This window comes from Chiloscyllium plagiosum, unplaced genomic scaffold (genome assembly GCF_037043375.1).
Source record: "Chiloscyllium plagiosum isolate Xiang-an unplaced genomic scaffold, Cpla_swu_hap1 HiC_scaffold_26, whole genome shotgun sequence".
Lineage (NCBI taxonomy): Eukaryota > Metazoa > Chordata > Chondrichthyes > Orectolobiformes > Hemiscylliidae > Chiloscyllium > Chiloscyllium plagiosum.
The window spans coordinates 45,071,870-45,143,958 of record NW_028270164.1 but is presented as its reverse complement, the minus strand read 5'-3'; the positions used below and the strand labels follow the sequence as shown (position 1 = coordinate 45,143,958).

General features: G+C 42.0%; 1 protein-coding gene across 2 annotated transcripts; it reads left to right on the top strand.

Annotated features, from left to right (window-relative positions):
- The first annotated feature begins 25,577 nt into the window (after window positions 1-25,577).
- LOC148145152 (5' exonuclease Apollo-like) lies at window positions 25,578-60,982 on the top strand. 2 transcript variants are annotated; one of them, XM_087973809.1, is made up of 5 exons: window positions 25,578-25,775; window positions 33,852-34,067; window positions 45,800-45,965; window positions 56,162-56,344; window positions 59,405-60,982. In XM_087973809.1, exons 2-5 carry the CDS (start codon window positions 33,879-33,881, stop codon window positions 60,640-60,642), a joined length of 1,776 nt encoding a protein of 591 aa, XP_087829935.1. In that variant the 5' UTR covers window positions 25,578-25,775; window positions 33,852-33,878; the 3' UTR covers window positions 60,643-60,982. The 2 variants fall into 2 exon arrangements, with proteins under 2 accessions (XP_087829935.1, XP_087829936.1); XM_087973810.1 differs by lacking the exons at window positions 25,578-25,775; window positions 33,852-34,067; window positions 45,800-45,965 and adding an exon at window positions 52,113-52,285.
- The last annotated feature ends 11,107 nt before the right edge of the window (window positions 60,983-72,089 follow it).

Below are 72,089 nucleotides of genomic sequence, written 5' to 3'. Positions count from 1 at the left end.
TTCTGTGCCAGAGCTCTGTGACCCACTGCTTTCCCCTGGTAAGTTCCCCCCCCCAACAGTATCCAAAATGGTATACTAATTGTTGAGGGGAATGGCCACTGGGGATCCCTGCACTGCCTGCTGGTTCCCTTTCCGTCCCCTGACTGTAACCCATCTGCCTTTTTCTTGTACCTGAGAAGTGACTACCTCCCTGTATCTCCTCTCAATAACCCCCTCTGCCTCCCGAATGATCCGAAGTTCATCCAGCTCTAGCTCCAGTTCCCTAACGGTTTTCAAGGAGCTGGACTTGGGTGTACTTCCCGCAGATGTAGTCAGCAGGGACACTATTGGTGACCCTTACCTCCCACATTCTGCAGGAGGAACATTCAACTGCCCTAACCTCCATTCTCACTACTCTAAATTCTCAAAGAGACTGTTGAAAAATAAGGGATAAAAAATAAACTTGTTACCTTACCAACCTTTTGTTTTGGTTTGTGGAGGAGTTGGGTGGGAGACACTACCTGAGTAGTGTTTTGGGTAACACAACCACACAAATATATGACTTCCCAGAAGCCCTTCGTTCCTCTCTTGCATCTATCGGCAAATGGAGGACCGACTCCCGAGGTAAGTCCCTTTTAATGTGGGAAAACGCACCGTTACTGGCAGCCCTCGCTTCACCACTGCTTCTCTCCTCGCCGCTCTGGCAAAATGGAGGCAAAATAGATGTCGTGAAGATGATAAAATGAGTGTATAGAGAGAACAGACAGGTTAAGAGACTTGGCAGATGGAATATACTGTAGGAAAATGTAAGTTTCTGAATTTTGTTAGGAAGAATAGAAGAGAATACTATTTAAATGGGGACAGCCTACAGAAACTACCAGTACAGAGGGATTTGAGGATCCTCATGCAAAAATCACAAAAATCTAGTGTACATGTTCAGTGTTTAACAAGGAAAGCAATTGGAATGTTGACATTTATTTCAAAAGGAATGGAGTGTACATGTATGGAATCCTGTTAGAGTGAACAATTCACTAGTCAGACCATAGCTGGAACACTGTAAACAGGTTTCGTCCCTTTATCAAAGGAAAGGTATATTGTTATTGGAGGCAATCCAAAGAGGGTTAACTGGATTGATTCTGAAAATGGACTCATTTTCAGAAGAGGAGAAGTTGAGTTGGTTGGTTTCTATTCATTGGCATTTCGAAGAATGAGAACACACCTTGTTGAAACATATAGGATTCTTGAGGATCTTGACTTGGTGGATATGGAAACAGTGTTTCCCCTGGTGGAGGATTAGATTAGATTAGATTATTTACAGTGTGGAAACAGGCCCTTCGGCCCAACAAGTCCACACCGACCCGCTGAAGCATATACCACCTAGACCCAGACTCCTACGTTTACCCCTTCACCTAACACTACGGGCAATTTAGCATGGCCAATTCACCTAACCTGCACATTTTTGGATTGTGGGAGGAAACCGGAGCACCCGGAGGAAACCCACGCAGCCACGGGGAGAATGTGCAAAGTCCACACAGAGAGTCGCCTGAGGCGGGAGTTGAACCCGGGTCTCTGGCGCTGTGAGGCAGCAGTGCTAACCACTGTGCCACGGTACCGCCCACAAAGGGAGGAGTCAAGGACCAGAGACCACAATCTCTCAGGAAGGGGATAAGGCACAGAGTTTAAGTAATTTCTTCAATGGAATTATTTACCACAGAGGGTTGCTGAGGTGGGGCCATTAAGTAAGATCAATGCTGAGATAGACAGGTTTTTAATCAGAAGGGAATCAAGAGTTATAGAGGAAAGACAACTTGGTGGAGTTGAGGATTATCAGATCAACCATAATCTCATTGAATGACAGTGCAGACACAATGGACCAAATGGCCTCCATTTGCTCCTGCATCTTATGATGTTATGTACCATTGAAGCTTCTACAAGTGCGGAAGAAGATGTCGCATATGTCTGCACCTGGCCATATCCATGCTTAAAGGATTCTGTTATAACTTATTCAAATTGAGATGTGCCAACAGTTTAAATCTCCATCCCAGTAATTCTGCAGCATATTTAGTAAATCCCTCAGATATCTTCAAAACCATCCTTTCAAACATTGTGTCAACATGTGTTTTGAATAGCTGAAAATGTGTTGCTAGAAAGGCGCAGCAGGTCAGGCAGCATCCAAGGAGCAGGAGAACACACCCTATGTGTTTTGAATAGACCAGTAAAAGTAATGCATTACAAATTCACATGAGCCCTGCTGCTTTTAGAGAATCACATGGGACCTCAGTAAGAGCTGAAAACATTTCAAGGCAGAAAAATAACAAAATATTTGAATAACTTTCAACATTTTTAAACTCACCATTAAAATCAACACTCACAGCGATCTCTTTCCATGCTACTCTGACATCATATATTAAATGAGCAAAAACTTACATTTTTAACTTTTGAGGATTTATCTAAACTTTAACTTTTTTTATTAATTTGACTGGCGTTCCTTTGAATGTTCATCTGCAATCGTAAATGTGGAATTGTCAAAACAGCACACAGATGCTTTAAATGTGCTTGAACAGGCAATGTGCATGTCAGACATACACCAAAGATGTGATTGAGTGACAGAGTGGAACATCTGAGCCGACATTTCTATTAAAAAAAAGAGCTTTCTCCAGTGTGTGATTAAACTGAAGCTCATACAGTGAGAGAAGCTTTTTCTTAACTGTTGTGAACGAACTCCAGGAAGAACTGTTCCTGCATCTAATTCCAACTGAGCTTCTGCAAACAGTTCAAAAGCTTTCTAAGCTATGGGTATTCCCTAAGCAAAACAAATGAAATGAAAATCTTTCTTCTTCTGAAACAAAAGCAGGTCGTGGTATTTTGTATGATAGACATTTGTGCCTGCACTCAATTTAAAATCAGTGTGATGCCCATTAGCATGAGTAAGTTTTGTTAAACTTGATGAGGGTAAATCACCAATTTCTCTTGTAGTGCCTCTGGTATCTTTGGCAGTGATCGATTTTTAATTTTATCTCTTTGTACGAGCAAACATTTGGCTTTCTGATTTTCTGACAACATCTCCTACCTCCGCACATCTATTAGAAATGACCCATAACTTACAGCATTTTTTCAATGCAGCTGGGAACTGCTTGATCGTTTGAGGCTTCTTTTTGCTCCACTTCACCAACAATAACTCTGAAGCCCAGATTTTCCAATGTGGAGATACTATTGCAGTCATATAGACTTGGGTTGAGTATCAGGACCATGTAGCTAACTCTCTGGGAATGGCCTAGAAATTTGAAATTTCTTTGAAGCAATTTTCCAACCTCTGGAACTTTCGAAAAAAGCCCTCTCTTCTGAGTTAGATTTGGAGATTTTGGTGGTTTCTGTTTGAAATGAAGCTTGGTATTTATCCAGGAGACGTTAGAGGACTGAATAATTAACTATTAAACCCAACCTTCAACTCAACTCTGACTCCCCCAGACCTTTGACCCAGTTCCTCACTGATATCCCCATTGTCCTGAGAACTTCAACTTGAATGAGCCTTCCTCATGCTCCAGGCAGCACATTCCAGTCCTTGACCACTCATTATGTTCAAAATGGTTTTCTCACCAATTATTGTTTCTTTTGTAAAATGCTTTAAAAGCCATGTCAAGATAATACGGTTATCTTGGCTAGAAGAATGGCCATTTTTGCTGCCTTTCGTGGTTATCTTCTTTCTAAAGTGTAGCTTTAAAACAAAATTGTGATCTGTTCATGCTCGCTCCAGATGTGACACATACAAAATGTCATCAGTCAGACCACAACAGGTTAGAGTCCAGTAGGTTTATTTGAAATCAGAAGCTCTCATCAGCTGAAGTGAGAGAAGCGCATAGACACAGAATTTAAAATAAGGTGGTGCTGGAGACAACCCAAATGACTGGAATGCTGAAATAAAATAATCGGTATAAGGACCTCATTCCGAGGGTCTGACCACAGCAATGAGTAATCCAGAACTGTAAAAAACAATTGAGGTCGAGATCAACATTTTTTCAAGGTGATGGTGTCAGAATAGGACAGTTCAGAAGATTTTACGAATACAGAACAATGGGGTGGAGTTACATGTAGCACGGTATGAACCCAAGATCATGATTGAGGTCATCTTCATGAATATGGAACTTGACTATCAGATTCTGCTTGGAGATTCTGCATTGTTGTGCATCTTGAAGGCTGCCTTGGAGAACGATCAGAGGTTGAATGTCCTTGACTGCTGAAGGTTTCCCCGATTGGGAGGGAATATTTCTGTCTGGCAACTGTTGCACACTGTCCATTCATCCTTTGTCGTAGAATTTGCATGGTCTTGTGAATATACCATGCTTCGGATATCTGTGCCTGTCGCGTATGAGATAGACAACATTGGCTGAATCACATGAGCATCTGCCGTGTAGGTGGTGGTGTTGGTGTTCCCGCGTGTGATAGTAGCATCCATGTCAATGATCTGACATGTCTTGTAGAGGTTGCCAATGCAGGGTTGTGTGGTGTTGTGGTCACTGTTGTCCTTAAGGCTGGGTAGTTTGCTGCGAGCGGTGGTCTGTTGAAGTTTTGGCTGTTGTTTACAGGTGAGAGGTGGAGGTGTAGGGATGATCTTGGCAAGATATATGTCATCATCGATAACATGTTGAAGGCTGGGATAAACACGGTGTCGTTTCCCCGCAGTGGGGAAGTAGTAGACAGAGTCAGTTGTATCCTGTGTCTGAAATTTGAGGAGGTCATTTCTTGTAGCACTGACGATCAATGAGTTCAATGTCATATCCCATTCTTATGAGAGCCTCTTTCAGAATCTTCAGGTGTCTGTCGCATTCCTCCTCATTTGAACATATCCTGTGTATGTGCAGGGCTTGTCCGTAGGAGATGGCTTCTTTAATATATTTGGGGGGGGGAAGTCAGAGAAGTGCAGCATCATGAGGTTTTCCGTAGGCTTGTGTTAGACCGAGGTACTGAGATTTCCATACTTGAGGGGTATGCCTGTGTCCAGGAATTATTCTGTAGAATAGTCCATGTTAAGTCCAATGGTAGGATGGAACTTGTTGATATCGCTATGCAGTTGTTTCAGTGCATCCAAAGGAAGAAAATGACATCGATGTATCTGGTGTATAGCATTGGTCTGAGGTCCTGCGCAGCAATGAAATCTTGCTCAACACAGAGAACACATGGGGACCAAATTTACATCCCAATGCGCCAACATTTTCATGCACAAGTTCGAGCAAGACTTTTAGCAGTAACTTAGACAGGGATGAGGCTAAGAATAAGGAACCTGTGAAACTCGATTCATTACATTTACAACTGTGCACTTGTATTTGCAGTGAAATGTCTGTTTTGGCACATGTGTGTCTGGAGAACTACTCTGTTTTGGTTCCCCTTCTCTACATGTACAGTGAAGGGTAACTCCTGGCTGGCAGTGCTTGACTGGGGGTTCAGCTGGGCTTTAAGTAAAGCACTGGTATTAAGAATCCCAGATGGTCCCAGTCAGGGCAGGTACTTCCGCCTCTGTCAAGAGTGAGGGACAGAGAGGAGGGATGCCATGGAGGCATGATGGGTAGCTCATGAAGAGAGTCGTGCAGAATAATGTGAAAAGTCTCGCGAGGGCTGGCAGAGAGAAAACCTTCATGAAACTCACCCCAAGTACGACAGAGCTGATACCTGGTAAAATTCAGACCATTGTTCTAATTTGTTAAACTTTCTGTTTGCACGAATCAAAGTTATAGTTGCAATGATTAGTACAATTAGCAAGTCTATAACTAAGCTGCATAGAGTCACCCTTATCGTTGATGGAGTTCCAATAGTTTGTTGTAAACTGTACCAAAGGCTCATAATGCCTGCAGCATATATTTTTTCTTCAAGTTCTGTCTTTTGTTACTCCTTAGCAAAAAAAACACCGTCACTTGGAAGATCTAGTCTTTGGCATGAAATCATTTTTCTTTCATTCCCTCATGCAAGCAATTAAATGAATTCACTTCAAACTAATATCTTCTCATTCTGAGTGACGTGTTCTGACATTTGTCTACTTCTGAAGGGTCTCCTACATTCTTTACTGTTCTCTGTTTAGAGTCACTAGATGCTGTCTCCATGTAGGAGAAAGGAAAACAACATTCCTGTTGTCTTGACAAATGTTTGTGATTGTTTCTGAAACTTGTTCTTGTTATGATTTGCAATGAGAATTGATTATACTTTTGGATTGACATTACAGTGATATAGAAGTAACAGTGTAGACTGGTTCAATCAGGAAATTTCTGCTTTCAACATCTCCAATAAGGGATGATAGGTTTCGCCGTTCCCAATCAGATGCACATGTATCCCAATCACATGGTGAGTTTGAGATTGATTCTGGAATTGGATCTTGTATTGGGACTGAATTTAGTCAGGTGAATGCAATGAAAACTGACTGTTCCTTCCAACTCAAATATTTTCAGTTCTTCACAGGTAAACTATTGCCTGAGGACAATTTGACCATCCTTTAGTTGCTAGTTAGAAAGTTTGTTCTCTGGTTTGTAATCCCTCATCTGAGTTTTTGTGGTTTGAGACTGCTGTAGCTCTGATAATGCAACAATTATATTGTACAAGTTAAATGTAACTGTAAATCACAAAGTGGAAGTTATAAAAAATGAACTTGTTGTCCCTATGAACTTATTGTTCCTTTTCTTTAATTATCTCTTCAATCTCTATCTTGCAGCTCCCTTACCTGTATCAACTGCAATTTCAAAACTAGATGGTATCACTTTCATTTAGCTCATGACAATGCATTGTGTTTCAAGTATTCTCTATCATTTTATGTTCTCCAAGACTAATCAATGTTTTTGTCCAGGAAAGCCTGTATGTAGTTGAACTGAATTTCATTTGTTTGACACTAGGAGGGTTTCAAGTTCTGTATCAGATATATAATTAAATTTCTCATTGCACTGCGTTGAGAAGGTTTTCGGTGTAAAAGGTTTCATTCTAATAAAGTTTTGTTTCTCTCAATTTTTCTGGAAGTAGTACTTGCAGAGATGTGTCTTTTTTTTGTATTTTTAATTGTGGCCTGAAATGTGATACGGCACCGCCAGCTGGCCTCAAACCCCCAGTGACCCCACCCCACCCCACCCCAGGGTCACCGGCGGTAACCTCCTCAGTACACTCCTTCCTGGAGTGCCCAGAGGTCGGGTCATGCCGGGACCAGGTGTTTCAGGGTGTGGGTCAGGCACGGGGGCCCCAGGGTTCACTGCAATAGGGTGGGGTTCGTTTGGCGTGGGGTCGGATAGTTGGGACTCAGGGTTCCCGCGCCAGGGTGACGCTAGCGCTTCCACAAGGGCATTTTCATGCCGGGGTGGTGGGGACAGAAGACAGATCCCGGGGGAGGGAGATGGGGTTACTTCCACGGAGGCGGGCTTGGTATGTTTAGCCTTTTTCTGTGTCTTTTTTTGGCCGGACACTTATTGCCAGGGGCCAGCCCACTAGTAGCCCCAGTCTTAGGCCATACTGACAGGCCTTTTGGTGGTATCTTGGGCTGAGGGGGAGGGGGTATGAGTGCAGTGGCACCCATGGCTACCGGTGTGGGCTGGGCAGCCTTCTGGGTGGGGCAGTTCTTTCTTATGTGCTCCACCTCTTGACACAGGTGGCACCGCATGCCATCCACCACCTAGAAGATGTGGAGAACGGTAAAGGGGCCCTCAGTGACCTCCTCCCAGGCCAGTCAAATAAACACCTGGCGCTGGAAGGAGTAGATGTATCTGAGGGCAGGATCCTTCATATTGATCAAGAGCGGTTGGATACCCAACCGGATCTCCCCCAGTGTTTGAAGTTGGGGAGAAGGAGCTTGCTGGCAATAAAGGGCGGGATATTAGAGATCATGACCCTCTGGGACCGTGACCTTCAATGGGTGGAGAGGTAGGTATCACCCGCCCACAGTGAGCCCCTTCTGCATGGCCACATGGCCCGCTTGCTTGGTCTGAAGGAAGAATACGGTCTTCCCGTACATTCGGGTTGCAGCAACAATGGCCAATGGGCTGACCACATGAGCCATGGCCTTACTGTAGGCCTCAATAATCTTGTTGGGATGGGGATAGGCCTTCACCCCCAGATGTTTGGTCAGGTGCCTGGAGTGTGTTGGGGTTGTAGCTGGGCCTGGAGCAGTCGAGCCCAAGGCAGTGACTACACTGGCATAGGTACGGCTAGGGCCTGCTGCTTTTGGGCTTGCCATAGTGGGCTGCTGTGCGGCCCTTGTGTTCCTTCCTCTGTGTGCTCCTCAGGCGAAGGTGGTCACGACAAGGAGCCTAGGGCTGGAGCAGCAACAGTACTGGGTGTCTTGGCCCTGGCAGCAGCAGAGAGGTTAGGCCCAGGCAGTAACAGCAACAACAGTCCCAGGTGTTGGCAAGGCTCAGGCAGCTGCTGTGGAGGCAGGCCCATGCAGCAGTAGTCCTGAGTGCAGGTGGGATCCAGGCAGTAGCTGTACAGGCAGGTCCCAGGCAGCAGCAACTGTCTTTAGTCCTGAGGGTGCCCTCAGCAAGTCCCAGGCAGCAGCAGTGGAGGCAGGCCACAGGCAACAGCAACGGTCCTTAAGCCTGGATTGGGCCCCAGGCAGCAGCAGTTGAGACAGGCCCTGGGCGCCACCAACAGTGTTCTGTTGTAGGCAAGCCCCAGGCTGCAGCAGCAGCAGCAGTGATGGTGGCTGCCTATGCAGCTGAGCACAGCTCAAAATAAAGAAAGAAACAAACACAAAAAACAATAAAGAAACCCAAAAAAGAAACAAGTATCTTCCCGAGACAACAGGAAAGGACAAAGAAACTCTTCCCCCTTAGTCCCAGCAGGAACACACTGACTGTGGCACCACCCAGCTCAGAATCAGTCCCCTAAACTAAGAAGATTCTAAATCTCCTGGTTATATTTTTTTTCTTTTTTTTCCCTTATCCCCACACTACTGCCTAACTGCAGTAGTGCTTATTTTTCCCGAGCACCCATGTCATGTGTATACAGGTGTAGGACACAGTGAAGAATAACAGGTGTTTAAATCTTTATTTGTATTCCACCACCAGGAAGAAAGGAAACACCCGAGCGGCCAGTGACAAGCAGTGCCCTTCTCATCAAAGGGAAATGCTGAGTGATCAAAAAAAGTGAAGAGAGGGGCAGGGATTAAATCAAGATAGAGTTGGAGCAGGAAATAAAACACTTCACTCCCTGCGGTGCCCACCTCTCCCTGAACAGCTCAAGGGTGTTGGGAGACACCGTGTGCTCCTTCTCCAGTGACACCCAGGCTCGAATGTAACCACAGAAGAGGGGCAGGCAATCGGCCATACCAACCTCCTCCTCAGATCGCTGCCTGGACCTGTTTATGGCCAGTTTGACCAGGCCCAGGAGCAGTCCCACAAGGAGGTCCTCTGACCTATCCTCCCCTCTCTGCACCAGGTGCATTTCTGGTTGCTAGTTAGTAAGTTTGCAGATGACACCAAAATTGGAGGTGAAGTGGACAGCAAAGAGGGTTACCTCAGATTACAACAGGATCTTGACCAGATCGGCCAATGGGCTGAGAAGTGGCAGATGGTGTTTAATTCAGATAAATGTGAGGTGCTGCATTTTGGGAAAGCATATCTTAGTAGGACTTTTACACTTAATGGTAAGGTCCTAGGGAGTGTTGCTGAACAAAGAGACCTTGGAATGCAGGTTCATAGCTCCTTGAAAGTGGAGTTACAGGTAGATAGGTTAGTGAAAAAGGCGTTTGGTATGCTTTCCATTATTGGTCAGAGTATTGAGTACAGGAGTTGGGAGGTCATGTTGTGGCTGTACAGGACATTGGTTAAGTCACTGTTCGAATATTGTGTGCAATTCTGGTCTTCTTCCTATCGGAAAGATGTTGTGAAACTGGAAAGGGTTCAGAAAAGATTTACAAGGATGTTGCCAGGGTTGGAGGATTTGAGCTATAGGGAGAGGCTGAACAGGCTGGGGCTGTTTTCCCTGGAGTGTCAGAGGCTGAGGGGTGACCTTATAGAGGTTTACAAAATTATGAGGGGCATGGAAAGGGTAAATAGGCAAAGTCATTTCCCTGGGGGTAGGGGAGTCCAGAATTAGAGGGCATAGATTTAGGATGAGAGGGGAAAGATATAAAAGAGACCTAAGGGGCAACTTTTTCACACAGAGGGTGGTACATGTATGGAATGAGCTGCCAGAGAAAGTGGTGGAGTCTGGCACAATTGTAACATCTAAGAGGTATTTGCATGGGTATATGAATAGGAAGGGTTTGGAGGGATATGGGCCAGGTGCTGGCAGGTGGGACTAGATTGGGTTGGGATATCTGGTCGGCATGGACGGGTTGGTCCAAAGGGTCTGTTTCCATGCTGTACATCTCTATGACTCTATGTTTGTGCAGGTGTAGAACACAGTGAAGGAAAACAGGTGTTTAAATCATTATTTGTAATCCACCACCAAGAAGAAAGGAAACACCCAAGTGGCCAATGACCAAAGGGCAATGCTGTGTCATCAAAATATAATGATGTTGGAGTCAACATGAGTCAGTGCTTTCAGCAGAGGAGAAACAGCAGAGGAGGAATTTGTATGAGTAAGAATCAACTGCTCTCTCTCTCTCCCTCCCTCTCACATCCCATTCAAATATAGCTGCACCTATGTGGGGTACGGTACAAATTATGGACAATCAAAGACTGGAAAAAGAACAGCTTTTTAATAATTATTTTTCTAATTAACCCATTCAGAGATGTTATTACTTAATACTGGAGCGGGTGGGACTTAAACCTGGTCCTCTCAGTCCAGGAGTAGGTGCATTACCATTTCATCACAAGAACTGCTTTTTATTTAATTTAACTGATTTTTCTCATTAACCTGGTCAGAGATGTTATTATACAGCTCCCGGGTTGGTGGGACTTGAACCTATGCCTCTTGGTCCAGGTGTTAGAGATACTATCACTGTACCATGAGCTGCTTTATCTATCAATTATTATATCACAGAAACCTGTGCCATTAGCTTTGGATTATTCATTCAACCACTGCTACTGCTTTCTCCCCTTCTGTCTTTGCACTAGGGTAGGTCATTAGCCTGTTCCCTTGCTCCTTCCTCATTTAAAGTGCCAAACACTCCGTTTCCCTTGTTAGCTGAATGTTAACTGATCCTCTTCCTTTCATAACACTTGCGCAAACAAGAAACCTTTGACTCCTGTCATGATTCACTGGGGTAATACACTGGAAATCAAGCCTCACTGTTCCCAGAGTCATCACACATATGAAATGATTTGGTCAATGTCTCCAATTTACCTGACTGACAGGTTAATAGAAAATGCTCACCCATATTCTGCACTTAATAAGAAAATAATTACTTCTTACAAAGAAATTGTCTTCAAATAACTTAATTGTACCCCTTTTAAATTCCTCCTGTCAAAAACAGATAAGCACGGAACAGCAGTAAGACATGAATATTAAGGATAGAAAGGGAAAAGAAACTAAGGTTCAATAGCACCATTCTGGACAATACAAATTTGATAAGTTGTTTTCTTTCATTTTATTTCAATTCTTTGATATTGACACAAAATTGTTTGCACACATATGCTCCCTATTGAGAATTCGTCCTTATTGTCTTCTTATGCAAGCCTAATAGAATAATTTATCATCTCTTAAACCCTCAATTTATTTTATCATTTTGCATTTGGAACAAGGCATCCCTGATCATGTTACCGTTACCTGCAATGTGAACAATTTTTACTTTGAATAGTAGAATCATTGCCTCCATCTGAACAGTCTTGTATTTTGAGTCTTAAACTTTCCAACATCAAGTATTTCTCAGAAAGAAAAGAAATATCTAAACTGTCTCTTCCTCTAAGTAAAAATAACATAAGGCTAGGACAATAACACTCAGTATCCATATCTCAAATATTCACTGAAAACAAGAGAAAGAAAAAGTAATTTGCTTCTGCAATGAATTCCTTTGTATCAGTGTCTAAAATTACATTGAATTAACTTTGGTCCCAAGATATATCGATGCTCTTGGATTAGAGTCATTGGATTCTTGTCCAATTCAAACTCAAGTAAATAATCCAGCATTCTAGTTTCAATAAAGTAATCCCTAATGTATGAACTAAAAACATTTCCCCACACTTCAGGTCCATTTTTCTACTTACAACTTATGGTTGTTTTTCTGTCACAATGGTTTATTAATGTCGACCTCCTCAGACTGGAATAGACAATGGAATCCTGCAGTGACTCCCCAAACCTTTCCACCATCTCCAAGGCCCAAGTTAGGAGTGTGATGGAATATTCCCCTGGATGGGTGCAGCTCCAGTAACGCTCAAGAAGCTTGACACCATTCAGGACAATCAGGAGGCTGGAAGAACACAGCAAGCCAGCCAGCAGGAGGTGTAGAAGTCACCATTTCTTTTGTAACCCTTCTTCAGGACTCATTCTTCAGGACAGGCCTCCTGTCTACTTTGGATTCCAGCATCTGCAGATTTTTTGTCTCTAATCATCTAGGACAAAGCAGCCCACTCGATTGGCACCTGCGCACAAACATTCATTCCCTTCGTCTCTGAGATTTAATTGCACAATTTACTTATATTTCCTTGGTTTTCGACACATATTGCAAAAATACAATGTCCTGTGAACCCACCGTCAATATTTAAATCACGTTATAGATTAATCTGCAAAAGGGTACTGACCACTAGTTTTATATTCCTCTAAATGAAAAACATTGTTGGCCATCTTTTTTATGGCATTGACATAAAAATTCCACATTCCTGGATTAGGCCTTCAGCTTCAGCACTTTTATCCTTTGTTCCAAACAAAACAATAATTGCTTCATCCTAATTAGAGTTTGCTACTGAATTGGCCAACACCTCCACTGCACTAATTAACCAATATTTCTTAAAATCGCTGAACTTAATATTATAGTCCTTCTTAGATAATTGTCCTCAAAGGAATAGCTTTCCGAAATTGGATTATTGTATCCATAATTATAAGCCTGGACTGATGTTCCTGCTTTCATTGCTGGTTGTGGTCCAACACAATGTACTCCCACTCAACTGAATGGAATTAAAGGGGCCAGATTGAAGTAGACACCAACAGGAAGAGAGAAAGAGTGCAGATCTAAGAGCAAATCATCAATATAGTCTACAAGTTCCAAAAATAATAAAAGGACAAAGTTTAAGACACTATATTATTTGAATGGCAATCCAAACAAACCAGATGAAATAATAGTACAAATTGAGATATTGGCCACAGGATAACTGACATAGGGACCTGAATATTGAAAGGTTTGCAACATTATGGAAGGATGGGAAGTTAGGAAAGGTTGGAAGAGTGACTCCGATAATTAAAGATGATATTAGCATTACAGAATTTAGGAAACCAGGGTATTGAAGCAATCTGAGTAGAGTTGAGGAACAATATAGTCAGAGATCACATCTGGGAGTTGTTTACAGAATCCCTAGCAGTAACCATGTGGTAGGACAGGGTATGAAGGACAATCCATGGGAGCTTGTCAAAGGGTGCAGTCTTAATCATGGAAGTCCCTGGAACTGTTCTATCCCTTTAAACCTGCTTTGGGGTTTCTGTGATTATGGACTGAGAAGTAACATTAACTCCAGCCAAATCATTGCCAAGGAATAAGCTTACTCTGTACACATGTAATTTCTTCATGACTCCTACTACTAGTGCTCCCGATAACCTGTCTCACACTGCACGAAGTGCAGTTGAACTGGGATATACCTGCCACTTATTCAGCTTAATCGCAATTTGTCAAATATTGAACTCTGTGGAGACTAAACTAGATCCTTCTCAAGCAAAAGAGCAAAAATCCTATTGGATTCCCTTGCAATTTTCAGCATTCTGAATGAAGGTGCCCCACGCTGTAACAATGGAAACACTTATTCTTACAGTTTTCATCTCCATCCTCAGCACCTGCTTTTCTGATCTGAGAAAGGGGCCTTGGGACTGCCTTCCTAGCTGTCTTATTTTTCTGTGGGACAGGGCTTGAGTTTAGGCTCAGTTTGTCTCTGGTTAGGTTTGACATTCTTTGTCATCATTGGCCATTCTGTTGAGCCGGGCATTGGTTCTGCTGAGTTTAGGTTTTGAATCAACACACTATATTTTGCTTCTCACTGTGAACAATTTTACCTCCTTTGACGTATTCCACATATTTTGGGGGAGGGATGGTGGTCAATATCCACTATGCATTCTCATTGCTTTCATTCTCTTCCAGGCAGAAACATCTGGTTGACTCCATGATTCCAACTTATTTTCTCCAGAGCACCGTATCTTTGTTGGCAGAAGGTTTAATGGACTTGGCAAACCAGCTGTGGCATTCAAAGAGGCTGCCAAGTTCTTTGAGACTGCAGAGTTGTTTGTCGATGTAGAGCAGTAGCTGCTTTCTTTTAATTCACAACTGAGCAGAAGAAACTAATTCTTACTTTCTTAAAAATGTAAGTACAGCATTTTCTGCAAATGATGATTACTCAGACAGAAACGGGAATCCATCATTTGCCAATAGCAGGGCTGTTCATATGTTTCTCACATTGCTATATAAAGTTAGTTGAGACCTTGGCAATTTGCCATCATGTTTAATAAGCGACAAGAGGAACACATTTACTATTTGTTGATCCTGAATTGACTGGCTCTACATTTGTGACTTTTTTTCTTGCTGAAAAACTTGCTGTTTTCTTCAGGCAAAGACTGCTTTGCTACTTATAAAATTTTCTCCCCTGTTTTCTCTCCTTTTTTGCTGGTGTCAGCTCACAATCATGGCTATTCAATAGCTCCCAGTAATATGCCAACAGTACAACAAGATCTCCTTTTCTGATACTGTGCAATGACTGTATGTGAATCCCTGCTTTTCCATGATAGGTCACCCAGTGCAGTTTAATGAACCTTTTGCCTTCGATTTTCCTTCCAAAATAGAAAATGTATCACAGGATGCAGCATCAAGGTCAGATGGGGCCATTACCATTTGTGACAGTGATCCATTACCATTTCAGGACAATAGGAAGGCGTAACAAAACTTCTGGAATCGTCAGTCATCAGTTGATGTATTCATTACCCATTGACAACTCCAGTTCTCCAAGGGCCAAGGTTCTCTTCCCAGTCTGTGCTGTTCTTAACCAGACATTGGTATCAGTAGTAGAGTCAATGCCAGTACACTGGACTTGGAAGAGAACAAATACTTCCAATTCCTTTGTGTTTAGATTGTGGGCAGGATCAAACTTGATGTTTGTTTTGTCTGCAGTTCTTAACACTTGTTGCACTTGATTGAATCTTTCACATAAAATCTATCATAGATAGATAGAACACTGAACAACCCTGCAACGGGGACATCACAAACCAACATCATCTTGAGCTTGAGGAAGTAATGGGTCTTATCCAAGGATGTGCTGGCATTGGACAGCTGGCAAAAATGATCCTGGGGTGAAGAGCTTATCATATGTGGACTGGTTGAGGATTGTGCGTCTATACTTGATGGAGTTTAGAAAGATGAGGAGAGTCTGATTGAAACATATAAAATACTTAGAGGCCTGGATAGATTAGATGTGGAGAAAGTGTTTCCACTAGTAGGAGAGACTAGGACCTAAGGGCACGGCTTCTCGAAGTGAAGGATTGACCCCTCAGAACTAAGATGAGGAACATCTTCAGCCAGAGGATGGTGAATCAATGGAACTTGTTGCCACAGAAGGCTCTGGAGTCCAAACCATTGATATATTTAGGACAGAGATAGATAAATTCTTGATTGGTATGGGGATCAAGGATTGTGGGAGAAAGTGAGAGAATGGGTTTGAGAAACATGTCAGCCATGAATGAATGGTGGGAGCAAACTTGATGGCTGAATCGCCTCATTCCACTCCTACATTTTATTGTCATATGAAAACATTTGGATATGGTTGGAATTGATGTTTAGCCAAATATGTGGATGTAATTTATGTATATGCTCAAATAAATGCACATTTTCTGTCTTGTGATGGAGTATACTTTGCCCGCTGTTATGAAGGTGTAGAGGTATTATACTTTAACAGAGTTGAAAAGCTAGAAAGGACTTAGAGAAGGACAAAGAATCCAGATCAAGGTAACAATGGAGCAGTGGATTGAAACAATTAGCGAAGAGCTGTGTTACCAGGATACAACAACAAATCTGAATTTGGCCAATCAGTTTAAATTATGCCCCAAGTTACTAAAATCAAATCGAATTTGAAAAAATAATGTGTTGACAACACTAAACCAATGAAATGATCTGATGTTTTGGGGTATAAATGTCAGACATTTTGAACAGTTACCTGGAGCAGTAAAGAGCAGCAAGCACCAACAACGAGAGAGACTGCTTGCAGAAAGATCTGTTCTCTGAAAAGTACCTTTATCTATCAAAGAACTGTGAAGCAGAATCCCTAAGAAGAAAAGAAGACAGAGGAAAATCTACAAGAGGACACTAGGCAAAGCCGATGGGTTTTCAAACATGATTTTTGTTTTGTAAATCATAATCGGGATTTTTATCAGTCTCGTATTATAGAGAGGAAGGTATAAGATTGGTTTAAGAGGCAGGAGTTGTAAATAGTTGTTAGTTAATTATTCTCTGTTAGACGTAAAGAAAAAGTTGTTAATTTTTACTTTAAATAGTGGCTTTTGGGATAGTTCTTTGCCTCTCAAATTTTAACAGATTACAGCATGGGGCAAATCTTTTCTGTGTTGCTGGTCTAAATTAGCAGAGGGGTTTACCCCATGTCGTAATGCCTGCTAAAGAGAAATGTTTGAGATGAAAGAAGGAAAAATGCATTGGTTGTACACGAACACTGAATTGGATGATTCAGGAAGTAGATCTAAAATTTTTGATTTGTGTGGAATTACAGGGAGATAATGGCCTAGTGGCATTATCACTGGACTATTAATCCAGAAACTTGGGACTCACATTCAAATCCCGCACAGATGATGGTGCAATTTTAATCCAATTTTAAAAATCCAAAAAAACACTAATGCCCTTCAGAAAACGAAATCTGCCATCCTCACCTGGTCTAGCCTCGATAGGACTCTCGACTTACAATAATGTGCTTGACTTTCCATTGCATTCTGAAATGGCAGAGCAAGCCATTCAGTTGTACTTATCATTACAAAGTCTCATAAAAGTAAAATGGGATGGATCACCTGGCATCGACCTAGGCACTGGAAAAACAACTGCAGAAACATTCCTGACCCAGACACCACCATCGTCATCCCTCGATTTGTCCTATCCCAATGGCAGGACAGACCCAGCAGAGTGGCACAGTGGTATACATTCAGGAAAATGTCGCCCTGGGAGTCCTCAACATTGACCCTGGACTTCATGAGGTCTTGTGGCTTTAGGTTAAAAATGGGCAAAGAAACCTCCTAATTACCATGTATCTCCTCCCTCGGCTGTTGAATCAGTACTCCTCCATGTTGAACAACACTTACAGGTAGCACTGAGCATGGCAAGGGTGCAAAATGTACTCTGGGTGGGGAATTTCAAAGTCCTCCATCAAGAATGACTCATTAGAAGTATTATTGATCAAGCTGGTCAGATCCTAAAGGACATCGCTGCTAGCTTAGGTCTGCAGCAGGGGCTGAGAGAACCAACAAGAGGAAGGAACATACTTGATCTCATCCTTAACAATTTGCTGACTGTAGATTAATTTGTCTATGACAATATCAGTAAGAGTGACCACCGCACATTCCTTGTGGAGTCGAAGTCCCATTTTCACATAGAGAATATTCTCCATCACAGTGTGTGACATCATCACCATGCTAAATGGGACAGACTTCAAACAGATCTAGCAACTCAAGACTTACAACTGCAACATAACTTCCTAACTTCTATACTCAGTGCCCTGACCTTTGAAGGCCAGTGTGCCAAAAAGCTGTCTTCACTGCCCTGTCTACCTGTGACTCTACTTTCAGAGAACTGTGAACCTGAATGCCAAGGTCCCTCTCTTCCACTACACTCCTCAAGGCCATACCATTCACCATGAAACTCCTATCTTGATTTGACTTTCCAAAATGCAAAACCATAAACTTATCTATATTAAACTCCATTTGCCATTTCTCAGCCCACTTCCGCAGCTGATCAAGGTCCTGCTGCAATTTCTGATAAGCTGCCTCACTATCCATGATACTGCCTATTTTAGTGCCAACTACAAACTTACTAATTATGTATTCTACGTTGTAATCCAAGTCATTGATATAGATAATTAATAGTAATGGGCCCAGCACTGACCCCTGAGGCTCTCCACTGGTCACAGGCCTCCAATCTGACAAGCATCCTTCCACTGTTACCATCTGCTTTCTATCATTAAGTCAATTTTGTATCCAATTTGCCAGCTTGCCCTGGATTCCCTGCAATCTAACCTTCCAGAGCAACCTACCATGTGTTGTGTGGATGCACTGGGGAGACAGGAGTTACTTGTTGCAGGATTCTTAGTCACTGACTTGGTCTTGTAGCTATTGCATTTACATGTCCCATTTACATATCCCTCCGGGCAATTAGTGGTGGGCAATTAGTGGTGGCCAAGTCAATGAAGCCTACATCCCATGAATAAATAAAAAAATTACTGGACAAAAAGCAGATAAATCTCCTGGCCCTGAAGGCATGCATCCTAGGATCTTAAAAGAGGTAGCTACAGAGATAGTGGATGCATTGGTTGTAATTTTCAAAACATCCTTAGATTATGGAGAAGTACCAATGGTTTAGAAAACTGCCAGTGTGACATTTGAAGGCAAAAAGTGGGTGACTATAGGGTAATTAGCCTAACAACTATTGTTGACAAAGTACTGGGATTAATTATTAGGGAAGTAATAGCAGAACATTTTGAACATCATCATTTAAGCGAGTAGAATCAGTATGGCTTCATGAAAGGGAAATTGAGTCTGACTAAATTATTAGAGTTTTTGAGGGAGTCTCAACTAGAGTGGATAAATGTGTTGCATTTGGAGTTCTAGAAGACTTCTGACAAGATACCTCCCAATACCTTAAGTCATAAAAGTAAGAATCCATCGTGTTGGAGATGGCAAATTGGCGTGAATAGAGCTAATTAGCTAATGGACGGGAAACAGCAAGTTGGAATAAAGAGCTCTTTTCCAGGTTGGCAATCTGGTTCCGCAGGGATCAGTGCTTGGACAGCAACTGTTGACAATATACATTAATGTCCTGGAGGAAGGAAGTGAATATACTGTCCCCCTATTTGCAGATGATACAAAATACGTGGAAAGGCAGGTTGCAAGAGGGATACAAACAGAGATATTTGATAGGTTAAGTAAGTGGGCAAAAGTTAGGAAATGGAATATGATATAGAAAATGTGAAGTTGTGGGTTTTGGAAGGGAGAACAAAAAATTGGAAGATTATTTAAATGGAGAAAAACTGCAGAAAGTTGCTACACAAAGGAACTTAATGGCACTCCTGCACAAAACACAAAAAAACTAACTCACAGGTTCAGCGGGTAATCAGGGAGACTAGTGGAACATTGGCCCTTATTTCAAGGAGTTTGGATTGTAAGTGTAGGGAAACATTGTCACTGTACAAGGTGCTGGTGAAACCACATTTAGAATATGGTGAGCAATTTTAGTCCTTTGTTTATGAAAAGATATTATTGCATTGGAGGCAGTTCAACGAAAGTTCATTCAGGTGATCCCCGCTATGGAGGGATTATCTTATGACCAAAGGTTAAACAGGTTGGGAGTCTGCTCATTGGTATTTCAAAGAATTAGAGGGGATCTCAATGAAACATATAGGATTAGAGTCATAGAGATGTACAGCTCAGAAACAGACGCTTCGTCCAACTCGTCCATGATATCCCAACCAATCTTTACTCAGAGAATGTTTCCCCTCATGGGAGAGTCTAGGAACAGAGGCCATAGTATCAGAATAAAGGGGTGCCCATTTAATACTGAGATGAGGAGGAATTTCTTCACTCAGATGAGTCTTGGGAAGTCCTTGCCACAGAAGGCTTTGGAGGCAGCGTCCTTGTGCACACGTAAGGCTGACACTGACACATTTTTGATTTGGTGGGGAATCAAGGTCTACAGGAAATAGGCAGGAAAGTGGGTGTGAGGAATGATCAGCCATGATTTTACTTGAGTGGTGGAGCAGGCTCGAGGGGCCGAATGACTTACTCATGTTCCAGTTTCTTATCGTCTTATGGTCTTAGTGAAGGGAAGTTTTGGCAGCAGACCATCTGAGGAAAGGGAAGGGTCGAAATTGGAAGTAAATTTTATGACATTTTCTCAATTCAGGTGACCAGAATAGGCATCAACACAGCTATTAATGTATTGGGAAAAGGTAGGGGAAGTTGAACTGGTACAAAGAATGTCCCACACATCAAGGCTAGCACCCATATTGAAGCAGAAAATGTTGAAATGGCAGGTCCGGCAGCTTCTGTAGAGAAGGAATTATAAAGCCACTACGTTTCAGTTGAATAAGAATAAAACTAATGCTGTGGGTGTAGCTTCAACACATCGGCTCAAGAAGGTGTTACTCCACTGCCTTCTGAGGGTCATTAACAATAGGCAATAAGTCTTATCTTGCCAGTGACTCTCACACTTCAGAAGTAAACAGAAAATGAGATATCTTTATTGATGAAAGAAAAGTTTTTATGATTTCATTTGCTAACTTGGTGAGGCTGGTGAAGCTGGAAATGGGCCTGAACCGCTGGCAGACATGTAATAGTTCAAGATGCAGCAATGTCTTTGACAGATGGCTCAGGGATGCTAGCAATATTTTTATGGATCCTGACAGTTGTGGAATCGTGTTCAAATAAGGACCATAATTGGTGAGTGATGAAAATAGCCTCTTTTATTCAGCAATCACAGCACAAGGTCGAGGCAGCGATAGAATCCCAAAATACTGTTCTTACAAGAGCCCCTTTATGCACAGTTCTTCCATATATTAAGATTATATTACTATGGTGTTATGTTGTTTTATCTATAGCAAAGGCTTCTGTCCTGGGAGATAGGAGATGGGTTAAAATGTGCTAAATGCTGTCTGCTACTTCTGATGGGATTAAGAATGTCTGTCCAGTCTGCTTGCATAATTAGGAGGTGTTAGTCCTTTTCTCTTTTAAGTTAGTAAATATCCATAAAAATACTAAGGCTAAATGCTCAAATTAAGTGAAAAACAATGCTCCTGTACTGATGAAAGAATAAACTTATTACTGCAGCTGGGTTGAGGGCTTTATTTACTATTTGCCAGTATGAATTTCATTCATTCATGCAATTTCATGGAAGCATTTAACAGATACTTACTAATTTGGGAATCTATTCAGGTCCAGAAGATGGTAAGTAAGGGGCTGATTAATATTATAATGTTTCGTGTAGACTTGATGGTGGTGGTATTTTTGTGTATGCTACACTTATTCAGAGGTAAACACTGCTTTTGGCAAAGGTTGATAAGGTGTGAAAATGCAGTAATGGGTTTGAAAGGGCTGTTTTGATTAGAAAGGGTTGTTTTAAATTTGGATAGTAAAATATACTACAGAACCGTGGTTGTATGAATGAATGAATGAAATCTTATTATAGTAACTAATGAGTTAGTAAAGGGTTATGAATGAATGAACAGGAACTTAATATTAATTAATATAGTGAGCTGGTGAGTGAGTTAATAAAGAATTGAATTGAATTGAATTTATTGTCACGTGTACCGAGGCACAGTGAAAAGCTTTGTCTTGCAAGTAATACTGGAGTAGAGTGATGCTGGAAAAGCACAGCAGTTCAGGCAGCATCCGAGGAGCAGGAAAATCGGTGTTTCGGGCAAAAGCCCTTCATTGCCCGAAACGTTGGGTTTCCTGCTCCTCAGATGCTGCCTGAACTGTTGTGCTTTTCCAGCACCACTCTACTCCAGAATCTGGTTTCCAGCATCTCCAGTCATTGTTTTTACCTTGCAAGCAATACAGGCAGATCACATAGTTAAGTAGCATAGATAAGTAAATGATAGGTAAACAGCGGCAAAAACAAAAACACAGGTACAGGCGAATGTTAAGCGTTTGTGAGTCCATTCAGTATTCTAACAACAGTAGGGTTGAAACTGTTTTGAAACTGGGTAGTGCATGTGTTCAGGCTTCTGTACCTTCTTCTCGATGTAAAGATTGTAGAAAAACATTGCCAGGGTAGGATGGATCTTTGAGAATGCTGGCCTGGTAGGTAGATTCTATGGATGGGCGGTTTGCCTTTGTGATTGCCCGGTCTGAGTTCACCACTCTCTGCAATCATCTCCGATCTTGAATGGTACAGTTGCCATACCAGGGAGTGATATATCCAGAAACAATGCTTTTGATGGCACACCTATAAAAGTTGGCAAGGGTATTCACCATCATGCCAAATTTCCTCAGCTGCCTGAGGAAGAACAGACATTGTTGGGCCTTTGTAACCAGTGTGTCCACATGAAGAGTTCAAGAAAGCTTGTTGTGGATGACCACTCCCAGGAGCTTGACACGTTCCACTTATTCCACCTCTGTGCTGTTAATGTGTCAGGGGGGCATGAGTAACATCCTGCCAAAAGGCAATAATGAGTTCCTTGGTTTTGCTGGCATTGAGAGCCAGGTTGTTCTCAGTGCACCATTTTTACACCAAAGATAATCTATAACACAATATCTCAGTACAATACCTCACAGTGAAATCAGGGGCATTGGAATGAGATGTAATGAGACTGCAAAGAGTGTAGAAGGGCTATTAACATTAGAGCAGGATTCAAATTACCAGTTGGGGGCCTTGGCACCTACCAAGTTTATGGAAAATAATAGTTTATAACCTCTAACTTAAGTTTATGTATCATTTGCAATACTGGCATTTGTTGCCCATCCATTGTTTCCCATGAGAAGGTGATGGTCCCTTACCTCCTGAAGTTGCTGCTGTTTGTGGTACAAAGGGGCTCCCACAATGATTTTAGCTAAGGGGTTCAACAACAATGAAGATTTATGTATATGTGTTTAATAGATGGCAGTTCTTGGTTGCAGTGTTTGGTTATATGCTTCCCACGTGAAATTCACGTTCATATAGTTTCCTTTGTAAGTCATACCGTGTTTACATTGCATGTTACTAATTAATCTAAGAAACGCTGTGGTTCTGTTTGCCGAGCTGGAAGTTTTTGTTGCAAACGTTTCGTCCCCTGTCTAGGTGACATCCTCAGTGCTTGGGAGCCTCCTGTGAAGCGCTTCTGTGGTGTTTCCTCCGGCATTTATAGTGGCCTGTCCCTGCCGCTTCCGGTTGTCAGTTTCAGCTGTCCGCTGTCGTGGCCGGTATATTGGGTCCAGGTCTATGTGTTTGTTGATGGAGTTTGTGGATGAGTGCCATGCTTCTAGGAATTCCCTGGCTGTTCTTTGTTTGGCTTGCCCTATAATGGTAGTGTTGTCCCAGTCAAATTCATGTTGCTTGTTGTCCAAGCTACAAATCTTCTCACAAACTTTGAATCTAAGAAACCATTCTTCATGGGTGGTACTGCAAAGTAGGAGGGTGTGCCTTTACCAGCCTTTCTCCTAAAGTCTTGAATTTCCTCCAAAAACCTCCACTCTCCTTTTTCTTTTCCTATTCACCCCACAAACTTATATATGTGTGTGTGTGTGTGTGGAGGGGCAGCGCGGTATGAGTGTCTGTGAGAGAGTGTGTATCTCTGTACATGTGTGAGTGTAAAGTGGTATACGTCTGTGGGAGGGTGCATGTGTGGGTGTGTGTGTGTGAGCGTATGAGAGAAAGCTTGTGTATGGTCTGCTTGAGTGTAAGGGTCTGTAGGAGTGTGTGTGTGCACGTGCGTGTGTGCGCAATCATACCTCCCCACACATACCCATACACACAAATTTTGTGGGTTGAATTTGTAGTTGCAGAATTACATTTTACTTTGCTTAAAACTGTATGAATTCATGTAAGATTCTGTAAATCCATTTTTTAGAAATAGAATGAGTCTGAACACTGGGGCATAGACAGCCCCACACAGGGCACCTCACATCTTCAGAGCATTATTAGAGTTGACATGGCACCTATTGTTAAAGTTCACTTGCAAATGTAGCTTTAAAAAAAGTTCTGGAATTTACATATGAAAAAACTGGAACCAACATGGTCATTCTAAAAGATGACAGACTTAAACATTCCAGGTCTTTTTCAATATATGATTTCACTTGCATCACACTGTAAATGTTTGGTATAAATTCTGTGCCTTAACAATCCACAATCACCTGATGAAGGAGCAGTGCTCCGAAAGCTAGTGCTTCCAAATAAATCTGTTGGAGTATAACCTGTTATTGTGTGATTTTTTAACTTTGTCCACCCTAGTCAACACCAGCACCTCCAAATTAAAAAAAAGACTCTTTGTCCAAGTTTTTGGTCATCTATCTGCCTAATATCGCTTTCTGTGAAAGTACCTTGGGAGTTTTCTTTTACATTACAGATGGTCTGTAAGTACCTGCTGTTGTTGCTGAGTGACTGCTAACAGCCTACTTTGTTATGGAAGACATTGCATGTCCATTGTTTCATATTGTGTTGATTTTCACCCATGTTACTAAATTGAAACTGTCAAGAAATAAAGTCACCATAGTCCTACCAAACTACAGGCTGTTCTCTCAAAAGAGAATTTGCACTGAGTATCACCACGCCTTAGGCGAGAGGTTCAGGAGAGTCCTGTGGAGAAATACTTCCTGATTAGCTATTGTTCAGTGGTTCATTTGCACATCTTGAAAATACTGGATAAAAGCAAATTACTGCGGACAAAGATTTGACAAAGGGTCAGTTAGACTCGAAACGTCAGCTCTGTTCTCTCCTTACAGATGCTGCCAGACCTGCTGAGATTTTCCAGCATTTTCTCTTTTGGTTGAAAATACTGGATTTTGTTTTTATAAAACTGCAAGTACCACACAGGAGTCAGATGTTTATGGTATGGTGAGCAGGCCAACTGAGTTAGGAAAACTTAATGTGACTAAGCTACTTGTCTTCTCAGGCAAATCCTTTACTTTGAAAGTTTAATGTGGAGGAGCCGGTGTTGGGGTGGACAAAGTTAAAAATCACACAACACCAGGTTATAGTTAAAGAGTGTGGTGCTGGAAAAGCACAGTGGGTCAGGCAGCATCCGAGACCAGGTTCTGATCCAACAGGTTATCACTTCCACGTAATAATTTTTTAAAAATTCAGTAGCATTATTTTAGGAGGAGAAAGTGAGGACTGCAGATGCTGGAGTTTCCTGATGAAAGGTGTATGCATGAAACGTCGATTTTCCTGCTCTTCCGATGTGGCCTGACCCACTGTGCTTTTCCAGCACCTCGACAGCATCATTCTAGTGCGACTTTGAGGTTGAAGTTCAGCTTGGCTTGTTCCCCAGTTCAGCCTCCCAGCAACACGCCCACCAGCCCCCCTCCTCCATTCCTGATGAAGGGCTTATGCCTGAAGCGTCGATTCTCCTGCTCTGAGGCTGCTGCCAAACCTGCTGTGCTTTTCCAGCACCACGCATTTCAATTTATGTGCAGTACCGGCTTTCGTTAAGTCCTCCAGAGCAGGGGGCGCTGATGTCAACGCTGCGCTCAAACAGGAAACTCCGACTGAATTCGGTTGTAGTTCCGCCCACAATATCTCTGATTGGACATATTCCGCAGGGATCCAGGCTGAGCGGTTAGTGCAGGTGTCAGTCAAACACAGTGCAGCCCGCGCGCATTGGCGGTTCGTGAGGATCTCCGTTTTTGAATTCAGTGACGGTTAAAGTGAGGTGGGAAACCAGGAGATTGGCTGTTAATTTTAACGTTACCACACCTCACAGACTTCTGGTCCGAAAGAAATATTCAAGTGATTGGAAAGTAGCCCTTATCAATTTTCATCTGAGGGTGACGGACAAGCGGCCTGCACGCACCCAAAGGTGCTGCCTCTTGGGGGTGGGGAGAACTGAATGGTGTGATTTATGGGTGTTGGGTACCCGCTGAGTGTGATTTATGGGTGTTGGGTACCCGCTGAATGGTGTAATTTATGGGTGTTGGGTACCCGCTGAATGGTGTGATTTATGGGTGTTGGGTACCCGCTGAATGGTGTGATTTATGGGTGTTGGGTACCCGCTGAATGGTGTGATTTATGGGTGTTGGGTACCCGCTGAATGGTGTGATTTATGGGTGTTGGGTACCCGCTGAATGGTGTGATTTATGGGTGTTGGGTACCCGCTGAATGGTGTGATTTATGGGTGTTGGGTACCTGCTGAATGGTGTGATTTATGGGTGTTGGGTACCTGCTGAATGGTGTGATTTATGGGTGTTGGGTATCCGCTGAATGGTGTGATTTATGGGTGTTGGGTACCCGCTGAATGGTGTGATTTATGGGTGTTGGGTACCCGCTGAATGGTGTGATTTATGGGTGTTGGGTATCCGCTGAATGGTGAGATTTATGGGTGTTGGGTACCCGCCGAGTGTTGTGATTTGTGGGTGCTGGGTACCCACCGAGTGTTGTGATTTGTGGGTGCTGGGTACCCACCGAGTGTTGTGATTTGTGGGTGCTGGGTACCCGCCGAGTGGTGTGATTTGTGGGTGCTGGGTACCCGCCGAGTGGTGTGATTTATGGGTGCTTGGTGCCTGCTGAATGGTGTGATTTATGGGTGCTGGTGGCCGCTGAATGATGTGAATTATGGGTGCTGGGTACTCACTGAGTGGTGTGATTTATGGGTGCTGGGGTGCCCATTGGAGGTGTTGTTCTGTGGTACCTACTGCTGGAGTATGTTTTTGGGGTTTCTTGTATGTTTTTTGGGCAATAGGGAAGGGGATATTTTGAGTACTGGGTGGTGTTTAGTGGCAGTGTGCAGAACAAATTTGCAGACTGTTCACAGGCATGCTGTAGATGAGTGCACTTGAATCCACTGCTGGGCTTTAATTGGCCAGAGTGGGAATGTACATGGAAGCAATTGTGCTCAGGAATTCTGTATGGCACTGTTGTGAGTGAACACACTTTAAAATCAGTGAAACTTTAAAGCAGTTAATTAATCTGGAGTCAAAACTGAGACTCACAGTGAGCATGAAACTATTGTCTTAAAAACCCATCTGATTGTTTAATGCACGTCAGGAACCAAATTTGTCATCATTAACTTCTTGTAAGCTACATGTGACTCCAGATCGATTTGTAGTGTGGTTGACTTATTTAATGCCCTCCAAAAAGCCTAGCTCACCATTGGACCACTGTGGAAACTTGCACAAGTGTGTTCTGTCCAAAAAAGCAGGACGAGTCCAATGGGGACCCATCCATATGCACTCCATCATCAGCAAAGTGAGGAAAGGGATCGTCAACAATGCTATGAAGTGGCATTTGCACAACAATAATCTGTTCACTGAGACTTAGTTTATGGTCTGCTAGGGTCACTGAGATCCTTATCTTACTCTAACTTTGGTAAATACATAGATAAGAAAGATAAAATGCAGAGGTGAGAGTGACTGCCCATGAAGTCAAGGTGCATTTGACCCAATATGACATCAGGAGCCTTATTAACATTGAAGTCAGTAGAATTTGGGGAATGTGGGAAGCTCTTCACTGCTAGTGCCTAGCAAAAGGGAGATAGTTATTGGAGCTCAGTCATCTCAGTTTCAGGACATCGTTGCAGGTATTCCTCAGAATATTGTCTTTGGCCAGCTACTTCATCCATTGCCTTCCTTCCACCATAACGTCAGAAGTGGCGATGTGAAACCATCAGTGAACAATGCTGACACTACTTCCAATGACTGATGCTGAGGCAGCCCATGTCCATATGCAGTCAGATGAGGATAACCTCCAGGCTTGGGCTGATGAATGGTCAGCACATTCATGGCACACAAGTGCTAGCTAGTAGCTATGTCAAACGAGGTAATTTGGTTATTTCTCCTTGATATTCAGTGACAGTAATGTCATTGAATTGCAAACTATTAAGATCTCGGGAGTTAACATTGTCCAGTTACTCATATGCATGTACAGTATGAAAATAGAAAATTTATTAGAATGTAATCATTTACTGTGAGTGGAATTAAATACAAAGTGGGGAAGTTATGCTTCCATTACACAGGGCGCTGGGGACACCATATCCTTTGTATCATATTGGTCAGAGTCGAAGATTGTGGTGCTGGAAAAGCACAGCCAGTCAGGCAGCATCCGAGGAGCAGGAGAGTCGACGTTTTGAGCATAAGCTCTTCATCAAGAATGAGGGAGTGGCCCAAGGGGGCTGAGATATAAATGGGGGAGGGGGTTGTGGTTGGGTTTGGGGCTAAGGGGAAGATAGTTAGGAATGCGATATGTAGATAAAAGGGTGAAGGTGATAGGTCGGAGCGGAGGGTGGAGAGGATAGGTGGGAAGGAAGATGGACAAGTAGGATAGTTCAAGAGGGCAGTGCCAAGTTGGATCTGGGATAAGGTGGGAGAGGAGAGATAAGGAAACTGGTGAAATCCACATTAATCCAGTGTGGTTGGAGGGTCTGAAGGTGGAAGATGAGGCATTCTTCTTCCAGGCATTGAGTGACTAGAGTTTGACAGTGGAAGAGGCCTAGGATTTGCATGTTCTTGGCGGAGTGGGAGGGAGAGTTAAAGTGTTCAGTCAACAGGGTGGTGGGATTGTTTAGTGTCTGGTCATTTTATTTAAATAAGTATGTAAGTGCATTGGAACTAGTTCAGAGAAGGTTTACAAGACTAATACCTACAATGGCTGAGCCATCTTATAGGAAAGGTTGGACAGGCTAGGCTTGTACCATTGAAGCTTAGAAGAGTTATTTAATGAAATATACAAGATCCTGAGGGGTCTTGACATGGTAGATGTGGAGATGATGTGACAGTATAGAATAGGGGTCACTGTTTCAAAAGAAAGGGTCGCCCATATAAACAAATGAGGCAATTTATTTTCTCAGAAGGTTGAATCTCTTCCTGAAAAAGCAGTGGAAGCAGAGTCTTTGATTATTTTTAAGGCAGAATGGATAGACTTTTGATGAAATTTTATCAGAGTTATGCACTGACATGGATTTGGGGTCATAACTAGATGAGCCGTGATCTTATTTAATAGCAGAACGGGTTTTTGGGACCACATGACGTATTGCTGCTTTTTTGCACTTTTGCAGAAACTGATCTAGCAATATGTAAACTGTAGCTACAAGAGTAGGTCTGAGGCTAAGAATTTTGCAGTAAATAACTTCCCTTCTCTACTAAGTAACTTAGCTACATCCAAAATCAGAGTTTGTTGGCATACTCTTCACTTGCTTGAATGAATGTAGATCCAAAAGCACTCAGGCACCTTGAACCATCCAAGGCAAAACCATCTGTTTGATTGGTGTAACATTCACTTCCTTCACCACTGACTTACAGCACTAGCAGTGTGTACCATTTATGAGATACGCAGTGATGCATCTTCATGTCTTCTTTCACAGCATCTTCCCAATGTACGACCTCTACCATTTCAAAAGATAAATGTCGAAAAGACATGAAAATGTCACCACTTGCAAATTTGCCACACACTGCTCTGACTTGGAATTGTTGTGTTTCTTCACTGCTGTTAGATCAGAATCCTGGAACTCACTCTCTAACAGCACTGTACAACCTAGCGAATGCAGAAAACTTTCCAGAGAAATTAGGGATCAGTATTATCTGATGGTCTAGCTAGCAGTGCCACATTTTTATTTATGCATCTGGCTAGGTCTTGCTTGCGAGGTCAGCATTTGTTGCCAATCCCTAAATGCCCATGTGACAGATAAGAGTCAACCACATTGCTGTAGGTCTGGAGTCACATGTGGGCCAGACCAGGTAAGGACGGTAATTTCCTTCTCTAAAGAACATTAATGAACCAGATGAATTTTTTTGACAATCAACAGTGAATTCATTGTCATCAGTACTCTTAATTCCAGAATTTTTTTTAACTGACTCACATGTTTCTTCAAGGGGAACTGGATTGATTTCATGGACCCTTTTGCTTTGCTTTTAGTTCAGACTCTTTCTCCCCCCCCCCAAGCTACTTTGCAACACTAGTGAATGGGTTTATGATCCACACCAGACTTGCATTTCAGCAAAAACCATCATGAGAATGGAAGCTAACAATTCTTGGAAATCATACTGATACTTGTAGGAACTTAGGAAGAGAAATATGTCATTCGCCCCTTGAGTGTGTTTCATCATTTAGTGAGATCATGTCTAATCTGTGGCATAATTCCATATCTCTGCCATTGGTCAATATCCCTTGATGCCTTTGCATAACAAAAGTTTTACTGTCTCAGATTTAAAATTAACAACTGATCCAGCATCCATTGCTGTTTGTGGATGAGAGTTCACCTACCACTTGCATCAGCACATCTGGCTGTGAACTGAACTGCAACAGTTGATCCAAAAGTTTACTGGGATTGTGGACAGTGGAATTTGATGAAAAAATTAGAGCGTCTATTGCGGCTAACATTGGACCTACTCCCCAGAAATAGGGTCTGCAAGATAAAAGGATTGGAGCAAATTACTACAGATGCTCAAATCTGTACTGAAAACAAAAATTCTAGAAATCACATCAGGTCAGTCAGCATTCGTGGAGAGAGAGCAAGCAAGAGTGTTAAGGGTTTAGATGGAGAGGAATTTGTTAAGTGTGTACAAGAACATTTTCTGATTCAGTATGTGGATGTACCTCCTCTTGGGAAAGAAGGCAGGGCAGGTGACTGAGGTGTCAGTGGGGGAGCAGTTTGGGGCCAGTGACCATGATTCCATTAGATTTAAAATAGTGATGGAAAAGGATAGACCAGATCTAATAGTTGAACTTCTAAAATGGAGAAAGGCTCATGTTGATGTTATTAGGCAAGACCTTTCAGAAGCTGATTGGGGGCACATGTTTGCAGGTGAAGGGACGGCTGGAAAGTGGGAAGCCTTCAGGAATAAGATAATGAGAATCCTGAGAAAGTATATTCCTGTTTGGGTGAAAGGAAAGGCTGGTAGCTATAGGGAATGCTGGATGACTAAAGAAATTGAGGGTTTGGTTAAGGAAAAGAAGGAAGCAAATGTTAGGTAGAGACAGGATCGACTGATCGATCGAGTGAATCCTTAGAAGAGTGTAAAGGCAGTAGGAATATACTTAAGAAGGAAATCGGGAGGGCAAAAAGGGGACATGAGGTAATTTTGGCAAATCAAATTAAGGAGAAACCAAAGGGTTTTTACAAATACATTAGGGACAAAAGAGTAACTAGGGAGAGAATAGGATCCCTCAAAGATCAGCAAGGTGGCCTTTGTGTGGAGCCGTAGAAAATGGGGGGGATACTAAATGAGTATTTTGTATCAGTATTTACTGTGGGAAAGTATATGGAATATATAGAATGAAGAGAAATAGATGGTGGCACCTTGCAAAATGTTCATATTACAGAGGAGGAAGTGCTGGATGTCTTAAAACGCGTAAAGGTGGATAAATCCCCAGGACCTGATCAGGTGTACCCAAAAATCTGTGGAAAGCTAGAGAAGTGATTGATGGGCCTCTTGCTGAGATATTTGTAGCATTGATAGTCACAGTCACAGGTGAGGTGTCAGAAGACTGGAGGTTGGCAAAAGTGGTGCCATTGTGTAAGAAGGGTGGTAAAAGACAAGCCAGGGAACTATAGACCAATGAGCCTGATGACGGTGGTGGGCAAGTTGTTGGAGGGAATCCTGAGGGACAGGATATGCATATATTTGGAAAGACAAGGACTGATTAGGGATAGTCAACATGGCTTTGTGTGGGGGAAATCATGTCTAAAAAACTTGTTCGAGTTTTTTGAAGAATTAACAAAGAGGATTGATGAGGGCTGAGTGGTAGATGTGATTTAGTTGGACTTCAGTATGGTGTTCGACAAGGTTCCCAATGGGAGACTGGTTAGCAAGGTTAGATCTCATGGAATACAGGGAGAACTAGCCATTTGGATACAGAACTGGCTCAAAGGAAGAAGACAGAGGGTGGTGGTGGAGGGTTGTTTTTCAGACTGGAGGCCAGTGGAGTGCCACAAGGATTGGTGTTGGGTCCACAACTCTTCATTTATATAAATGATTTGGATGCGAGCATAAGAGGTAAAGTTAGTAAGTTTGCAGATGACACCAAAATTGGAAGTGCAGCGGACAGCAAAGTAGGTTACCTCAGATTACAACAGAATCTTGACCAGATGGGCCAATGGGCTGAGAAGTGGCAGATGGTGTTTAATTCAGATAAATGCGAGGTACTGCGTTTTGGGAAAGCAAATCTTAGCAGGACTTTATACACTTAATGGTAAGTTCCTGGGGAATGTTGCTGAACAAAGAGATCTTGGAGTGCAGGTTCATAGCTCCTTGAAAGTGGAGTCGCAGGTAGATAGGATAGTGAAGAAGGTGTTTGGTATACTTTGCTTTATTGGTCAGAGTATTGAGTACAGGAGTTGGGAGGTCATGTTGCAGCTGTACAGGACATTGGTTAGGCCACTGTTGGAATATTGCATGCAATTCTGGTCTCCTTCCTATTGGAAAGATGTTGTGAAATTTGAAAGGGTTCAGAAAAGATTTACAAGGATGTTGCCTGGGTTGGAGGATTTGAGCTATGGGGAGAGCTGAACAGGCTGGGGCTGTTTTCCCTGGAGTGTCGGAGGTTGAGGGGTGACCTTCTAGAGGTTTACAAAATCATGAGGGGCATGGATAGGATAAATAGACAAAGTCATTTCCCTGGGGTCCAGAACTAGAGGGCATAGGTTTAGGGTGAGAGGGGGAAGATATAAAAGACACCTAAGGGGCAACATTTTCACGCAGGGGGTGGTATGTGTATGGAATGAGCTGACAGAGAAAGTGGTGGGGGTTGGTACAATTGCAAAATTCGAAAGGCATTTGGATGGGTATATGAATAGGAAGGGTTTGGAGGGATATGGGCAGGGTGCTGGCAGGTGGGACTAGATTGGGTTGGGCTAGCTGGTCGGCATGGACAAGTTGAACTGAAGAAGGGCTTATGCCCGAAACGTTGATTCTCCTGCTCCAGCAACACATTTTTAAGCTCTGATCTCCAACATCTGCAGTCCTCACTTTCTCCGCCCTGAAGGGTCTGTTTCCATGCTGTACACCTCTATGACTCTAAGTCTGGATAACTCTTCATCAGAGTGCCATAAAGATAAAAGGATGTTGACATTAGGTCAGCAGTGTGAGAATGGAAAATAGGTGTGAGATGGGAATGTTTTTGTTACCAGAACATTTAGTGGGGGGGAGGGGTGGGGATGGGGTCTCTGATTTACCATTGTTCCACTCTACACTAGTAATATGTTGTGTACTGTAACAAGATAAGGCAAGATGTAACAGCAGGAAGAGGACATTGGTAGTTTAAGTCTATTCTGCCATTCATTATGATCGTGGACAATCGTCTGCTCATTGGAGAAATTGGGAAGAAGGGCACTCTGCAGCTATCTATGTAAACCATGTGTTGTTAGGTAGGATGGTACCCAAGAGAAAGAGCTATCTTGACAGGAGCTGAAAATGTGTTGCTGGAAAAGCGCAGCAGGTCAGGCAGCATCCAAGGAACAGGAGAATCGACGTTTCGGGCATAAGCCCTTCTTCAGGAATCTGGATCAGGAGTCAAGCATCCAGTGCTTAAGAGTTTAAACACCAAAAAGGTTTGACATTTCTGCCTAGTGTAACTGCAGCTCTTGAATTTGAAAATGATTTGTTTGCTGAGGCACCTATATGCAAAACTGGTATGGAAGATAAATTTTGGCATTTTCATGGTGGTATCTTTTTATAGTCTGAGCTAAATATGAAACTTTGATATATTTTGAAATAAAATCTGAAGACTTTATCAGTGCTTTTTACATATAATATGCAAGGAGATGATTGTAGAGTTAACTGGTCAGCATACTGATTCCTTGGTTCAATTCTATGGTGACTAGTCAGATCAAAAACTGCTTTATGTCAGTCCATTATGAAATTCTGATTCAGTAAAACATTAAACGACAGATTAATTCATAAATTTTATCTTGAGTTACAGGGGTATTGTTTCTTATCTTGTGCAGATGCCGACTGTTCACAAATAGCGAGCAATGAATGGAACTTTGATCCCAAATACTCCGTTTGCTGTTGATTTCTGGCAGGTTCGGAAGTGCAGCCATGTCCGTTTTTTCTTTCTGTCCCACTTGCACAGTGATCATACATCAGGTCTCTCCTCCACCTGGAGCAGACCAATATATTGCTCTCCCATAACTGCCAAGTTGTTGCGTTGGAAGTTTCAGGTAAGCCAAAGAAGTGAGGATTTCACTGTTCTATTTTTTCGCTGTCTTAAAGATAGCAACTCAGGCTGGGATATAATCCCACATGCACTACTAGCCTCTCTGGTACTTCACTCAGGAAAAATTGTTTATGCTTGTGAATTCTGAATATGCGTACTGCCGACTGTTTATCTGAAGAGAATAAACAGACGAGCCATTGTCCAAATGATCTGTTTGTCTTCTATTTTTGAAAGCATAGATTTACTAGCCCTTGACACAGTTAGATTTTCTGTGATGTTAATTATCAAGAGACATGGACATTCTCGGTATTCAGTTTAAAGAAAAAATATCTCATGCCACCAGCAATACATGTAGGGTATAAAATGGGTGCCTCAGACCCAAGCATCACCCTGCCCTGCATTGAAAGAAAAATCTTCTGAGGATGTGGGTGAGCAGTCAGGATTTATTCTCCATCCCTAGTTACCCAAAAGTCATTGAACTCAACCACATTATATGGCATTTAAATCACATATATCACAGACCAGGTGAGGACAACACCTGAACGATATCAATGACCCAGTTGAGTTGAATTGTTAAAACTGAGGGGGTTCTCTTGTGATGCAATGGTAGCGCACTTACCACTGAACCAGAAGGCCTGGGTTTAAGTTCCACCTCCTCCAAAGGTGTGTAATCGCATCTCTGAACAGGTTGATTAGAAAAATAGGTGAACAAAAAAAATTATAACTATCCAACGTCATTTATATTAGCCCACTAATGCCAATACTCATTAAATTTCATTTTACAGTGTGCTGTTGGGCTTTGTAAACACAGATCTCTGGGCGACGAATTTAATTTCATAGCTGGTCGACCGTTGCAGTGCCAATCATTCTTTGTCCCTTCACCTTGTTTATTCTTTCTTGACTTCCCTTGTTTGTCTAGTCTCACTTCAATGCCATCTGCTTTTTCTCTGCATTTTCAGGTTCCATTGTACATCTTGCTGCGAATCACATTACAAGAGCCTACGGATTCCACCCAAACCCTTTATTTCTCTTTTCCTACAGTTTCCTGTTCCACTACACTGAAATTTCCATGAGCCTCTCACACTTGCTCCAGATCTCACTGCAGCCTTTTGAGACTTTTCTGGAATTTTGGCAATCACTTTTAAAGATGTTGCCCTTCATTATCGTGCCAAGTTCCTCGGACTTTTCCTTGTCAGGTGCAGAAGGCTCATGGATGCTTTTCTCGTTAAAATATTCTCGTTTGTCCCCATCCTCAGTTTTTGCACTGAGATAGAGTCATCGAGATGTACAACACGGAAACTGCCCTTCGGTCCAAGTCGTCCATGCTGACCAGCTATCTCAACCCAATCTCCTCCATCTCCTTTGGCTCCTCCATCTCCTGCTGCCTTGCTGATCTTTGAAGGGCCCTATTCTCTCCCTAGTTACCCTTTTGTCCTTAATGTATTTGTAAAAACCCTTTAGATTCTCCTTAATTCTATTTGCGAAAGCTATCTCATTCCTCCTTTTTGCCCTCCTGATTTCCCTCTTAAGTATACTCCTACTGCCTCCATACTCTTCTAAGGATTCATTCGCTCTGTCTTGTCTATACCTGACATATGTTTCCTTCTTTTTCTTAGCCGAACCCTCAATTTCTTTAGTCATCCTGCGTTCCCTACACCTACCAGCCTTTCCTTTCACCTGAACACCCTATCTCCTTTCTGAAGGCTTCCCACTTTCCAGCCGTCCCTTTACCTACGAACATCTTCCCCAGTCAGCTTTTGAAAGATCTTGCCTAATACCGTCAAAATTAGCCTTTCTCCAATTTCGAACTTCAACTTTTAGATCTGGTCTAACCTTTTCCATCACTATTTTAAAAACTAAGAGTGATGGTCGTTGGCCCCAAAGTGCTCCCCCACTGATACTTCAGTCACCTGTCCTGCCTTATTTCCCAAGAGTAGGTAAAATTTTAACATAGAACCTTACAGTGTAGTACAGGCCCTACAGCCTCGATGTTGCGCCGACCTGTCATACCAGTCTGAAGCCCATCTAGCCTACACTATTCCATGTACGTCCATATGCTTGTCCAATGACGACTTAAAGTTGGCGAATCTACTACCATTGCAAGCAAAGCACTCCATACCCTTACTACTCTCTGAGTAAAGAAACTACCTCTGACATCTGTCCTATATCTATCACCCCTCAATTTAAAGCTATGCCCCCTCATGCTCACTGTCACTATACTTGGAAAAAGGATGGACAGGGATAACCTATCTAACCCTCTGATTATCTTATGTGTCTCTATTAGGTCACCTCTCAGCCTTCTTCTCTCCAACGAAAACAGCCTCAAGTCCCTCAGCCTTTCCTCGTAAGACCTTTACTCCATACCAGGCAACATCCTAGTAAATCTCTTCTGTACCCTTTCCAAAGCTTCCACATTCTTCTTATAATGCGGTGACCAGAAACGTACACAATATTCCAAATGCGGCCGCACCAGAGTTTTGTACAACTGTAGCATAATCTCATGCTTCCGGAACTCGATCCCTCTATTAATAAAAGCTAAAATACTGTATGCCTTCTTAGCAACTCTGTCAACCTGGGTGGCAACTTTCAAGGATCTGTATACCTGGACACCGGGATCTCTCTGCTTATCTACACTACCAAGAATCTTACCATTAGCCCAGTACTTTGCATTCCTATTCCTCCGACCAAAGTGAATCACCTCACACTTGTCCGCATTAAACTCTATTTGCCACCTCTCAGCCCAGCTCTGCAGCTTATCTATGTCTCTCTGTAACCTACAACATCCTTCGTCACTATCCACAACTCCACCAACCTTAGTGTCGTCTGCAAATTTACTAAGCTGCCCTTCTATGCCCTCATCCAGGTCATTTATAAAAATGACGAACGGCAGTGGACCCAGCACGACACTTGCGGTACACCACTAGTAACTGGACTCCAAGATGAGCATTTCCCATGAACCACCACCCTCTGTCGTCTTTCAGCAAGTCAATTACTGATCCAAACTGCTATATCTCCCACAAACCCATTCTTCCGCATTTTGTACAATAGCCTACTGTGGGAAACCTTATCGAACGCCTTGCTGAAATCTATATACACCACATCAACCGGTTTACTCTCATCTACTTGTTTGGTCACCTTCTCAAGGAACTCAATAAGGTTTGTGAGGCACGACCTATCCTTCACAAAACCTTGCTGACTATCCCTGATCAAATTATTCTTTTCTAGATGATTATAAATCCTTTCTCTTACAACCTTTTCCAACATTTTACCAACAACTGAAGTAAGGCTCACTGGTCTATAATTACCTGGGTTGTCTCTACTCTCCTTGAACAGGGGAACCACATTTGCTATCCTTCAGTCTTCTGGCACTATTCCTGTAGGTAATGACGATTTAAAGATCAATGCCAAAGGCTCGGCAATCTCCTCGCTGGCTTCCCAGAGGATCCTGGGATAAATCCCATCCGGCCCAGGGGACTTGTATATTTTCACACTCTGCAGTATTTGTAATACCTCTTCCTTGTGAACCACAATCCCACCCCAGTCTAGTAGCCTGTATCTCAGTATTCTCCTCGACAACATTGTCATTTTCTGGAGTGAATACTGTCGAAAAATATTCATTTAGTGCTTCCCCTATCTCCTCTGACTCCACACACAACTTCCCACTACTCTCCTTGATTGGCCCTAATCTTACTCTCGTCATTCTTTTATTCCTTAAATACCTATAGAAAGCCTTAGAATTTACCCTGATATGTAATTAAACTGCAGTGATATGTACTTCTTGTCAGATGTGGGAGTTTAAAGAGAGTTTAAGGGTTACTGTGGATTATATCTGCCAACAACTTCTCATGTCTCCTCCTGGCTCTTCTGAGCTCTCTCTTTAGGTCTTTCCTGGCTACCTTGTAACCCTCAAGCGCCCTAACTGAGCCTTCACATCTCCTAACATAAGCCCTCTTCTTCCTCTTAACCAGAGATTCCACTTCCTTTGTAAACCACAGCTCCCCTGTTCTACAGCCTCCTCCCTGCCTGACAGGTACATACTTATCTCGGTATCCAAGATGGAGGATGGGAATCATTTCTGGCTGTAAGAGCTGCTCCTTTTTTTTTTGAGGTATTTTAGGTGTTGGAGGTGATTTCCTCAAATTCCAGGAGTAGCAATTACTGTTTTATATACTGTTGCATTGTTTTGGAACTTTGGAAAAAAAAAGTCAAACCAACAGCAGTTTAAAAGGGAGAAGAGCAGACAAAGGAATCACATGGTGAGGACAGTGCAGGGGAGAGAGAGAGCGAGCCTGCACAGCTACTGCCTTTGCTGTTAGAATTCGTGTATTGCTGGACAGGGGAGTGCATCTGATAAAATTAACAAACAGTGAAATTCACAAACTAATCTTGGAGGAACTGTTGGGCGAAGTTCACAGGACAGAATCATATGAGTTAATTGTTTTAAGTCTGTCCAAGAGAAAGGCTGCAATAGTGAGTACAGTGGATTCTTTCTTGATTATATGTTTTTGGAGATTTCTCTTGAGTAAATTAAAATATAAGCCATAGCTATTAATTTAACCTGGGGTAGTGTTTGTAGAGGAATAAGACGGTGTTATTTTCTGTGATGGATGGCAGTTATAGGAAGGGGGGAAAGTCTTAGATACAGTCACATAGTCACAGTTAACTCCGGGAAGGGTGAGAGAGGTCGGCACCTAGGGCAGGAGTCTTTTGTGGATATACCCATTTCAAACAGGTATGCTGTTTTGGAAAATGTAGGGGGTGATGGATTCTCAGGGGAACACAGCACGAACAGCCAAGTTTATGGTATTGAGACTGGCTGTAATGCAATGAGGGGTATGTTGGCTTCCAACAGATCAATTGTGTTAGGGGATTCTGTAGTCCGAGGTACAGACAGACGTTTCTGTGGCCAGCAGAGAAAAAGCAGAATGGTGTGTTGTTTCCCTGGTGCCAGGATCAAGGATGTCTCCGAGAGGGTGCAGAATGTTCTCAGGGGGGAGAGAGGCCAGTAATTGTCCACATTGAAACCAACGACATTGGAAGGGAAAGGTTGAGATTCTGAAGGGAGATGACAGAGAGTTAGGCAGAAATTTAAAAAAAAGAGGTCCTCAAGGGTAGTAATATCTGATTACTCCCAGTGCTACGAGTTAGTGAGGGCAGGAATAGGAGGATAGAGCAGATGAATGCATGGCTGAGGAGCTGGTGTATGGGAGAAGGATTCACATTTTTGGATCATTGGAATCTCTTTTGGGGTAGAAGTGACCTGAAGAAGAAGGATGGATTGCACCTAAATTGGAAGGGACTAATATACTGGCAGGGAAATTTGCCAGAACTGTTTGGGAGGATTTAAACTAGTAAGGTGGGGGGGTGGCACCCAGGGAGATAGTGAGGAAAGAGATCAATCTGAGACGGGTACAGCTGAGAACAGAAGTGAGTCAAACAGTCAGGGCAGGCAGGGTCAAGGTAGGACTAATAAATTAAACTGCATTTATTTCAATGCAAGGGGCCGAACAGGGAAGGCAGATGACCTGAGGGCATGGTGAGCAACATGGGACTGGAATATCATAGCAATTATGGAAACATGGCTCAGAGATGGGCAGGACAGGCAGCTTAATGTTCCAGTATACAAATGCTACAGGAAGGATAGAAAGGGAGACAAGAGAGGAGGGAGAATGGCATTTTTGGTAAGGGATAGCATTACAGCTGTGCTGAGGGAGGATATTCCTGGAAATACATCCAGGGAAGTTATTTGGGTGGAACTGAGAAATAAGAAAGGGATGATCACCTTATTGGGATTGTATTATAGACCCCCCAATATCAGAGGGAAATTGAGAAACAAACTTGTAAGGAGATCTCAGCTATCTGTAAGAATAATAGGGTAGTTATGGTCAGGGATTTTAATTTTCTAAACATCGACTGGGACTGCCATAGTGTTAAAGGTTTAGATGGAGAGGAATTTCTTAAGTGTGTACAAGACAATGTTCTGATTCAGTATATGGATATACCTACTAGAGAACTTGCAAAACTTGACCTACTCTTGGGAAATAAGGCAGGGCGGGTGACTGAGGTGTCAGTGGGGGAGCACTTTGGGGCCAGCAACCATAATTCTATTCGTTTTAAAATCGTGATGGAAAAGGATAGACCAGATCTAAAAGTTGAACTTCTAAATTGGAGAAAGGCCAATTTTGACGGTATTAGGCAAGAACTTTCGAAAGCTGATTGGAGGCAGATGTTCGCAGGTAAAGGGACGGCTGGAAAATGGGAAGCCTTCAGAAATGAGATAACAAGAATCCAGAGAAAGTATATTCCTGTCCGGGTGAAAGGGAAGGCTGGTAGGTATAGGGAATGCTGGATGACTAAAGAAATTGAGGGTTTGTTTAGAAAAAGAAGGAAGCATATGTCAGGTATAGACCAGATAGATCGAGTGAATCCTTAGAAATATACTTAAGAGGGAAGTCAGAAGGGCAAAACGGGGACATGATATAGCTTTGGCAAATCGAATTAAGAAGAATCCAAAGGGTTTTTACAAATATATTAAGGACAAAAGGGTAACTAGGGAGAGAATAGAGCCCCTCAAAGATCAGCAAGGCGGCCTTTGTGTGGAGCCTGAGAAAATGGGGGAGATACTAAATGAATATTTTGCATCGGTATTTATTGTGGAAAAGGATATGGAAGATATAGACTGTAGGGAAATAGATGGTGACATCTTGCAAAATGTCCAGACGACAGAGGAGGAAGTGCTGGATGTCTTGAAACGGTTAAATGTGGATAAATCCGCAGGACCTGATCAGGTGTACCAGAAGTCTGTGGGAAGCTAGAGAAGTGATTGCTGGGCCTCTTGCTGAGATATTTGTATCATCGATAGTCACAGGTGAGGTGCCAGAAGACTGAAAGTTGCCAAACGTGGTGCCACTGTTTAAGAAGGGTGGTAAGGACAAGCCAGGGAATTATAGGCCAGTGAGCCTGACCTCGGTGGTGGGCAAGTTGTTTGAGGGAATCCTGAGGGACAGGATGTACATGTACTTGGAAAGACAAGGACTGATTCACGATAGACAACATGGCTTTGTGCGTGGGAAATCATGTCTCATAAAATTGATTTAGTTTTTTGAAGAAGTAACAAAGAAGATTGATGAGGGCAGAGCAGTAGATGTGATCTATATGGGCTTCAGTAAGGCGTTCGACAAGGTTCCCCATGGGAGACTAATTAGCAAGTTTAGAACTCATGGAATACAGGGAGAACTAGCCATTTGGATACAGAACTAGCTCAAAGGTAGAAGACAGAGGGTGGTGGTGGAGGGTTGTTTTTCAGACTGGAGGCCTGTGACCAGTGGAGTGCCACAAGGATCGGTGCTGGGTCCTCTCCTTTTTGTCATTTACATAAATGATTTGGATGCGAGCATAAGAGGTATAGTTAGTAAGTTTGCAGATGACACCAAAATTGGAGGTGTGGTGGACAGCGAAGAGGGTTACCTTAGATTACAACAGGATCTGGACCAGATGGGCCAATGGGCTGAGAAGTGGCAGATGGAGTTTAATTCAGATAAATACGAGGTGCTACATTTTGGGAAAGCAAATCTTACCAGGACTTATACACTTAATGGTAAGGTCCTAGGGAGTGTTGCTGAACAAGGAGACCTTGGAGTGCAGGTTCATAGCTCCTTGAAAGTGGAGTCGCAGGTAGTTTTATAGTGAAGAAGGCATTTGGTATGCTTTGCTTTATTGGTCAGAGTATTGAGTACAGGAGTTGGGAGGTCATGTTGCAGCTGTACAGGACATTGGTTAGGCCACTGTTGGAATATTGCATGCAATTCTGGTCTCCTTCCTATTGGAAAGATGTTGTGAAACTTGAAAGGGTTCAGAAAAGATTTACAAGGATGTTGCCGGGGTTGGAGGATTTGAGCTATGGGGAGAGCTGAACAGGCTGGGGCTGTTTTCCCTGGAGTGTCGGAGGTTGAGGGGTGACCTTCTAGAGGTTTACAAAATTATGAGGGGCATGGATAGGATAAATAGACAAAGTATTTTCCCTGGGATCGGGGAGTCCAGAACTGGAGGGCATAGGTTTAGGGTGAGAGGGGAAAGATATAAAAGAGACCTAAGGGGCAACCTTTTCACGCAGAGGGTTGTATGTGTATGGAATGAGCTGCCGGAGGATGTGTTGGAGGCTGGTACAATTGCAACATTTAAGAGGCATTTGGATGGGTATATGAATAGGAAGGGTTTGGAGGGATATGGGCCGGGTGCTGGCAGGTGGGACTAGATTGGGTTGGGATATCTGGTTGGCACAAACTGGTTGACTGAAGGGTCTATTTCCATGCTGTACATCTCTATGACACACAGGAGCTTTTCCTTGAATACTCTCCACGTTTCTAATGTGCCCATCCCCTGCAGTTTCCTTCCCCATCCTGTGCTTCCCAAATCTTGCCTAATCGCATCGTATTGCGCAGTGGTATACACCTGTCCCTTTCTATCACTAAAGTAAACATAACAGAATTGTGATCGCTATCACCAAAGTGTTCACCGACTTCCAAGTCTAACACCTGACCGGGCTCATTACCCAGTACCGAATCTAATGTGGCTTTGCCCCTTGTTGGCCTGTCTACGTATTGTGTCAGGAAGCCCTCCTGCACACACTGGATAAAAACTGACCTGTCTATAGTACTCGTACTATAGTGTTCCCAGTCAATTTTTGGAAAGTTGAAGTCCCCCATGTCAACTCTTCTGTCTCTCTCATTCCTATCAAGAATCTCTTTGCTCTCCTTTCCTCTACATCTCTGGAACTATTCGGAGGCCTCTAGAAAACTCCCAACAGGGTGACCTCTCCTTTTGCGCCTTCTCTTGTAGTTGCATTCACATATTGAATGAGAAGAATTTTTTGTACACACTTAACAAATTCCTCTCCATCTGAACCCTTAATACTAAGGCAGTCCCAGTCTATGTTTGGAAAGTTAAAATCCCTGACCATAACCACCCTATTATTCTTACAGATAACTGAGATCTTACAAATTTGTTTCTCAGTTTCCTGCTCATTATTAGTGTGTCTATGATACAATCCCATTAAGCTGATTATCCCTTTTTTATTTCTTAGTTCCATCCAAATAGCTTCCCTGGATGTATTTCCTGGAATATCATCCCTCAGTACTGCTGTAATGCTATTCCTTATCAAAAACACCATTCTCCCTCCTCTCTTGTTTCCCTTTCTGTCCTTCCTGTAGCATTCGTATTCTAGAACCTTAAGCTGCCAGTCCTGTCCATCCATAAGCCACGTTTCAGTAATTGCTATGATATCCCAGTCCCATGTTCCTGACCATGCCCTGAGTTCATCTGCCTTCACTGTGAGGCCTCTTGCATTGAAATAAATGCAGTTTAATTTATCATCCCTACCTTGTTCACTGCTTTGTCCCTGCCTGCCTTGACTGTTTGACTCACTCCTTTTCTCAAATGTACTGGTCTCAGATTGATGTCCTTCTTAACTATCTCCCTGGGTTCCCCCCCACCTTAGTAATTTAAATCCTCCTGAGCAGCTCCAGCAAATCTTCCTGCCAGTATATTAGTCCCCTTCCAATTCAGGTGCAATCCATCCTTCTTGTACAAGTCACTTCTACACCAGAAGAGATTCCGATGATCCAAAAATATGAATCCTTCTCCCATACACCAGCTCCTTAGCCATGCATTCATCTGCTCTGTCCTCCTATTCATACCCTCCCCAGCTTGTAGCACCAGGAGTAATCCAGATATTACTTTTCTCGAGGATCTCCTTTTTAAATTCCTGCCTAACTCTCTATGTTCTCCATTCAGAATCTGATCCTGTTCCCTTCCTGTGTCATTTGTTCCAATGTGTGCAATGACCTCCTACCGGTCCTTCTCCCCCTTGAGAACATTCTGCACCCTCTCTGAGACATCCTTGATCCTGGCACCAGGGAGGCAACACCCCATCTGATTTTTCGCTGGTGGCCACAGAAATGTCTGTCTGTGCCTCTGACTAGAGAGTCCCCTAATACAAATGATCTCTTGGATCCCGACATATCCCTCATTGCATTAGAGCCAATCTCGATTTCAGAAACCTGGCTGTTCGTGCTATATTCACCTGGGAATCCATCACCCCCTATATTTTCCAATGCAGTATACTTGTTTTAAATGGGGATAGCCACAGAAGAGTCCGACACTATCTGCCTACCTCTCTTACGTTTCCTGGAGTTAACCCATCTATGTGACTGTATCTGCAATGTTTCTCCCTTCCGATAACTGCCATCATCATATTCCCTTGCTCGTGTAAATTTCTCATTGCCTCTAACTGTCTCTGGTAGAACTTGCAACCAACGGCATTTATTGCAGATATAATCCTTAGTAACACAAACTCTCCCTAAAATCCCACTTCTGACAAGAAGAGTATATCACTCTCCTGAGGGCAGTTTTTGATTCTTTCATTCCACAGACTTAAAAAATAGTACTGTCTTAATCCACTACAAGACACTGCTCCAGGCTAATATGGCTTATATTTTTAAGTTTAATCAAGAGGCATATCCCAATGAAACATATAATCAAGAAAGATCCCATTCTACTCACTACTGCAGGCTTACTGTAAGGCCACACTTAAAATATTCATTTATCTGTTTCTGTGCTGTGACCTCTCCCAAACAGGTTTCTCCAAGAACAGTTCTGAATTTCACTGTTAATTTTTATTAACTTTCTCAGACGCACTCCAAACAGCAAAGGCAGTAACTGCGCATATTCACTGCTGTGTTTGGGAGCACTGTGGGTTTCTTTTACTTTCTCTCTCTCTCTCTCTCTCTGTCTGACCATGTGCTGCCTTTGTCTGTTCCTCTCCTTTTAAAGTGCTGTTAATTTGACTTTCTTTTTCTCCAAAGTTCTAAAACAATGCAACAGCATATAAAACAGTTAGTAATTCCAAGTTCCACCTTCCCTACCAAAAATGATTGACTTCCCCCTTTCTATTTCATTTCCAAATTGACTCCTTTAACACGTCACTATCCCCTGACTTGATCAGACAGGCCTTTTTGATTGCCTTGTTCTCTGTCATTGATTGGGTTCCCTCAGACTATTTTGAATTCCTCTTCTTACATCCTGTTCTTCACTTGGTCCTGCATCCTTTCCACAAAATAACAGCCTCCAAACCTTTTCAAATTTTACCTTTTCCCTCTCTGGTTTGCCATTTGCTGTAACTTACAGTTTTCCTAAACTCTATATTGCTCAGACTTGCTGGCCAGTAATATCATTGTCACTTGATCCTCATAGGTCAAAACTGGCGTACTTTGATAGAACACCTGCACATGTTTTGAAGCTCAAATGTAACTGGTTTGGAAACTGTCCAGTACTGCACTATGAAATCAGCTTTGAGTCTTTGTTGTTTAAAGTTAGGCTATTTCTTCTTGGCAAAGTGCATGCATTATGATAGTGTTGTTGAATTACTCCAACCAGTTCTAAACTGTTAATTACTCCTACATGTCACCTTATTCTTTTCTCAGTCTCTCCCCTTCTGCCTTTGTTTTACGTTTTGAGTGGTCTACATCTTTGGACTAGGTCTGCCCAAAATAAAAAACATTTGTGTTGTTTCTGCCTCTAACTGACTTGTGTCCTGGCCTTTTCATCCCAGCTGTAATGACCTACCTCTCCCTTTAACCAGTATGGAACTTTTTTGTTCTGTTCTCCCCCTAAAGCTGATCTCATTTGTGAAATTTCATTATTTGCCTTGACCTGTTTGTTTTTATTTTTTTTTGTTAGTTGGATGAAATCTGGATCCACCCATTGGAGTTAGGGGAGAGCCACCTCCTATATCTTGATGAATTTGGGAAAGAGACGATGACTGTGACATTGATTGACAGCAATCACTGCCCTGGCTCCGTCATGTTTCTCTTTGAAGGTTATTTTGGCACAGTTCTGTATACAGGTATGACAAATATCATAGAACATAGAAGAATACAGCGCAGTACAGGCCCTTCGGCCCTCGATGTTGCGCCGATCCAAGCCCACCTAACCTACACTAGCCCATTATCCTCCATATGCCTATCCAATGCCCGCTTAAATGTCCATAATGAGGGAGAGTCCACCACTGCTACTGGCAGGGCATTCCATGAACTCGCGACTCGCTGAGTAAAGAACCTACCCCTAACATCTGTCCTATACCTACCCCCCCTTAATTTAAAGCTATGCCCCCTTGTAATAGCTGACTCCATACGTGGAAAAAGATTCTCACTGTCGACCCTATCTAAACCCCTAATCATCTTGTACACTCTATCAAGTCACCCCTAAACCTTATTTTCTCCAATGAAAACAACCCCAAGTGCCTCAGCCTTTCCTCATATGATCTTTCTACCATACCAGGCAACATCCTGGTAAACCTCCTCTGCACCTGTTCCAGTGCCTCCACATCCTTCCTATAGTATGGCGACCAAAACTGCACACAATACTCCAGATGCGGCCGCACCAGAGTCTTATATAACTGCAACATGACCTCAGTACTCCGGAATTCAATTCCTCTACCAATAAAAGCCAGTGCGCCATATGCCTTTTTCACCGCACTATTTACCTGTGTGGCAACTTTCAAAGATCTGTGTACATGGACACCAAGATCCCTCTGCTCATCCACACCACCAAGTATCCGTCCATTAGCCCAGTACCCCATCTTTTTTGTTACTCTTAAAACATATGTTATAAGAGTAACTAAACGTATGTTATGATCTATTCATTGTATTGTAGATTATTTACAAATGCATCTGTTTCAAGTCAACTTTATTTAATGTTGCTGAATGTGACACAAGGGACAATTTGGAGTTTTGGTTTTATTTGATCGTGCCATGTGAGTGACACTGGCTGGCCAATATTTATTGCCCTTTCCCAATTGCCCTGGAGAAGGTGGCAATGAACTGCCTTTTTCGGACTTCTTCAGTTTTTATGATGTATGTATAACCACAATACTATGAGGGAGGGAGTTCCAGAATTATGACCCAGTGAAGGTGAAGCAGTCATAGAAGTCATCAAGTCCAAGCATGATGTATGGCTTGGTGGGGAAGTTTCAGGTGGTTATGTTCCCATGCATCTGATGCCCTTGCCCTTCGAAGTGATAGAGGCTTGTGTTTGAAAGGCGCTTTTCAAGGAACCTCTGTGAGTACACAGAGATGATACACAGGCTGCCACTGTAGATGGTGGAGGGAGTGAAGGTTTATGGATGCCGTGCCAATCAAGGGAGCTGGTTTGTCATGAATGATGTTGAGCTTCTTGAGTGTTGTTGGAGCTGTACTCATCTAAGAAGGTGGAGAGTATTCTTCTCCTGACTTATGCCTTGTCAAAGGTGGACAGGCTTTGGTGAGTCAGGAGTTGAGCTACTTGCAGCATAGTATTTAGTCTCTGAACTGGTATTGTATCCACAGTACTTATATGGCTGGTCCAATTCAGTTTCTGGTCAGTGATAACCATCCGGATATTAATATTGGGGGTTTCAGTGATGGTTTCAGAAGAATGTCAAGGAAGGTGATTAGACCCTCGCTTGTTACAGATGGTTATTGACTTGCATTTTGTGTGATGCACAGATCAACCCAAGCCTGGATGCTCTCCAGGTCTGACTAAATATGAATATGGGCTGCTTCATTACCTGAGGAGTCATGAATGTTGTTAAATATTGTACAATTATCTGTGAAAATGCTATTTCTGACTTTATGATGGAAACAGCTGAAGATGATTGCGCTTAGAACACTACTTTGAAGAACTGGCCGAGTGGCATTATCACTTGACTATGAATGCAGAGTTCCAGGTAATGTTCTGGGGGCCAAGCTTCTTGTTTGACAGAGAGCAGGATTTAAATTTAACCAAAATCTGGGATTAACAGTCTATTGATGACCATTAAACTGTTAGCAATTGTCAGAAAAACCCACTTAGTTCACCAACGTCCTTCAGGAAAGGAAATAAGACATCCTTACCTGGCCCACATGTGACTCCAGACCCACAACATTGTGGCTGTTTCTCAGCTGGACTATTAGGGAAGTGTAATATATACTGGCATAGCCAGTGATGTCCTCGTTCCATTTAAAAAAAATTCTGCTGTAGCTGATGACCCACAGAACCTCATAGTTGTCCAGTTTTGAATTGCTGATCTGTTTAAAATGTATTACATTTAACTTGATGATGGTACCAGGCAACATGATGCAGTGTATCCCCAATTTGAGTTGGGACTTTACCTTTACAAGGACAATGCAGTAGTCACTTCTATCAGTATGGTCATGGATAGGTGAATCTGTGACAGCTTGATTGATGATTATCAGGTTGGGGAGACTTTCCCTTTTGTAGGTTTCCTCACCATCAGTGGCAAACCCATCAGACATGTCATAGAGTCCTAGGGATGTACAACACAGAACAGACCCTTCGGTCCAACTTGTCCATGCTGATTAGATATCCTAATTAATCCAGTTCCATTTGCCAGCACTTGGCCCATATCCCTTTAAACCCTTCCTATTGATACACCCATGCAGATGCTTTTTAAATGTTGCCTACACCACTTCCTCTGGCAGCTCATTCCATGCATGCACCACCCTTTGCGTGAAAACATTGTCCCTTAGGTCCCTTTGAAATCTTTCCCCTCTCATCTTAAACCTATTCTGTCCAGTTCTGGACTCCTCCAATTGAGGGGAAAGATCTTGTCTGTTTATTGTCTCCCATGTCCTTCATGATTTTATAAACCTCTGAGGTTATCCCTCAGCCTCGGATGCTCCAGGGAAAACAGCCTCAGCCTATTGAGTTTTGGCCGGCTCGGTTAGTAGGAGTGTTTCTGAGCCACTTCTGATAATGGACATTGAAGTCTGCCACCCAAGAGGACATTTCGTGTTCTTGCTACCCTCAGTGCTTTTCTAGTGATGGAAGAGTACTATTTAATTGGGGATGGAATGCACAGTGGTAGCCTGTAGTTGATGGTAATCAATAGGTTTCCTTGTTGATGTTGGACCCGATGCCTAGAGATTCCATAGAGTCTGGAATCAATGTTAAGGACTACCAAGATGGCAATTCCCTCCCCACACTAGGGATAGTTGTGGTGGGAGCTGGGACATGTAAAGTATGATTTTGTGAGTGTTACTATGTTAGGCTGTTGTTTGATTAGTCTGGGAGGCACCTCTTCCAACCTTGACATCCCCACATTTCAATAAGGAGGATTTTGCAAGGTTGACAGTGCTGTGAATGATATTTTTGCTTCCAGAGTACAGCCAGTTTCATTCCTTTCTTACTTTGCTTGATATAACTCGGAGGCTTGTTGAGTTACTTCAATGGCATTTCAGTGTCAGTCGTATTGCTGTGGGTCTGCAGTCGTGTCTGTTTGTCCAGTCTCCTCTGTTAGTGAGCCAGATGGACTTTTGTGACAATCGACAATGATTTCATGATCACTGTTAGACTGGTTTTTAATTCTTGGTGCATTAATTTAATTGTAATTCCCACAGTGACTATGTTGGAATTGAACCCATGTTTCTAGGGAAACAGCCTCAACATAACCACTATGCCACCATCTCCATTGGTTAAAATTCCTAACTCAGCTACATTGAGATGGAATCATTAATTAGAGACTATTATTTTGCCATTTTGCAGAAGAAACCTAGGGAAAGACCTGAATGCCTCAAACCTGTTTGCCTTCTCTCCTGAGGCTGTCTGAAGTTAGACAAAATGAAACTTCCTAAAAATGCACAAATACTGTATTTATATTTTAAAGAAGTTTTATTTTGAAATCCGGTGGCTACAGATAGTTTTACTTTAAGAAACTTCAACTTTTATGTACTTCAAAAATGAAGATTCTTAGAATTCTAATTGAAGCTTTCAGAAGACCTTTTCTGGAGTGAACAAGCAAGATATTGAAGTTGCCACTCCCTTTTAGCTTGAGACTTGTTCAATTTGGTCAAACACAAGGGTGTGTTGTTATACTTCTCTATTACCCTTACGATAGAATGAAAATTCCAGTCCTTTTATTCATCTCAGCAGGGCTGGAAATTTAGTTTCCATGAATGGATTTTCTTGAAATTGTCTGGCTTAGCTGGCTGGACGGAAAAGAATTTGAGAGTGTACAGTGAAAAGGATGGAGCTGGATAGCATAGACGTAAATAAAAGGTAGATGAACAGTTACTTTAGATAGCAACATAGTCCCATTGTTGAAGAAGGGTAGCAGGGATAATCCAGGAAATTACAGGCCTGTGAGTCTCACACTAGTATTTGGGAAGTCATTGGAAAAGATTCCCAGGGACAAGATCTATACACATTTAGTAGCTAATGGACTTTTTAGCAATGGACAGCATGGTTTTTGCGCAGGGGAGGTCTTTCCTCACTAAATTGATCAAGGTTTTTGAGGAGGTGATGAAGGTGATTGAGGGAAAAGCGGTTGAATGTTGTCTACATGGACTTCCGTAAAGCCTTTGACAAGGTTCCTCGTGTCAGACTGGTACAAGAGGTGAGCTGGCAAACTGGATACAGAACTGGCTTAGTCATAGGGGACCGAGGATAGTGGTGGAAGGATGCTTTTCGGAATGGCGATTTGTGACTAATGGTCTTCCACAGGGATTAATGCTGGCACCTCTGCTGTTCGTAATCTATGTAAATGACTTGGAGGAAAGCATAGCTAGTCTAATTAGTAAGTTTACAGACCAAACAAAGATTGGTGAAATTGCAGATAGTGAGGAGGATTGTCAGAGAATACAGTAGAATATAGATTAACTGGAGACCTGGGCAGAAAAATGGCAGATGGTGTTTAATCCAGACTAACATGAGGTGATGCCTTTTGGAAGGTCAAGTACGGGTGGAACTTACACAGTGAATGGCAGAACCCTGAGGAGTACTGATATGCAGAGGGATCTAAGTGTGCAGGTCGACAGATCACTGAAGGTGGCAGTGCAGATAAATAAAGTGGTAAAATAGGCTTATGGCATGCTTGCCTTCATTGAAAGGACCATGGAGTATAGGGATAGTCAAGTTATGCTGCAGAATTCTAGAACTTTAGTTAGGTCACACTTGGAATATTGCATCCAGTTCTGGTCACCACATTACCAGAAAGATGTGGATGTTTTGGAGAGGGTATAGAAAAGATTTACCAGAGTGTTTACTGGTATTGGGATTTTAACTCTGAAGGAAGGTTGGATAGACTGTGTTTGTTTTCACTGGAACACAGGAGTTTGAGAAGTGACCTCACAGAAGTTTATAAGATTGTGAATGGCATGGATAGAGTGGCAAGTATGAGGCATTTTCCCAGGGTGGAGGGATCAATTGCTAGGGGACCCAGGTTCAAGGTGTTGCAGTGGTGGGGGGAGGAGTGGAGTTTAAAAGAGATATGCGAGGCAAGTTTTTCAAAGAGTGGTGAGTGCCTGAAAAGTGTTGCCAGAGGAATTGGCGGAAGCAGACATAATGGAGCATTCAAGAAGCACCTGGACAAATAAGTGAATATGAAAGGAATAGAGGGCTATGGATCCAGTAAGTGCAGGCAGTTTTAGCATGGAAGGGCAAAATGTGTTGGCGCAGGCTTGGAAGGCTGAAGAGCCTATTCCTGTGCTGTATTGTTCTCCTTTGTTCTTGCTCGCGCATTCTTTTTCAGATCACTGCAGCTTTGAAAGTAATTGAGTGGCTTTGGTGAATCAAATTTTCCAGCATTGCTGGAATGTCAATGCAAGAAACCATGTCGAAAAGTTAGGGTATCCATCGCAGACTTTCTGCTCAGAAACGTGACGAGTTGATGGAAAGGAAAAAAGTAACCAGTTATCTGTGGCAGATTACAATACCCTGCAGCTTGATTTAACAAATATCGTCTTCCTTGTTCATTAAGGAATTACTTTTATTCAGTGGTTAAGGAGCTCCACCTGGTGGCTCAGCAGGCCACTGCACTGAGTGATGTGGCAATTGCTTGATGCTCCAGTCTGTGTTCAGTTAGCTGATCTCAACCAGTCAAATTGCTGGAGTTTTATAAGAGACATTTTCCCATTGGCTGTACAGGGGAAAGCCAGCACTCCTTCCCCCTGCCTAACCCTCACCCTGTAAACGCACGTATTTGATTTTTGGCTTCGAACATGATTTGGCTTGATGGTGATGCCCCGCCATGGTCACATAGCTGGATTGCTTCACAGCCTGGAGTGACTGGTCAGTTAGTCAACAACCAGAAGACAAGCAATCACTGTCCAAAAAGAAAAGTCAGAGCATGACTGTGGGATTAAATGAAAAGACTTAAGGAAGGTGATATTTACCTTAAAAAGAAAGCTGGTAACTTTTTTTTGCTTTTCAAATGGTACACAGCTAAATAGAGTGATATATTTTCACGAAAGATTACTGTGATGTTTCCAAGTTTCAGTTTAGTTTTTCTATTAAAAGTAATATTCCGCATTTATTTAAAGAACTTTTATGGTTCCTGTTTTCACCAGTGTTTTTGGTAGGATATTGCTTTATTTGCTTTAGCAATCCTTGACACAAAAAAATAACTTTTGTCTCTTGCATGGTTATTTTAACTTGTTTCCTTTTAATGCAAGTTTGTTGACTCGTGGAAATAGCTGATAATTGAATTGTAAAAATATTTTATCATTTTTAATGCCTCTATTTGATCACCTTTTGACTTTCTTTCCTTTTATGTTGTCTGTGCTTATTTCTGAAGCCTCTCATCTGTGGTGTTTCCTCTTTCCTCTCCATCATTTCTCCCATTGCACTTCTGGAAGTAAGGGGCATGGGACACATTGGCTCAGACTTTTCAATCTCTGGCTTACCAGAGATCAGATATACAACCTGACCTGCGTTTTGGGATCATCAGGAAGTCCCAGTGTGACCTCTATAGAAATTGCTCAGAAAAATTAAACTCATAGGTAATTCCCTGCTGTCCAGGTTATATGCAAAACTGTAGTTTTGTTCCAATGTTATTTGTCCAACTGCTTACCCAGAAAATGTTGGGCAAAGGAATAGTCATCTGAGTAACTTCTGGGTAACCAAGATAACTATGTCTACACATTTCCATGGGGCAACGCACATATCTGTTCACCTAATTACCAACATTCACACTGAGCATTTAATTTCACCTGCGATAGCTAGTGACATCAAAAAAGGAATGTGCTGCTGGAATCCAAAGGGAGTATGAGAAATGAAATAAGTCGAAGGCTGCTATAGATAGGAAGAGGAGCAAGTCAAATAGTCAGGGCAGGCTAGAGCAAGGCAGAACACTAGGTTAGACTGATAAATTGCATTTACTTCAATGCAAGAGGCCGGACAGGTAAGGCGGTTGAACTCAGGGCATGGTTGGGAACATGGGACTGGGATACCTTTGCTGTCACAGAAAAGTGGTTCAGGGAAGGGCAGCACTGGCAACTGAAAGCTGCGGGATATAGATGCTATTGGAGGATTGAAGGGGGGGGGGGGGTGCAAGAAAGGAGGGGGAGTGGCAATTTTGGTTAATTATAACATTTGGGATGTACTTGTGGAGAATACTCCTGAGATTAAGTCCAGTGGAGTTATATGTGGAACTGACACATAAGAAAGGGTGATCTTCCCATTGGGATTGTACTGTTGGCTCTCCCAAGAGTCAGCAGGAAATTGAGAAGCACATTTGAAAGGAGATCTTTGATAGGGTTGTAATTGTAAGGGATCTTAACTTTCCAGACATAGACTGGGACTGCCATTGTATCAAGGGCTTGGATGGAGAGGAATTTGTTTAATGTGTACAAGAGCATTTTCTGATTTTGTGTGTGTGTGTGTGTGTGTAGACCTACTAGAGAAGGAACAAAACTTGACCTTCTCTAGGGAAATAAGGCAGGACAAGTGACTGAGTGGGGGAGCACTTTGGGACGAGTGATCATAATTCTATTGGTTTTAGAATTAAAGAAAAGGATAGACCTGATCAAAAAGTTAGTGTTCTACATTAGTATAAGTCCAATTTTGAGTGTATTAGGCAAGAACTTTCAAAACATATTAGGAGAAGCTATTCACAGGTAAAAAGAATGTTTGGAAAATCAGAGGCCTTAAAAAAAAAAAAAAAATATGGTAGTGAGAGTCCAGAGTAGGTATGTTCCTGTTAGTGTGAGGGGCAAAGTTGGTAAGTGTAAGGAATGTTGAATGACTAGAGAAATTGACGCTCTGGTCAAGAAAAGGGAGGAGGCTTATAGTCAGTGTAGACAGCTGGGATCGAGTGAATCCCTATAGACTCGAGGGGCAGTCAGAGTATACTCGAGGAAAATCAGGAGAGCAAAAAAGTGACATGAGAAAGCTTTGGCAAATAGGCTTAAGGAGAATCCAAAGAGATTCTACAAATACATTAAGGGCAAAACAGTAACAAGGGTGGGAATAGAGCCCCTTAAGAATCAACAAGGCCATTGACGTGCGGAAATACTGAAGATGGGTGAGGTACTGAATGAGCACTTTGTCAGTATTTTACTGTGGAGGAGGATATGGAAGCTAGAGAACTTGAAGAAATAAATAGTGATATCTTGAAAAGTGTCCATATTACAGAAAAGGTGGTGCTGGACGTCTTAAAATGCATAAAGGTGGATAAATCCCCAGGATCTGATCAGGTGTATCCTATAATTTGATGGGAAGCTAGGGAAGTGATTGCTGGGCTCCTTGCTGAGATATTTATATCATTGATAGCCACAGGTGAGGTGCTGGAAGACTGGAGATTGGCTAATGTGGTGCCACTACTTAAGAAAAGTGGTAAGGTAAAGCCAGGGGCCGAAAGATTGGTGAGCCTGATGTCAATGGTTGGCAATTTATTGGAGGGGATTCTGAGGGACAGGATTTATATGTATATGGAAAGGCAAGGATTGGTGAGAGGATAGTCAACATGGATTTGTGTGTGGGAAATTGTGTCTCACTAACTTAATTGAGTTTTTGAAGTGACAAAGAAGATTGACGAAGGCAGAGCATTGAACATGGTCTATATGGACTTCAGCAAGATGTTTGACAAGGTTCTGCTTTGTAGATTGATTGATTAGCAAGGTTAGGTCATGTGGAATCCAGGGATAGCTAGCCATTTGGATACAAAATTGGCTTGAAGGGAGGATAAGGAGGTTGGTGGTGGAGGGTTGTTCTTCACTGGAGGTCTGTGACTCACAGTGTGCTGCAAGAATCACTGCATTTTGTCATTTATATAAATGATTTGGTTGTGAGTGTTGGGAGGAATGGTTAGTAAGTTTGCAGATGATCCCAAAATTGGTGGTGCAGTAGACAACGAAGAAGGTTATCTCAGAATAACGGGACCTTGATCCATTGGGCTGTGGATTGGCAGATAGAGTTTAATTTATGTAAGTGTGAGGTGTTGCTTTTAGTAAGGCATATCAGGGCATGACTTGTAGGGCCCTTGGGAATGTTGCTGAGCAAAGAGACCTTGGAGTGCAGGTTCATATTCCCTTGATGGTGGAGTCACTGGTAGACAAGGTGGTGAAAAAAGCGTTTGGTACGATTGCCTTAACTGGTCAGTGCATTGAGTATAGCAGTTGTATTGTTATGTTGCGGCTATACAGGGCATTGGTTGGGCCATGTTTGGAATACTGCTTTCAATTCCGGTCTCCCTGCTGTGAGAAAGCTGCTGTTAAACTTGAAAGGGTGTAGAAATGATTTACAAGGATGTTGCTGGGGTTGGAGGATTTGAGCTATGGAAGGAGACTAAGTAGACTGAGGCTATTCTCCATGTAGTTTAGGAAGATGAGGGGTGATCTTTTAGAGGTTTATAAAATCATGAAGAGCAGATGGGTGGGGTGAATAGCTTTCCTCAGAGTAGGGGAGTCCAAACCTAGAGGCCATAGGTTTAAGATGAGAGGGGAAAGATTTAACGTGACCTAAGGAACAACTTCTTCACACACAGGGTGGTGCGTGTAAGGAATGAGCTGCCAGAGGAAGTGGTGGAGGCTGGTACAATAACAGCAATTAAAAGGCATCTGGATGGGTCAATGAGGAGGAAGGGTTTAGAGGGATATGGGTCAGATGCTGGCAAATGGGACTAGATTAATTTTGGGTATCTGGTCAGAATGGACAAGTTGGACTGAAGTGTCTGTTTTGGTGCTGTACAACTCTGACTCTGAGATATGTGCAATATACAAAAACTAAGGGATGCTGAAAATCAGCCAGAGAACATTGATGGAGATTTTGATTTTATTTTTTATATAGCGGATTTCCGTTACACACCTGTGATGTTCACCCATCCACCACTGAACACAGAAAGAAGGATAGATCTCCTGTATCTAGACAATACAAACTGTGACCCCGAGTCCATGGTGCCTTCCCGTCAAGAAGCTACTGATGAGATCAAAGCAATAATCAACGCCCACCCGGAGCACAATGTAGTCATTGGTAAGAATGTGGCAAATCTTATTTTTCCTACTCCTTGCCTCAATTTAAAAAGCTCAGCCCCTTTCCTGGAGTCGTTATTGTGTTAATAAAATATAAGAATATGGTGAAACTTGATGGCTTATTCGGGTGCCCACTTTGCGTGAATATCTGTGCTACCAGGATAGGCACAGAATGCATACGTGAAGGGAGACATCGTCATTTTTCTCACATACTTTTTCCATATTCAGCTTCTTGCTGTTAATTCTGTTTACATGCGCTGGCTGAACTGCAGCATTGTTCTTAATTTAAGTCTGGGTAAAAACAATGACTGCAGATGCTGGAAACCAGATTCTGGATTAGTGGTGCTGGAAGAGCACAGCAGTTCAGGCAGCATCCAAGGAGCAGCAAAGTCGACGTTTCGGGTAAAAGCCCTTCATCAGGAATAAAAAGCCTTGTCAGTGAGATCACTGAGACCAGTTGTGGAATTATTCCTGGCTTGACTGACTTTCTTCAGCTGAGGTGAGATAAAGGTAGAATAATTTAGCATAGATTTAAAAAATCTGAGCAGACCTGTCTGTGACTAAGATTGATTTCTGTGTAGTGTTATTGTGGATTGTGTGGAAGAAGTGATTGATGCTGGAAAATAAAAGGTTTGCTGTAGGCCTGTCACTGTCTGACTTGGCACATCACAGACAGCATCTTGTTGGGATTGATAACCTCAATCTCCAAATGGTAGCTCATTTAAATGTTAAAAAGCTGCATATAACTGTTAATAAATTTAGAAAGAATTGCATGTGGAGAGTATCAAGCAATAATGTAAAACTGTGTCACAAATAAAATTTTACTATTCAGTTATTTGATAGGTAGCCATGGCATGATTGGATAAGCAAGGGTTCCTGCTACTGATCTACAGCTGATTATATTACTGTTGGAAAATATGTGTGAGAACATCTGGGTGAAAACTGAATTTAGATTGTATCTCCAGATCATCATAGCCAAAGAGCTCCAATTTGTGGAGGCAGCAAGAATCGTGAGCCAGAGGTGGTTAGGCAGAAAACAGTCTATCTCCTCGAACTGCTGGACAATCTCAAGTCAGATGCATGACCAGGAGCTGTGGTTGCTTATAATGCAGGGTGGAGACCTGGTGCCGACAGGAAGCATGGAGAAAAAATGTGAATAATCACAAATTTGAGTGCTGGAGAGGATACTACTCCAAGAAGCCTGGGGATGTGTGGGCACCCTTCTGTGACTCTTGCTTTTGTTGCATAACAGTCCTTCTCTCTCTCTCTCTCTCTCCCTCTCCCTCTCCCTCTCCCTCTCCCTCTCCCTCTCCCTCTCCCTCTCCCTCTCCCTCTCCCTCTCCCTCTCCCTCTCCCTCTCCCTCTCCCTCTCCCTCTCCCTCTCCCTCTCCCTCTCCCTCTCCCTCTCACTCCCCCCCGCTCCAAAACTAACTATCGTACATCCTTCTTTCTGATGGAAGTAAAAAGGTCAACTCCTTATATTCCACCACACATGGACCGACTGCTCATGTGAGATACTGGAAGGTCTCCTGAATCTTTAATGTTGCTTTATAGTATCAGTTAGTGACTTTAGAAAGTGGAAGAATACTGGAAAGATTTTGTTTTTTGCAATGATATCCTTTTGTTAGTTGTCAAGTTCTGAAGATATGAGTTTGCACATTATACTTCCCAGCCTTTAGGTGACCTCACAGGAAAAAATAGTTGGTAGTTCAGTACTGAATCACTGAATTGTTGCAGAGCAGGAGGCGGCCATTAGGCCTGTTGTTTGCACCACTTTTAGAATGCACTTAGTACCATTCCCCCACTTTCTCACCAAATTCTGTGCATTTGTCCTTTTCAGATAATACTTTAACTCCCTTTTCGAGTGTCACAATCAAACCTTCCTCCACTATATACTTACGCTGTGCGTTCTTGATCTTAACTACTTGCCATTTCCTCTGGCCTCTGTTGCTTGCTTTGCCAATTACCTTAAATTTGCCATCTAATTCATTATCCTCTAACACTAGGAACAGTTTTTCCTTTTCTCTTCTGTTCTGCCTCCTCACAGTTTTGAAGACACCTATCAAATCTACTGTCAACTTTCTCTTTCAGAAAACAGTCCCAACTTAAATAAGACCACACAACTGAGGTTCCTCATCCCTGGAACATTCTTGAGATTCTTTTCTCGAGTGTCTCTTTAATGCTTTCCCATCTTTCCTGAAATCTGGCATTTGGGCTGAGCTTAATACCCCAGCTAAGGCCAAACGGATGTATCATGCAAGTTTAATATAACGCCTTTGCTCTTGTACTCTGTGCACTCATTAACAAAGCCTAGGATACTGGATGCTTTATTCACCAAACTCTCAATGAGTCCTGGCATCTTAAATGATTCATGCTCATTTAAATGGATTCCAAATTTGCAATTCATTTAAAAGGGTGTAATAGAAACGTTTGTAGAACATGGAAAAATCGCATCCATGATTATAGGAAGTATTTTCCATGATTGGACATTATGGAAAGACCCTTTCATTATATTCAGTGATAGTACTCTTGCTGCTAAGTTATTAGGTAATGGATTCAAGCCAAGTTCCAAAACTTTGAACACATTAATCTAGTCTGAAACCTTACTGAGGGAACTCACAAAAGTGCTGTGCATTGTGAAGTTTTATCTGTTTTTCTGTCTCTGAAACAAAAACAGGAAGTGCCTCAATAGGTCTGGCAACAGCTGTGGAGAGAAAAACATTTTACCCTTCGAAGGGTCACTGGATTCAAAACATGAACTTTTTTTTTCTCTCCACAGATGCTGCTAAACTTGCTGAGTTTCTCCAGCACATTGTCTTTATCTTAGCGTCATCTCATTGCTGTTTGAGACTGCCATATTTCTTGTATTCCAATAGTTACCGATACTTAAAAGACAATTAATTGTGGAGTTTATTAGAACATCTTGGTGATTATGAAAGAACATATGTACACACAATTTCTTTTTTGATTTTTCTTTGTTTTTTGCCTTTTCTTCCTTTTTTTTCACTTTTACCTGCTTAAGCACATTGTATTTGAGCAGTTGTTCTGTCTGTAATTACAGGTCTGTATAACTTGGGCAAAGAATCATTATTAATAGAACTGGCTATGATATTTAAAACTTGGATTGTGGTGAGTCCTCGGAGACTTCAGATGTTTCAGCTTTTGGGACTGTGCAATGTCTTCACTTCAGAGGTGGGAGCCGGAAGAATCCAAGTCGTAGACCAGAATGAAATTAACCGATTCAACATGGTCAAATGGAGTCAAATGTGCTCTACAATTGCTATTATCCCCACAAGCCGAAAAATAAGAGTCTGCCACAAAGATGTGCATGTGGTTCCCTATTCAGATCACTCCTCGTTTCAGGAATTGCAAGAGTTTGTGGCCAGATTGAAACCTTGTACTATTATCCCTGTGGTGAAAACTAAGGCATGTGAGGCATACTTCTGTCAATACCTCAGTCCAATTGATGATTTAAAGCAAATCCAAGTTCCAGAAACACTAAAAGAATGTATGCAGAAGAAGGCAAAATGCAAAAAAATGCTCATTCACCCGAATACAAGACTAAGATCTCTGGTTATTCCGAAAGGTGTCATGTTTGAGTCACCAGAAAAACTGCAGCAAGACGATACCAGTAAAAACAAATTGTGTATAGAAAGATCAAGTTCTGACAGCAATAAGGAGGCATTCCAAAATAATGACAAAATACTGGTACCACCAAAGCAAGTCTGGCAAGACTTGACTGAAGACAGCAATCTGAGTGCAGGGAAGAGTATTGATATTAAGGATAAATTGTATGAAGAAAATATCAACAGAATTCTAGTGCCAATGAAACGAAAAATAAGAGTTCCCTTATTCAAAGAGCAGAAATCCAAAGTTCCTTTATTTGGGATACCTGTAAGGGCAAGACAAGCTTCTTTGCTGAACTGGTACCAAGATGGGAAATCTGCACATCATTATTTAGCAAAGCAACCAACTAGAAACAGCAATCCAAAACATCACCTGCCTCATAGGCTATCACCACTGAATGCAAGCACATCGTTGACAGCAAACGGGCCTTCTTCGCCATCAGATACTTGTGTGGGACAAGAGAATGGAGAGCAACATAAATTTGAACAAATTGTGTCTGTTTCCATTTCGCATGCTGGCAAGACCTGCAAAAGTAAACAAAGTTTAACTGGTGAAAACTGTGTGACTTCAGTGCAGAGTTGGTGTTATGCCAGTCTGAAATCTTTTGATGCTATTGTTGAACAATATTTTAAGAGAAAGAGTAAAGCACTTATGAAAAATACAGTGCATTAGAGTGTCATAGGCGATTGGTATGACATGAATGTATGATATTTTTCCAGGAATCCTGCAACTTGGTAATTTGCACAAGGGCATTTATTCTTGTTCCCAAATGCCCATTATGCAGGTTCTCATTTCGTGGGTTATTTCCAATAGTTTGTGGGCTCTGATAGTGCATATATACGAAACTGGTTAAAACTTTTGAAACACATTAGCAAATGCAGCAAAAGCTCAGCACTTGCAAATTATCAAACTTTGTAGGGGAATTTATGTTCTTCCACTCCATTCTTGGTCATCAAAGTAGAAGATAATGTTGGAAACATTTATCATTCTGAATTAAAAATTTTAACAAGAAGTTCAAATATTTTTTCAATATTTTATTCTTCCGTTTTATAGAATGAAATGAACCCTGGTATCTTGATTTTCTGTAATGAAATAAAAAAAGGTTATGTGCAGCAAAGTGAAGTAAAAGATTAAAGTGTTAATTTGTGAAACCTTATGAAAGCTGACAGATTAAAAGAACTAAGCCCCATTATAAGATTGAATAAAACCGATAGGAGGGAAGAGCAATTGATAAAGTTTGAGAGTACTGATATACTGTCTACTTTTCCAGAGATATATCTGATGGATTTTATCATGTATGGACTTTCTTCAAAGTTCATTTTTATCAACAGGTGCTTTGTGTACATCCAGATTCTTGTTGAGTAGTTGATGTGAACAGTGGCAGAATATGTCATTGAGGACAGCTATCTTACCACAAGCCTTTAGTTATGAAGGTCATAAACTGGTAATGCAAAAGTAATCATGCTCACCCTGACTCACTTTCCAGCTTTGTCTCTTGTTTACTACCATCACGTGTTTCTGTCAGATGATGTACCCAAGCTGGGAGATTTGCTATGTTGAATTTTGCCTCCCCACCTTCTAAATCATTAAATATTATGTTGCAGTAGCACAAAAATTATTACTGTAATTTTCTGAATATAGTTAACACCTTTTCCCTAAGAATTTACCTAGAAGTTATATTTACTGCCTTCAGTTTTGAACAGAACTTAAGAACTCACTGGTATGTCTTGATTTTGGTTTTACATTTCTATTTATTTACATGCATAGAAACCTTAATATATTGTGTCTGAATTGATGTCCTCAAGTAGTTTATGCATTTCTACTGCGTCTTCAGCCCTCTCAACCCCATACATGCCATTATTACACGCATCATCTTCATCCATGTCAGCGGTGTCATTATCCTCGAGGCTTCCATCTTCTGAACTATGTGTGGTATTTGTGAAAGAAAAGCCTGTTCATGCAGGATTCAGAAAGGAGCACAGACTATTAAGTTCTTTTTTCTTGAGATTCTTACACACTTGATGCAACTGCAAATGCCAACTTCTGTGAACAAGCAAAATGTATTAAGCACAGTACAATATAAGCTTTGGAGAAACCCTGAACATTCCTCGCCATGCTTGTGGGAAGCTCTCTGAACAGAGGAAACAGTCCTTCCTTTATACGAAATCTTTACATTGTCAGTAATGCGCACGAAATAACCCCCAGCCATTCCCTCAGTCACATGCCACTCAAGACACAATGCAGTGACCACTTCATCCCCAGAAACAAGGTAATGCAAATAATCAGTTACCATGGGAAAATATTTAATTAGGGAAAAGGAAATCATGGCGCTATCAGACTGGAGTTGGGAAGTACAGATTGGGAGCAATTGTTCCACAGAGAGGGCACAACAGACATGAGGAGACTGCTGAAGGAGCAGTTGTTGTGACTGAGGCACAAATTTGTTCATCTGAGATTAGATTAGATTCCCTACAGTGTAGAAACAGGCCCTTCAGCCCAACAAGTCCACACCGAGCTTCTGAAGAGTAACTCACCCAAACCCCTTTTCCCTCTAACTAATGCACCCTACACTACGGGCAATTTAGAATGGCCAATTCACCTAACCTGCACATCTTTGGACTGTGGGAGGAAATCGGAGCACCCGGAGGAAACCCACGCAGACAGTCACCCATGGTTGGAATCGAACCTGGAACCCTGGTGCTGTGAGGCAGCAGTGCTAACCATGGAGTTCACTTTCTCTGTCTCTGCTCCAATGCTCTGATATTTGAACCCATCCTGCTTCTCAACAAACGCTAATTCTGTTTCTCTTTACTAAAAGGCTGACCTGCTGAGCTTTTTCAGTTTCGTTGCCAACGCACCGAATGTTCAGCAGCTGTTCTTTCAGCTCCTGATAGTGCCCCTCCCTGCAGTTCCCGGGCCCCGAGTTCTCTCAAACCCTCCCCGGCATCCCAGCAGTGGGCCCTGGTCCCCAGCCCCGAGTCCTCCCCACTTCACGATCCCAGCACCGGGTCCTGGCCCCCGGCCCCGAGTCCTCCCCGCTTCAGGATCCCAGCACTGAGCCCTGGCCCCCAGCCCCGAGTCCTCCCCGCTCCGGGATCCCAGCACCAGGCCCCACACCTTGTCCTCAGAAGGGATAAGATTAAGGAGTCTTGGATGAAGAGGACAGAGGAGCTTCTCATCAAAAGGAAGAAGGCAGCAAGGTGGAGGAAGCAAGGGTTTAGCACAGTTTGAGTATTACAGGCTTGCCAGAAAGGAGCTCAGAAATGGACTGAGGTGAGCCAGGAGGGGGTAAAAAAAAAAGGGCTTGGCAAGAAGGATTAGGGAGAATCCAAAGGTATTTCACTCATACGTGAGGAATAAGACAATGATCAGGGAGAAGATAGGGCCGGTCAGGGAGAAGGTAGGGAAGTTGTGTGTGGAGTCTGAGCAGATAGATGAAGCCCTGAATGAGTTTTTTTGCTTCAGTTTTCACGAAGGATTGTTGTGAATGAGAACTTTGAGGAGCTGGGAAATAGGCTTGAACAGATCAAGATTGATGAAGTTGATGTGCTGGAAAGTTTGGCAAATGTTAAGATTGATGATTCCCCAGGGCCAGACCATATTTATCCTAGGATGCCCCGAGAAATGAGAAAGGAGGTTGCTAAGCCCCTGGCGAAGATCTTTGCTTCCTTACTCTCCATGGGAGTCGGATTGGAGGGAAACAAATGTTGTTCCCCTTTTTCAAGAAGGGGAATAAGGAAATCCCTGGCAATTACAGACCAATCAGTCTTATGTCTGTGGCCAGCAAGGATTTGGAAAGAATTCTGAGGAACAGGATTAATGACTCTTTGGAAAAGCATAGTGTGAGTAAAGGCAGTCAACATGGCTTTGTGAGGGGCAGGTCATGCCTCAAATCTTGTTGAGTTCTTTGAGGAGGTAACGAGACAAGTCGATGAATGTCCAGCAGTGATGTGGTGTATATGAACTTCAGCAAGGCATTTGGGTAAGGTTCTCCATGGTAGGCTCATTCATAAAGTCAGGAGATATGGAATACAGGAAGATTTGGCTGTCTGGAATCAGAATTGGTTGGCTGATAAGGCAGAGAGTGGTTGCAGATGGAATGTATTCTGCCTGTAGGTCAGTGGTGAGTGGTGTCCCGCAGGGCTCTGTTCTTGATCCTCTGCTCTTTGTGGTTTTTATAAATGACTTGGATGAGGATGTTGAGGGGTCGGTAAGTAAGTTTGCCCATGACACAAAGGTTGGAGGTACCATTGATAGTATTGAGGGTTACTGCAGGCTGCAGCATGACATAGGATGCAGAGCTGGGCTGAGAAATGGCAGATGGAGTTCAAACTGGATAAATGTAAAGTGATGCATTTTGGAAGATCAAACTTGAATGCTGAATATCGGATTAAATACAGGATTCTTGGCAGTGTAGAGGAACAGTGGGACCTTGGTGTTTAAGTGCATAGATCCCTCAAAGTTGCCACCCAAAGTGGATAGGGTTGATGAAAGCCAAAACACCATATGTTTTCTTAACAGGGGAATCAAGTTTAAGAGCCGTGAGGTTTTGCTGCAGTTCTACAAGACCCCGGTGAGACCACACTTGGAATATTGTGTCCAGTTCTGGTCGCCCTATTATAGGAAAGATACAGAGGCTTTGGAGAGGGTGCAGAGAAGGTTTACCATGATGCTGCTTGGACTAGAGGGCTTGTCTTGTGAGGAGAGGTTGACTAAGCTCAGACCTTTCTCTCTGGAGAGAAGGAGGAAGAGAGGTACCCTGAGCGAGGTATACAAGGTATATAATGAGAAGAATGGATAGAGTCGATAGCCAGAGACTTTTCCCCAGGGCAGGATTGACTGGGATGAGGGGGTCATAGTTTTAAGGTGTTAGGGGGAAGGTATAGAGGAGACGTCAGAAGTAGGTTCTTTACTGAGAGAGTTGTGAACGCATGGAATACATTGCCAGCGGTGGTGGTGGAAGCAGAGGCGTTCGGGACGATTAAGTGACTGCTGGACATGCATATGGACACCAGTGAATTGAGGAGTGCATAGGTTAGGTTATTTTATTTTAGATTAGAAATAATCCTTGGCACAACATCGTGGGCCGAAGGGCCTGTTCTGTGCTGTACTTTTCTATGTTCTATATCCCTTAATGGTCAAATCTGTTGCAAATCGTTTTTTTGTAACTGCAGGGGAGTAGTCAAATTCCAACTGTAATGTTCGTATTGATTTCTGAATAGGGGATGAAAATAAATAGTAGGAGAAGACAATGTAAATGGCGATTGAATAACTAAGAAATGATCATGCAAATGGCTTTGAAAAGATGAGAATGTGATTTCCTTAGAATCTACCTGCAAGTCAGCGACATCCCATCCTAGCCTCGGGACATCCAATTTCCTGCAGGTCAGCAGAGCAAATTAACTCTTTAATATCTGAAAACATCTCAGGTTTATTTTTGAGCCATTGGATAATTATAAAAAGGTCTGGTTTCTTCCAGTTGCTCAATAGTGTAAATAAATGTGCTTCTGACTAGAAATACTTACTACATTTCACTCTTGGTGCATCTGTTTAGATGTTTGGTTACAGCCTGATGCCTGTTGCTTTAACGACATGTTAGGTCCTAATGAGTATCCTTAAGACCTGTGCACTTTTCACTGAGGATATCCCTGATGTATGACATGATAACACCTAAGAGTATGAGAGAAGCATACAACATTTTGCTATGGAATTAATCAAATTTTCATCCAACTTATTTCATGTTTACAATGTTCACACCTTGTAGCCATTGGTTTTGCTGCTTTATGGTGTAACAATGTGATTAGCATCGATTATCTTCACTACCTTCAGGCATTGGTTGCCAATTCAAGTATGTCAATATTTGGTTATATTATAACTTTGCATGAGGTAGCCTCATTTTGAAAATGCTTTAAAAGTAATCTTTAGGTACAATGCTTTACTAACAAATGCTGTGCTGACACCATAAGTTAGGAGCAAACAGAGAGTGGGTGACCGCCACGCAATCTAAGAGAAACATTGAGGGTGATATATCGTTGGAGGAATGTAATGAGCAAATCCTGTGCCACTATGGGGGCCCAACTGTACAGGAGGAGAGAAAGAAGAACAGAAGGGCAGTACTGATAGCCAAGCAGACCAGTATTTTTGCAGCTGTTAGTGTGATTCCAGGATTGTTTGTTGCCCCTCTGGTGTTGGAGTTAAGACTGGTCCACATTTATACTAATGGCATAGGTAGGAAGGATAGTGGGGTTTTGCAGTCAGAATTTAGGGAGTGAGGTAGCAAGCAAGGTATCCAAAGTTGTAATCTCCGGATTACTGTCAGTACCACATGCACATGAGCACAGAAATAGGAAGCTAAGTCAAACAATTACGTGGCTGGAAATATGAAGCAAGAGAGAGAAGTCTTTGAATTTTTGGAACTCTGGGACTGGCAAGGGAGAACGTGGCACTTGATTAAATTGAATGGGTTGATTCTGAACAGAGCTGGGAATAAGTAAAATGTAGGGTGTATTGCTAGTGCTACTGGGGAGGGTTTAAACTAACTCAGCAGAGGTGTGGGAACTAGGCAAAAATATAAGAAAGTACCTGGGTGCTGAGAGATGCAGATGGAACTAAAGTGAGAAAACAGACTTATCCATATAATGTTGACGTTTCTGGATCTAGGTAAACTTTGATATTGCCGATTCAAATGGTGGCGGACCATATGGTATATCTAAAGAGTTAATGTTCATTGTCACACAATGTGTTGTATTATCAAATTTTTATAATGTCTGTGTGTACTACTGATTACCAATTTCAAACAACAATCAGAATAGCAAAATCCTAAAACTTGTTCTTATTTGTAGAACTGCTCATAATCAAATACAAGCAACAGAAAATGTATTCTAAAACACTGGTGATGTGTATTCGTTCATTAGTTTTGACAGTAGGTTTCAATGACACTTCCTTTGTTCCTGATTATTGTTCCATCTCAACAAGATTAGAAACGTGATTCAGTAGGTCTAATGTATTTTTTGTTTGTAGTGTTAGCCTGCTGAAAGTAGTTGCAATGTGAATGTAACTTATTGAATATTGCAGGCAAAGTTATGGAGCAATTTAAATTGTGAAAACCAACCATTTGCTAAGTGTAAACTTGGCAACATCCATTTACTTTGCAAAGCTTTTAGTTTTCTCTATAACAAAAGAAAATTTTAATGCTGTGCTTGGGTCAGCTTTAACTGTATCGTTATACCAAGAATGAAGTGCCGTCTAATCCCAGTTTTTTTGCTATCTCACTTTTTGGTGTTATTCATTCATCTTGAATTTATTTGTGTTCTTCCTTATCAAGTGCTTTCAGTGCCCTGTATGTGGATTAAAGTTCTTGAAAGTTAAACTTTTTCCACAGTTAACACTGAGATTTAGCAGTGACAACCAAAGCACGTGCTTCCTCAAAACTCAAGAGGTGCAGCAGTGTTGATACAATTAGATTTTTTTATATTCAGTGTTTTTTTTTCTTATTGTTTGCTCAAAACATCAAAATCCAAAGATATTAAAATGTGTGGATTGTTTCAAATAGAAGATATTAGCATGGTAGCAAAGACTGCTTGTCAACTAACCAGGTTATCCCTCTCTCTCAATGTTGAGATTGTAAGTTGCATCTTGCTAAGAGGAAAAGATGCTCAAAGGTTTTCAAAGGGGAATGTTGATTTATGTGGGGTCAAAATAAGTGGATATCTCTGTAGTAAGTTAACAGGTGGAGTTGGAATAAGCAAGAAAGCTATGAAATCTAACTCTGGATTACTATGCATGTATATGAATGCACGGAGTATAACTAATCGGATTGGGGAGTTACAGGCACAAGTTGCCTTGTGAGCTTACAATGTGATATTAGTGGAGATCTGGCTTAAGGAAGGGCAGATTTGGATTTGAGTTATTCCAAATTATATGGTGGTCAGAAAGGTGGAAGGGTTTCATTTTTTGGAGCAGGAGAGCATTGCATTTGTGAGGGTGAATGTTTCGGAGGGTTCAAGGAAAGAATGATTTTGCTAAAGGTAAGGAATAAGAAGGGTGCAATTATATTGCTTGGTTTAATGTATAGAATTGAATTAAACCAGCTTTAATGTCACATAGTTTACGTACAGTGAAAAGTTTGTAAGTCATCACTTCTGGTACCACTTTAGGTTCGAAGACAGACTCTTAAGTACAACTTCTTAAGGGGACAAAAAATTAGAAAAATAAAGATATTAAAAAGTACAGCATTGCAGTTCATATGAATAAATTATAAAAAGAAATAAAGTTCAGAATAACAGTCCTTCCATCCCAGTCCATGCTGGCATCTAGCCTCCAGTCTGCACCAGGCTTCACCCCAAGAGTCAGGCAGCCGGCAGGCAGTTTTGGATTTACCTCGAGACCTTGTTGGGCTGAGAAATCACCATGTGCACCTGAAAGGGCATCCAGGCCTGGAGATGACCATGCTCTGAGTTCTTGCTGAGGCTAGGAGTTTAGGACATTGTCAAGAAGGAAAAAAAAAACAAAATGGAAAAAAAGAAGTGAACAGAGCAGACAAGCTCTGGCGGAAGAGTCCTACTCTCCCACCATCTTGAATCACTCGCAAGTGGGAAGGATACAGAAATATAAATCTGCAATAAAATTTGAGTCGTAAGCGTCATAGAGTAGTTGCAGTGGGGTCTTTAATCACTATAAGACTGTAAATTTTAGGAACAGAAGTAGGCCAGACAACCTATCAAATTCTCCCCATCATTCCACCTCACTTTGCCTTATTCCTGTAACTCTTAATCTATTAAATAATTACAAATCTGTCTATCTCAGCCTTGAATTTACCTCCCAAACTCAACATTTCTCTGCAGTAAAGAATTCTACAAATTCAGTGCCCTCCAAGAGAAAAAATGTATGCATCATCTCTGTCTTAAATGGGTAGTTCCCTACTCTAAGATTATACCCTGTGTCCCTAGACATTCCAACAAGAGGAAACAACCTCTCTGTATCTTGTGTTACAATATTAATTGTTTAGCTATGATCTCCTCTCAAATCTTCTAAACTCTAATGAGTACAAGCCCAAGCTAATCAATATCTCTTAATAATAAAAAAAGTCCTTCCATATCCAGGATCAGGCTAGTTAACATTCCCTGAACTACCTCCAATGTCAGTATGGATGAGAGGACCAAAACAAACCAGTAATTCAGCTGTAATCTGACCACTGCCCTGAACAGCTTTTGGAATATTTTCCTATATTATACTGTATTTGCTTTGAAGTAAAGACTGGTGTTCCATGTATCTTCCCTATTATCTGCTGAACTGCATGCTAGCTTTTCATGATTTATTTAAGAGGATCCCGCAATCCCTCTGTGCTGCAGTATTCTGCATTCTTTCCCTGAACATTAAATAATGTTCTCCTCTTCTATTTTTCCTGCCAAATTACAAAACTTCACATTTTTCCACATTATATTCTATCTGTAAAATTTTTGCTTGCATTTAACCTGTCTACGTCCTTCTGTCATCATTATTACTTACCTTGCCACTAATTTTTGTTACATTAAGTTATATAAAAACACCTATTATTGAATAAAATATACAAAGGAGAAAAAGTACAGAAAGTGTTGTCTGAGTGAAAAAAAAAGCTTTTTGCCTCAATTTCAACTGAGATATAAAAGGAGGAAAGATTATTTTAAAAAGAGGTATGGGAATGAAGTAATGACAGATGTTACTAACCATCCCCAATAAACAGTAAATACATTATTACTAAGTTCTATAATTATTTTTTGGAGGGTTCCACTGTAACAAACTTAAAACTATAATTCATTTAACAACACAGGGAAATGATGGTGTATGAGAGTCCATCAAGAAAAACTTCTTTAAGATATGTTTTTAGATAATAAGATATTCTATTGACAAAATATCAATCAGGGATTGAGAATTAATTCCTTTGTTTTAGTTGCAAGATGCCAATATATATTGGATAAAGAAAATTTAGCTGAAATGCCATACTCAGGACAACAAATTATTAGAAAGTTTGTTTTCTTTTACCTTGGTAAAATATTCTGATTATATATGTAGTGTGGTTTTCTTCAAAGAAAATACTTAAGAGAAAGCCTTATCTGTTAGTTAGTAGTAATAGAAAAACAAACTAAATTTAGGAGTAACTAAGATAATTTCCTGTTTAAAGGTTTGAATATATATCAAGCAATAAAAAACCTTCCCATAATGTTTATCAAGATAGCTCTAAATGTTATCAAAAATCTTATTTCTACAAAATTGTATTTTAGATGAAAAATATTAATAATATATAAAAAGAGCTTTCCTAGTTTCTTTTAAAGTACCTATAATGATATTTCAGTAAATACATACTGAATGAATTATCAGGCCTCTGGGAAATCCTTTTTTTAATGATGTAGAGTCCTCGTGGATGTGATGTCTTGCCATCACATTGAGAATACCTCCTTTGTGGTGTATGGCACTGTCACCATACTAAATGGGACAGATTTTAAACAGATCTAGCAAATCAAGACTGAGCATCCGTGAGATGCTGTGGGCCATCAACAGCAGCGGAATTATACAGGAGCACAATCTGTAACCTCATTGCCTGTCATATCCCCCACTCAACTATTACTATCAATCCAGGGAAGCAATCCAGATTCAGTGAAGCATGCAGGATGGTATGCCAGGAGTAGCACTGGGTGTTAACCTGATGAACCTATGAAAAGGGACAACTTGCATGCCATGCAGCATTAGCAGCAAGTGATGACAGAGCTAAGAAATCCCACAACCAACAGATCAAATCTAAACTCTGATGTCTTGCCATATCTAGTTGTGAATGGTGGACCGTTGAACAACTCACTGGAGGAAGATGCTCAACAAATATCCCAATCTTCAGCCAGAAATGCAGAGTGGATGATTGATCTTTGCCTCCTCCAGTGGTCCCCAGCATTGCAGATCTTAGTCTTCAGCCAGTTGGATTCATTCCACAAAATATCAAGAAATGGTTGGAGGCACTGGATGCAAAGGTGGTGGGTGCTGATAATATTTGACCAATAATATTGAAGCAATATCGGTTTAGCAACAACCTACTCACTTGAGTCCAGTTTGGGTTCTGCCAGACTCACTCAGACCTCATTAGAGCCTTTGTTTGAACATGGACAAAAGAGCTGAATTCCAGGGGTGAGGTGCATTCAACTTAATATAGCATCAAGGAGCTGTAGCAAAATTGGAATTAATGGGAATTGGTGCAAACTGTCTCTGCTGGTTCAAGTCATATGTCATGAATAGGAAGATGATTGTGATAGTTGGAGGTTAGGTAACCTCAGCTCCTGGACATCACTGCAGGAGTTCCTCATGGTAGTGTACTAGGATCAATCATTTTCAGCTGCTTCATCAATGTCTTTCCCTCCAGCACAAGGACAGAAGTGGGGATGTTCAGCACCATTCAGCATGTTAGATACTAAAGCAGTCTACGTTCAAATACAACAAACTTGGACAATATTCAGGCTTGGACTGACTAATGACAAGTAACATTCATGCTACACAAATGCCAGGCAGTGATCATCTCCAATAAGAGACGTCTAACCACTGCACCTTGATTTTAATGACGTTACCACCACTGAATCCCTTACTATCAACATCCAGGAATTTCCATTGACCAGAAACTCAGCTCAACTTACGATGTAAGTACAGGGGGTACAATAGTAGGTCAGAGGCTAGGAGCATTGTGGCGAATAACTCACCTCCTAATTCTCAAATCCTGTTCACCATCTGTCAGACACCAGTGAGGAGTGTAACAGCATATGCGGAATGAATACCTGAATGAGTGTAGCTTTTAACAATGCTCAAGAAGCATGACATAGTCCAGGACAAAACAGCCCACTTGATTGGCACCACATCCACAACTATCCACTCCTTCCACCACCGATATTCAGTAACAGCAATCTGCATAATCTCCAAGTTGCACTCCAGAAATGCACTCTGATCCTAAGACAGTGATATAGCTTTAACGATTCTCAAAGGTAGAGAATTCCAGATTGTAACTGCATCTGAAAGAAGAAATTCCCTACTGCCTCAGATAAGTTCTGTAACTTCATCCCCTAGTTCAAGACTTTCCAAGTGGAAATACCATCTCAACATCTAATCTT

Bases quoted from the DNA above. Each gene is read 5' to 3' on its own strand.
- LOC148145152 (XM_087973809.1), top strand. From the start codon at position 33,879: ATGAATGGAACTTTGATCCCAAATACTCCGTTTGCTGTTGATTTCTGG. The intron at 45,966-56,161 runs GTATGACAAATA...TTTTTTATATAG, and splicing joins TGGCACAGTTCTGTATACAG to CGGATTTCCGTTACACACCT. The intron at 56,345-59,404 runs GTAAGAATGTGG...CTGTAATTACAG, and splicing joins GGAGCACAATGTAGTCATTG to GTCTGTATAACTTGGGCAAA.